This window comes from Solanum dulcamara, chromosome 9 (assembly GCF_947179165.1).
Source record: "Solanum dulcamara chromosome 9, daSolDulc1.2, whole genome shotgun sequence".
In the NCBI taxonomy this organism is placed as follows: Eukaryota; Viridiplantae; Streptophyta; class Magnoliopsida; order Solanales; family Solanaceae; genus Solanum; species Solanum dulcamara.
The window spans coordinates 13,386,523-13,458,611 of record NC_077245.1 but is presented as its reverse complement, the minus strand read 5'-3'; the positions used below and the strand labels follow the sequence as shown (position 1 = coordinate 13,458,611).

At 33.8% G+C, this 72,089-nt stretch overlaps 2 protein-coding genes and 1 non-coding gene across 3 annotated transcripts; 1 reads left to right on the top strand and 2 right to left on the bottom strand.

Annotated features, from left to right (window-relative positions):
* Positions 1–32,270: 32,270 nt before the first annotated feature.
* On the bottom strand, positions 32,271–32,342 carry TRNAH-GUG (transfer RNA histidin (anticodon GUG)). Its single transcript has one exon. It is a non-coding gene; the product is annotated as a tRNA-His (tRNA).
* Positions 32,343–34,795: 2,453 nt separating this feature from the next.
* LOC129903547 (uncharacterized) lies at positions 34,796–48,458 on the top strand (the record flags this gene model as incomplete). The annotated part of the gene is made up of 9 exons (XM_055979098.1): positions 34,796–35,593; positions 45,391–45,846; positions 45,970–46,146; positions 46,314–46,424; positions 46,560–46,655; positions 46,731–47,245; positions 47,328–47,463; positions 47,626–48,200; positions 48,287–48,458. Coding segments are annotated over 9 exons (3,036 nt in total), but the record flags the coding sequence as incomplete, so codon positions are not given.
* Positions 48,459–49,238: 780 nt separating this feature from the next.
* Positions 49,239–50,791, bottom strand: LOC129902050 (uncharacterized). Its single transcript, XM_055977066.1, has 2 exons — positions 50,441–50,791; positions 49,239–49,684 (listed from the first exon to the last, which is right to left on the bottom strand). The coding sequence occupies exons 1-2, from the start codon at positions 50,789–50,791 to the stop codon at positions 49,250–49,252; spliced, it is 786 nt and encodes a 261-aa protein (XP_055833041.1). The 3' UTR covers positions 49,239–49,249.
* Positions 50,792–72,089: the final 21,298 nt, after the last annotated feature.

Below are 72,089 nucleotides of genomic sequence, written 5' to 3'. Positions count from 1 at the left end.
ACTTAGGGTACCTCAGTAAACCTTGCAGGTCGGCCCCTAGCTCTCCGTGGAGGCATCACTGATTGTGGAACCTCAGTGCTGGCAGCGTTCCTCTGACTAGATGAACGTTTAGGAGGCATGTCTGAAACGTGTAAACGCACGAATTATAAAGGAAGCTTTTATAGAGTTAAACTCTATTGCACGAACTCAGATTATGAAAGAAGTGAAATAATTCCTAATGTCCTATAGCCTCCTGATTATAAGTGTGGTGCACGACATACCTATAAGCAAGACTCTACTAGACACGGCTTCATAGACACCCTAGGACTCTTGAACTCTATGCTCTGATACCAAGTTTGTCACGCCCCGAGAGGGTACCCTAGGCGTGGCCGGCACTCAGAAACCATCTCTGGCCTCTGAGAGAACCACTTGGTCTCATCACTTATTCATTCATCAGTGGAAGATTTAATAAGAATACTTATATGGGCTCTCCATTAACAACATCTAATGAAAGAAGAAATGTTTTTTTTTTGAAGAAGTAGTTTCAAAGGAGAACTACTCCAATTACATCATTAAACTTTGTCTATGAAACCTCTAATACTCTTAGATGGTGCCAATGACATATCCATGGCTACCTTAAAAGAAACATAATACTCAACAATACTTAAAGGATAAAGAGTTCCTCCGAATATAAGAAGGACTCACCAAATAGCTGAAAAATAATGATCTTCAACGAAGCGCCTGTTGAGGATCTCTAACACCTGTATCTGCATCATAAAACGATGCAGGTCGAATGACGTCAGTACGTGGAATGTACGAGTATGTAAAATGGCAGGAAGGTAAGGACAAATATCAAGAAACTTCTCTCAAGAAAACTCAGCTCAGAACTCAACATCATCTCAACATCAATATGTAATGCAAGTTTAAAATATAATAATAAAAATAATAGTAACAAGCAATGCTTACTCAATTGGGAGTTTCTCTAACCGACAATCATCACTTATGAGCTAGCGATGATACAACGAAGCGATGTCGTTGCCACATCCATCCAATACCTTGCCAGGGTAAAGGACATCACCATCTTGGATCCACTCATCAAAGTCCTCTTTTTGGGACTTAAGAGGCATAGCCTCCATCCTACGCTGGCTACGTAGTTCTGGGGTTTGAGTCAATTAAACTCTTATCCAACTCGGTGCTCAATACTACTCCCAAAATATGTGCTCATATTAAACTCATCATCTAGTCTCATTGGACTTTAATTTAAATCATCAAACTCATCTTATTACCTCTTCATCAATTATTATACTTCGAAAACATCATTTACATCTCATCAAAACATCTTGCTCAAAACATCATTTACTCAAAAAATCATTTAAACTCAATTCTTTTGCTCTTTCAAAACTCAATAAAATACATATATAGTATTAATTCATATCACTCTTTTTATCAATGAAAATATTAAAAAGCCAACATCTTTACTCAAAATATGTGTAAAAATATTCATGAACATCAAATCAATTAGGATTCATGGGAAAGTAGCCATGAACAATAATTCCAATAATATGAGAGATAACAATAATAATAATAATATTAATGCATAAATATATCTAACTCAATAGGAGAAGAATTATTTCATTTAGAATTCAATTATAATGAATTTAAATATTGGGCGCATGGACGAACTCAATCCGATGCTATGAAAGCCTTACATACCTTAAATCGGAAGCTTTACTTCGAATTGGAACACTCTTGGACCCCTAGCCTTTTCTTCTCGCCGGTTTATTTTGTGTACTACCCGGAGTATAAGAATCACTAGAGTAGTATTTTTATACTACTAAAACTAAAACTATATTTGAGAAGGAGTAAAGAAGTATATAGAGAGAAGAGTTGCTTAAGAAAGCTTGGTGAATAAAATGAGGAAATAAGGTGGGTATTTATAGGTGTGGAGGAGGGACCTAACAATAAATAAACATAATCATAAAGGATGATCTTGAAAATTCAATGGAGAATTTTGATGTCATGGATGATGTCAAATGGTTCTAGATCTTTCTATGGTAGGTGAGATGAAATCTCTTTTAACGGAATATCTGTTTTCGAAGCTACGTTTGAATAAGATAAATTCCTTATTAGGATTTGGTGTCTTCATAAGAATTGTAGATATAGAAGTCTAGTTTCAGTTAGTTCAAGAATCATCCAATTTGGAGCATTCTACATCGAGATATGAATTTTATTCTACAAACACTCCATTCCGTCACAGCACTATGTCTTGCAAAGATCAATTTATTTGATCTACTTAAAATCCGAATCTTAAGATATGTTCTTCATGAAAGTTGTAGGTAATGATGTTGTGGTTATTCCGAAATTTGAATCACCTAATTTGGACCATCCTATGAAAAGTTATGCCCAAATTACTTTAGGCATGAGAGAACATAATCAAAATACTTTTAGAACATGATCAAAATACTTTAGAACATGATCAAATTTCTTTAGAACATGATCAAAATACTTTTAGAACATGATCAAAATACTTTAGAACATGATCAAAATCTTTAGGCATGAGAGAACATGATCAAAATACTTTTAGAACATGATCAAAATACTTTAGAACATGATCAAAATACTTTAGAACATGATCAAAATCTTTTCATGCCTTCATATAAGGACTTTTGATAAATCAACAATTTAATGCATTTAAAAGCCAATATAAGTTAATATAAGATAGGTAATTAAATTTCATATATTTAATAATCTATGCATTTGGAATTATGATATGAAAAATCCATAAAGTTTCATGCTTGAATTAAATAGAAAACTTTGATAATTTATTTGGACTTCATGAAAGAAAGGATCCATGAATCAATAATATTTATGGGGTGTTACAGCTGTTTAGATAGATAAATATAGATAAAACAAAAATTTAGTCAACCATAAAAATTTCCCACGGACTGGTTGTCATATGTACAAGCCTTCTAATTACAAGATACGAAATAAATACAAGTCTCAATCTTTGTCTTTCGAATAGAACAAAGTAATAAGTAAAGAGGAATAGGAAAGATGGCCGGCATCAACAACTACCTCTCGAATCGCCTCAGAAAGCCTCAAATGAAAATAAGAAAAGTTGGGTCACTGTTCGGGCTCAGAACCTACACAAGTGTGGTTTGCAAGGAGTGAGTACCAACAATGCGGTACCCAATAAGTAAACAACTAAGACTAAGCAAAGCTAGTAAAATACACGTACTCCTGCCACACCATTCGACCCCTAGACTATAACCTGCACAGAAATCAACCAGTTTAACAGTTCTAATAACATAGTATTCATATACTTCAACAACAGTACAATTCAATTCGTAAGCAAATCAGCACAACCAATAATACATATTAGAGGAATATTAGGGGTAAAACCATCGACAATGGCAAAAGAGGTATGATGCAACAAAATGCAATGCAATGTCACATATCGTGATGCATGCCTGCCCTAGTGATACACATCCACTGATAAACTCAGATCGAAACCCATGGGGGCCTCACATAGACCATGTATCTGTCGGAAGAGACCTCGGCTATAATATTCGCTGGAAAAGACCTTGGCCGCTGAAAAAGACCTCAACCATAATATCTGTCAGAAAATACCTCTGCCAATGGAAAAGACCTCGGCAAATCACCTTGACCGGTAGAAATCTCGGTCCTAATATCCAGTATCTCACTCATATCACTCCTCAGCCATCACATATAAATGTATGCTCAAGTAAAACGTGAAAACAGAATGAATATTCACATATAATGCCATATAGTCTACAATCACCCAATTATTCAATATCATAACAACAACATATAAATATATCCAAATATCCACTACAAGCCCAAGGTTCTACCACATCAAACACAACATGTTATCTCATCTCAATTTTTCATTTATTTCCACACTCTTTATCATCAAGTTCATTTGAATATCAATTGTTCTTAAAACCACTTTTATCAATCCTCAACACATAAGACGCGAATACATGATCCTACAAGCTTAAGAATATGTTTAGAAATTCACTTGCCTCAAATTCGATGCCACTAGTCCAAAACTTAACCCTTGCCCTTACATTGGCAATCTGAATCAAGATAATCTATTCAAATATGCAATTCAATAAGAATACGAGTCTAAAGATACCCAAATCAATATTTTTAAAAATCGAGCCAAATCTGACCCGAAACACCCGAAAAACTCGATTTAATAAACACATAGAAATCTAGAAATCTTTACATAAAAAGATCCTTGAAGTATTTCGAAACTAATGTTAAAAACCAATTTGAATTTGGAATTGTAGTTAGCTCTCAAACCCCAATTTTAACAAAATTCATGTTCTTAAGAAAACCTCAAGTATCTAAATTTGAAACCACGACTCAAATCTGAAATATTTCTTGAAAACTATATTACCCATGTTTAGAAAAGTTCAAATATGAAATTTAATCAAAAATTGAGTTAAAATTGACCTTGAAATCCTCAATTTAGCAATCTTTAACTTTACCAGAAAAATCCAAAGTATAAATGGTTAATATGATGAAAATAATCGATGAATCAATAAATTTATGCCAAAATCAGGTTACCCATAACAAGAGGATCCTAAATATACCTTTTTCATCAAAAACGGAGTCCAAATCGATAAAACCCCAATTTTCTCAAGAAATTTACAAATAAGGAAAGAAATCAGATTAAGAAATCATGAGAAATGTCGAATTGAGTATTGTATACTAACCCCCATATTATATCGAGAAGAATTCTACAAATATCACTCCATTTAGAGCTCTAGAACTTCAGATATGCTCAAAATACCAAATGAACACAGTCTAAAATTTATCTATCTGTATAACTCTATTTGCACTAGAAAATATGCAACTTATATTTTCACTAAAAGAGCCGTAAATCGCTAATGCGATAGCGAAATGACCTGATTCTTTTTCCTAAATGTCTTAAATAATGATACATACCTTCTCCTTCAATCGAAACTCAATTTTGAACTCGTTTGCCTAGTCAAATATCATTTCTGCTTGGTAAACAATTATTTCTTATTTTTTGATAAAAGTCCAATCTCGGCTTAGCGAATGTTATGTCGGAAATAGACGATTTAAAATTAATTTTAACTTTATAGAGAAAAAATTAATTTTAGAAAAGAAGAGTCGCCACTTAATGTTTTAAAGAAATTAAGAAAACTTAATTTAAAAGACCCTAACAAATTTAAGTTTTAAAAATTCAGAAAAAAATGTACGGGGTTCTTATTTCCACTTCAAGAAGGTACTAGCACTTGAAATGACCGCTAACACGCGATTGTCTGACGATTTGAAAAATATTTGACTAACTTTGGAAAAATATTAATTGAAAATAATAAAGATGTTTAAATTATTTAAAAGAAATACTAACTTAAACTACTTAGAATAATTTAGAAAGAAAATATATTTTACCAAAATGATCAAGTAAAGAGGAAAAAAAAATTAAATTATTTGAAGAAAAACAACAGACTTAATATATTCTAAGCAAATTAAGAGTGATTAAAACTTGACTAAAATATGATCAAGTAGAAAAAACTCTTGAATCATTTTTTTAAAAAAAGATAATAACTTGAAATAATTTTTTAACCAAGTAAAAAATGGACCAAAACATTTGAACAAATAAAAAATAAAAGAATTGATCAAATCTTTTAAACATATAAACCACATAAAAGAAAGTCTTTCCTCTTTTAGGGAATTTAATTTGATTAATCTAAAATTAGGGTTAAAGTTAACAAATATATAATCACAAGAATAAGTAATTAAATAGAACAAATGATAAATTTAGTCATATTGCCCAAATTCAAACTGTTGGGCTTAACATGCTCAATCTTTAGCCTGTCCTAATTTCTAACATAGTTGTGCCTGCCTCGTTTTTGGGCCAGTGGCCCGTTTTCATGTATATCAACACGTATACTGATGTATACAATGTGTATATCGCCTATTTTTCCATGTATTTGGCATGTATATCATCGTATATTTGCTTCCATAAACCTGTTCATCGGCTTCCCTTTCAATGTGTACCAAGTTCCTTGATGAGATTGACTTGATAAAGAAAATTTGCTGGGTTTCAAGCCTTCGTGGCTCAATACGAAAAATGAGAAGGGAAAAATAAAGTCCACAATGGAGTTGGATGGTCATTACATGCAACAAGAAAAGATAAAATTAATAATTTTATCCATACTCCGTTAAATCCGACATGAAATAGTCATAGAGATCTAAAGACTTAAATAATAACAAGTTATGATCAATTAGCATTTAAAAGACGAACTAAATAATATCTAAAGATTCAACATAGGAGAGAAATATGTCTATCCAAACCAAATTACACCAAAAGCATGAGAAGGCAAAATTTCAATGGAAAGAGTCCTAACAGTGGTAAAACATCCATATTTACGTAAACAAACTTCATTGGAATAAGATGCCAAACAATATACTCAAAAATTTTAACATATTTTTTAAGGAAAAAAAATGGAAAAATAAATAAAATAACCCAAAGAGGGATGATGACAAAACATGATTAAACAAGGAAAATGAGCTAGATTATTCGATATATTTACCAAAATTTATTTTAAAAAAATGGCTACGGTAAAAGAAATACATCCAAGTTAGTTTAATTTAACATCATAGCATAGCCTACAAAGAGTTAGCAATTCACATAGCCTCAGATTCAAATATCAAAACTAAACAAGTCAGCAAATATTCAAGACTTATCGAAGATAAATTTTATCCAATATACTCTGCTAGAAATCTTTCACATTTTTAACAAAAAGAAGTAGCTATATAGAGTAAGTTCGACCCATATTGTAAGCTAAAAGCATGATGATTTTAAACCTACTTCTTAATAAAATTGACAAATTCATAACTCAGACAAGATTGAGACAACTTCACATAAGCAGATAAAAATCAACAACAATCATAAAGTAAAGAGATTCCATGCCACTGAACATTTCTTAACCCTCGAAATCAAAATCCCATATACAATCTATTTTAACCAAATAAGAGCAAGTAAACCAAATTGATGTAAACATACAGAAAAGTTAGCAAGTTATCCCTAAGTCACCATTGCAATTGGACACATTTTTAAGCTCACTTCTTAGCTAAACAAGATTAAACACAAGAAAAGCAAAATTATTCAAGGAGAATAACCATCAATTTACCAAATTTCGAATAGTATCAACACAATTAGGCTCCTAATCATGCTCAAAATTTAAAGCTTAAAGAAGACATCTCATTCTTGGAGGGCCAAACATATTCCTCCCAGTTATTCAAATTAGACAACTATTTATTTAAAGACCATTTGATATCCCTGTCAAGAGATATATTTATTTCATTGTAAATCCACTAACTCAATTAACTAGTTATATGATTACTTAGAGAGAAAAATTCGTAAAGAAAACGATAATTTTGTTGAAACAGTAGAAAATGACCTTCAGGATCACTACACTATATATATAAGGTCAACTTATAGATGATTTAATAACGTTTTACATTGTCAATGTATTAAATTATAGTCATGCAATTAAGCATGTTCAATTTCAATTTATCTAAGCACACAGGCTAAGCTATTTTCATATGGTAATGAATTACGTCACTCTAATCATATAATTATGTATTGACTATCCAATCTGTTGAAAGTCGTAAAGTATATTACACTCGCCATTGCATTTTAGGTAGCATTATTTCTTTTTTTCAATTTATTAAAAACTAATATATTTTTATATTTAAAAATAATTTAACTTCAAATTTTATATTTATTTTCAATGACATTATTTTATAGAAACACAATCAGTATACCATTTTCAAGCCTATAAGATCCACAATTTTTTTTTCCTCATTTGGTTAATAATTAGATTATTTTGGAATTATAATCCAAAATTATATATATCACCATCTATATACGAGCTATATCATTCCATGATTGTAGTATTGGGTTTATATCACCAATGAATGTGGTGCATCTGATGGAGCTGCTTCTTCCTTAATAAGACGTCTCGGGTTTGAGCCCTAGTATATAAAACTTCTTGATAGGAAGCACTTTCCCTCGAATGGGACCCTACGCGGCACGAATACAAAATAATTGAGCTCTAATGCGGTGTACTGATATTGAATGAAAAACCAAAAAAAAAAAGTAGTATTGGATTTATCGTGATTTTAGCTAATACCTTCAACAAAATATATTACTACAACAAAAACAACTTTTAGCGGCAATAAATATGCACATTAACAAAGAGTGCTAAAACCTTTATCGGCATTAGTTAATTGCCATTAGATCCAATGTCGCTATAGGCTTTAGCGATATTTACAAAGTGTTAATTGCCTCTAAAAAGATATTTTTAATGACAATTAAGTTATTGCCGTTAATTGATTGCCGCTAAAAATCATTTTTGGTGTAGTGTCTGACAAATACATTATGGAATACACTGCATGCTATACCAAAAAAAATTGGGATAAATTGAGATTACTAAGTTCCATAAATAAATAATAATTCTTCGTTTATCAAAAATATAAATAGATATTCATTTGGAAAAATAGATACTCATGAAGGGAAAAGGGATGCATCGAAAATGCTATGAAATCCTAAAAGTTTTAGAGTGTAAACTTATCATGCAACATGCCAGAAGATTAATTTCATGAGCTTATATATAACAAAGATAAAATTTTACTAGCTTCCAAAACGAATATAAAGTCCAACAACAACAATAACCAACCTCAAAAATTAAAAGGAAAAATTACCTAATTACACTCCTTTATTTATCATATTTTCCGTTATTCTCATCCATTTCAAAAAATTTCAAAAATCTCTTCTTTCCATCCGAATACATTAATTCAGTAATTCAAATACATTAATTTTGATTCATAATTTATCTCTATGTTCAATGTATCATGCTTTAAATGTTACCTTCTAATATATAAAATCTTAATTAATGTATTCGGATTACTGAATATTAATGTATCCGGATTATCATATTTTTAATTTTTTTTTATAAATTGAAAAAGAATAGAAAAAAAATGATAATTAGCCCTATTTATGTAAGTTTCCCAAAATTAAATGCACAGAAACTTATACTGTCACAAACACCTTGCACTCATAATTTTTTTCAAAAAACTATTAAAAGTAAATCAAAATCACCAACAGAGGCCCATAAACAATATCATGAGTAGCCTTGTTTTTAGTTTCAGTTGAAAGCCGACGGATGTACACATCATCATTATCATCAATAATACATTAGTAGCATTAGAGTAGCTCCTCATGTCATGTATTGTAATATGTCACAAACACCTTGCACTACTAATGTGTTTGTGATTGTAATCACCCATTAGGTCGTATTGAGTATTAAAGTTTTTTATTTAATAAAAAATTTATCTCGTAAATTTTTAATGGGCATTTTGGATTAATCGATAACTAAGATTATTTAGTTAAGAGATAAATTTAGATAATTAATTTAATTGGTGGACTAAAGTGATAATTTAGTTAAATATCTTATACCACTTGTTTCATAATTATTAAAATAAATGAGTGGAGTTTATTACTTGTAGTGCATAATTATTTTATTTAGAAAAGAAGAGAGAAATGAAGGGTAGAAGCTTACCTGCGGCGTCACACGAAGCGGCTGCGCACTCAGGTAAAAGCTTCATAATTGTCAAATGGTTGAATGTTTCACAGATTGGTAGGTTTATAATAGAATGATACATTGTTAATGGGAGGACAATTAGAGGGCCAATGATTAGCCAATGATTTCCTAATGATTGGGGGTGAGAATATAGAATTATCAAACTAACAATTGACTTGGATAAATATTGTTGTATCTGCCGGCAACACAATACTACATCACCATTCTAAATAATGTGTGGCCAAAATATATAAAATGCTAATTAGAATATAGGAAAAGCAGGGAACATTAGCATGTGCTAATTATCAAAATGATAGGGTTGTATATTAACGTTTCTTCACTGGATTTTCAATGCTCCCGTGGTTTCTGGAGCACTATATGTATATTAACGTTTCTTCACTGGACTTTAAAAATATTGTCAACAGAATCCTCTTTCAACACAATGTATATTAACGTTTCTTCACTAAATCTTTATGTTCTTTCATAGTTATCAAGCAGCTTAAATCCATGTTTATTGATTGGGTTAATTATTTAACTCAAATAAAATTGTTAAAAGTTAGAATCAATTTGGAATTTTAAAATTCACATTATTCCACTTTCGAATGATGTTAATGAATAAGTGTCAAATAGATTCTATCACAAATAACTTAAGAAATTTTTTAAAGTTAGCCAAACATGTTTAATCTGTTGGTCAACGTACCTCATGGTAGCAGATCCTTTAAGTTACTTAAAATCTTCCTTATAGGATCACCTGAATTCTTACTGTACTTTGATTTTAAATAAAAGTTTTTCCAAATCAACCTTTTAAAAATGATTTTCATAATTTCCTAAAAATTAAATGGCGACCCTATCCATTTCAATATAAATAAAATTTTTGCCAAAGTTATAAATATTTTTAAACTTAATTTGAAAATCGACCAAAACACCCACTACAATAGAGTGGACCAAAGGAAACGTACTCCTAGTGTTGGAAAGTTGTTATGAATCAGCCCAGTCCAATAGGATACCAACAAGGATATCACACAAATAGATATTGGGTCAAGTAACAGCAATAGGGCCAAGACTTCAAAAAGGATAATTTGGGACTCAGGATGAGGGTACCGTTGGTTGTTGTTAAATAGAACAGGACGTCACTATCAGAGGAGATGGTGAATTATAAGCAAAGGCATTTCTGTGTTTCTCATTCCCAATTCTAGAGTCTAAGCTTCTCATCTCCATTCTTATCTTTATTCTTAGTTACTTGTTATTTTAATATTTCCATTGTAAATCGGTAGTTTGAGTATTTCAATTAGGATCTTAAAGTTGTAATCGTATTCCAATTCTTATTGATATAGTGAGAAATTCGGATTTGTTGCAAAAGCTCTATGTAATATGAGAGAAATGCATTTACTACAAAGTTGGGTGAGGTAAACGATATATGCTTGAAGGATTAATAGTATATATATACTTGCCCTTGGTATAATAAAGAAGACGTTTAGGGAGAAAAAGACATTTAATAAAGTTGCCAATGATATCCTGTGAGTTTCTAACATTTAAAAAAGCATTTAGAACACTATACTTGTCCCCATTGACAAAATGTCACAAAAGATAGAGTCATCGCCCAAAATCAAATATTCATCGACAAAATACTTAATAAGATGATAGCGTAGCTGCTAGAATAGAAATCATAGCTATTTAAGTTCTATACTGACATTTAATGAAGCTCGAGGGAACTTTATCACTTCTAATACGGAGAAAAAGATTTCACGTTAGTTAGTTAACTCTGTAGGCGTAACTTTTACCTCTACAAGTGAAGGACAACGAGCTAACATAAGTTTCATGAAAAGATTTTCATTTACGGTGATCACAAAACCTTCCAACGTTATCTTTCGAACCGTCATGAGATCTTCTTCTATGCAGTCAGGTGCTGTCAAATACTCTTGAACTTTGATCAGGCTAATTTCCTCATCATGATTTGAGAGTTCATGCTGTATAATAACATATATATCCAATTTAGGTAATACAAAAAATTATAGAAAATCATGAAATGGTGCATGAAAGATGTTTAAAACACAGATGGTATGACAATATAAAAAATATTTTTACACAATTACGTAATAATATTACAGGTAACTATTTAATAAGCATTGATTAGTATAAATGGTAAATAACTCACTATTAGAGGTCAACTAATTATATTAATAATGTAATAATTTTTATACTATTAATATATATAACTTAAATTCATGTAAATTGAGCGTATATTCAATATCAATTTATCTAATGAAACGTGTCAGGCTACCTTGATATAGTAAATAAACATATATTAGGTACACAATTTTTTCCATAGAAGTCAGATAGTATTATTATCCTCTCTGTTGCATTTCATGTAGCATTATTTCTTTTTTAATCGGTTAAAAATAAGATATTTTTATGTTTAATTTTTTTTTTATAACAACACAAATATCATTAATGACGTAATTTTATAGCAACACAAAATATCATTTTTATAGCAACACAAATATCATTAATAACATAATTTTATAGCAACACAAATATTATTTTTAAGTACAAAAGGAAACATATCTACAAGTAGACAAGTGATTACCTGGATTTTAATTGAATGCAATTTGGGAGCATTGTTAAGTAAGAATATAACTGCTGAAATCTGAGCTTCATTAGCAAAGCTTAAACCTAAGTTGAGACTCAACAAATTCTCTAGTCGAGTCTCAAGCCTCTTTGGGAAAACCTCTGGAACTGCAAACTTTTAAAGAAAAAACAAATAAAAAATGAGAGAGAGACATATAAAATTTTAATATAGGATCGAGTTTGACTCATAGTGATCAATTATCAAATAATAATTGCGGTTATCAAATGATTATTGAACAATCAGGACCTATATACTTACGATACTTAAATATCTTGATATTCATAACAAAATAATTATTCCAATCCGAAACAAACAACAACATGGGTAATAAGATGATTTACGATGAGCTATATATAAGATAGAATAAAACAATAAATGTGTATGTAACTTACCTTGAAGAAATGACTATTGAACCAAAACCTTGTAAGTTTAGGAAAAGAACAAATAATCTCTCTCAATGTACACTTTCTCGAAGGTTCATAGTTCTCGATTATGCTCCATAACACAATAGTCAACACTTCAAGCTTAGTATAGGCTTTGAGGAACGAAAAATCAATAAAATGACTATCAATAATGTGCAAGGAAAGTAGCTGCGGTGATGAGATATTAAGGTACTGGAGACCTTCACAACCTGTAAGCATCATGGTCAAGAGCAGTGGAGCCTCAAGGATGGTATACACCAAAATTGGATCAAAACGTATTAGTGCTAGATCAAGTCTCACAAGATTCTGAAATGATGTAGCGGCAAGGGGCATTTTGAATGCACAATTAGTGATGTCCAAATGACTCAATTCAGAATTGAATAAGAAAGATGGCAAAGTATATGTGGATTGGAACGAATTTTCAATCTTGAGTTCCTTAACACCTTTGTTAGAGACATAACGCATCCAATGATATATGTCCCAATCGTCTGGAACAAGACTTGATACGTCAAGAACAAACTTGACTATCGAGCCATTGTGTTGAAAGAGGATTCTGTTGACAATATTTTTAAAGTCAAAATAGTGATTTAGTCCCTCACGGAATCCATGATCTAGCACAAGAATCGGATGTGAAGACCATATGTCATTCCATTTTTTTGACAACACGCTCATCCTTGCTTTATCTTTAATTGTCAAACGGTTTAATATGTTATCTATCAGGTCTCTCGGCAGCGTAGATATTTTGTCTATATCATGACCTTCATGGTATTGATTCATATAGTTTTGAGAAATATAATTGCTTCTTCTGCCGGGAGTCCTTTTTAATCTGGTTTCAAAATAAGTCGAAGCTTTAGTACGTAATAATGACTTTCTTAATTATCTTTCCATCTCAAAAGTTATCAAAAAGATAGTAGGAAAATAATTATAACTGAATGAAAATTTTAAGTAAGATTCATATAGATAAAGCAACCTATGAATAAAACCTTTAAGAAATAAGGTTGATTTTCTCTCATTCTTGTCATATTAAAAAGGGAAAAAAGAAGCTATTCATTTAATATTGTCATGCTATGAAGCAATCAATAGAGAAGATGCAACACCGAATAATAGAGATTTGAATTTAAGTGGTTATGTATTTATTTTTAAGATTTAGTGACTTCAACACGTGTAGATTGATTTGAATCATTTAGATATGAATATTAGATCTTACCATTCGAATACCATATGTGTATTAAGATTATGATATTTTATTTTTAGAAATAATGACATCTAAACACATAATCATATCTATAGTTAATCTCTCATTTTTTTTCTTTTTTACCCTTCTTTAAGAACTGCACCTTTTTTTCATCCTTGATAATCAGAACTCACAATCTTAAAGTTGGAGGTGAGGGGACATTTGATCTCTCCAAAACTAATCTCCCCCCCCCCCCCCAAACTTTATCCTCTCACACAATTTAGAAAAGAAAGAAAAAGCAAGCCGTACCTTTTAGCTTTATATTTTAACACACATAAACTTGATTCAATCAACATTAAGGTTTGTTTACCAGATTCAACCAACATTAAGGTTTCTTCCGCACTACACATAAATTGAAAGAATAATAATCATAAGAACATACCAAAAAATTCTATATATACTGGAACATGGAATTGAATCATATTTCTCCACACATCGTAATTAGTGTTACACACAACATTCAAGACTTGCAAAAATACCATTTCTATAGAGAGAAAAAATCAAAGACAAATAGCACTAGATTGAATAAATTCTATAAAATTAAATTGAAAAAAAGAAAAAAGAAAAAAATCAAACATACCTAACCATTTCAGTCGAACAAAGAGAGAACTGCCTATAAAAGGTTTGCTTCTTCTACTTATTTATAGATTTCAAATATGAGAAATTATATTTGAAATTTTGTTTTGGTCTAACGATGAATTTATTTCTTTTTACTCAATAAATATATTCCTATTACAATAATCTAATCTCATTTAATGTCTTTGACTATGAAATTTGAAAAGTTCATAGATATCATCAATGGGTAAAACAGTAACTTTATAATATTTTAAATTAGTTCAAATAATTAAAATATGTAATTGAAGAATTTTATATCCGTAGTATTCACACATACACAAAATACTTTCCCGGCAATGTCTTAATTGAGCACCTGTATTAATTTAATTTGTTATGTTATTTAGAGTGTTGAATTTCAATAATATGTATAGTATTATGTTACAAGAGAAGAATTAGTAGTTAAATTGATTATATTTTTTTATTAAATAAATTATTTTTTAAAGTAAAAGTGGAGGGGCTAGATCAGTACCTTTTCAAAGTCAAATTAAAGAATCAAAACATGGGCCTAATTGAAAAACATACATAATTTCTTTTAGGTTAAGAACAAGCATATATATATATATATATATTACTCCTTAACTTGTAGGCTAATTACTTTTACATTAAATGATTTTTCATCAACTTTATATGAACTTGGTATACATCAAACAATTTTTCAAGTCTATTTAATACACATTTTTTTGGTATAAAATATTTGAGATTGAACCATTATTGAATCGTCACATGCCCAAACATTTTAACTTTTCTTGAATTATTTCAATGGGAGATTGAGCTAATATTAGTAGCAATGGTGGAATTTTACAGGTACTAATAATAAAAGTATAACGATCTGTCCCCGTCATTACAGATAAGCATATGTGGAAGGAATTCGAGTCAGAAAACTTCAGATAGTGACTTGGAAAAATTTGAGTCTGTCAGACTTGGACGAATTCTGAGTCAGTTGAGGTTTAGGGTGATCCAAAAATGGGTGAGTAAAATTCCTGGAATTAAACTTGGTGTGAAGGGGATATGTTAAGACGTCATGGGATGAGGGTATGTTGTGAAATGGGAGACTTGGAGACTCTTTACGACCTCTCTGTCTTCAACTATCCTGCCAGAGCAAGAATAATCCCACTAGGGTGGGACCGCAAGAGTGGGATGATCCTGCTATGGTGGGATAGTCACGAATAAAGACGGGGAAAAATCCCAAAATGATTTTTAGTCATCCCACTTCGTTCTTAAAAGACTAGAAGCGACCAAGAGCGAATTCTTGCATATTTCCACCATATTTTGTGCGAACGCTAAGTAAATCACTCCCTCAATTCGTATTTCGATTCCTAGAACTTAGAAATTATGGTTGGTAATCATTGGAGGAGGGTTTTGGCCTGAAACTAATGGTGGGATTAGCTCTAGATGAGGGTTAGGATCATGAGTTTGACCTAAGAGGGAATTATGTTATAATTCATGTGTAGTTGGTCATTGTATTGATCTTTTGTATATATGTGACTGCTTTTAGACCAAAAACAAATGAAACGAATCGAAAAAGGAAAAGCTTCAGCACTTTAGAGTTGTCAAAGCCTAGTTTAAAGGTAGGTGATAGTTTATCTTCCCGTATGTAATACATGTACTTGTTAAATTACTCTGATTTGTGCATATGTGTATATGAAGAGGGAAGAATGAAAGGAATTATGTAAAATGACTACTTAGTGTCAATGACTTATAATGAACCTGTTATTGGTAGATATGGTAGTTAGACTATTCACAATGATTGTGGATGATTTTGTATGCTTGGATCGAGTGTCATGTTTTGACACATAATTGGATTGAGTGTCACATTTCGACACATAATTGGATTGGGTGTTACATTTTGAAACACAATTAGGTATTTATAGGTCCCATAAGAGGACCCTTATGTGAAATTATATGGTAAATTGGGATTGTTGAAGTGTGATCATGTTAAGCACTGGGAATGAGAGGATAATGGTTAAAACTATTCTGTATATATAGCTGTTTACCGTACTGTAATTACTTGTTTCATGTTTTACTTGTTGGCTAGCCGCTTGATTCTACCAATGCATCGTTGTCTTTGTATACTGATACTGCACTTGCTTTGTCTTTGTTGAGTACAAGACATATTCAGACGGCTGCTGAGAGACGTCGAATAGAAGACAATTAGCTTCTAGAGTTTAAGAGTGAGCTAGTTCTTTTAGGCTACCATGGACTCTCCTTATCTTAGTCCTTCTTTCAGTACATAGACTTCAGACTTGATTATGTTATAATTTTATGGGGTTGTATCCCCCTTCCTAGACTTATCATTATTTTTTAGAATTTTAGTACATCGACTTTCAGTTCGAGGTTTTATTTTCTGCATACTTGGGCTTTTTTACTAGACTATTCTGAGTTTATGAAAACTCAGTCTTATTTTATTAATTAAACCTGCTTACGCAACTTTAACTTAATTATCTCTTACGATTACTATTAATCTAGGCTTTAATAGTAGTTCTCCCACCAGAGGATTAGAGTGGATGCCAATCATGGAGGATTAGGATCGTGAAAAAATTAGTATCAGTGTCCTAGGTTCGTTGATCTTGTTGTAACAAAATGAGTCTAGTAGATTCTTGTGGAATTGTGCATAGAAGTCTGTAATTTTCTTTGAGGGGATACCGTACTTTAGGAAAAGTTTCTCTATTGAACCAGAAGAGGAGCCAGTTGCGAGAGGACGAGGTCGAGGAAGGGGCAGAAGAAGGGATTGTGATAGAGGCCGGGGAAGAGCAGTGCCCGCCAAGGGTGAGGCTCCAGTTGAGGAAGTATTAAGAGAGGAGGTCCTTCTAACTTCCCAAGATGAGCTTGATGAGAATGTAGAGGTTAGGAAAGAAGAAGTTGCTGAACAGGTGGAGGATACCCAAATTGGGGCGCCGGTCTTCCCCCTTTAGACCCGATATTAGCACTGCAGATTTTGGTTGTCTTGAGTGGGTTGGTTGGTATTGGTGTCATTCCCACTATGCCTGCAGCACGAGCTCCAATTGCTTGTCCAATTGTTGCTGTAGCTCCTCAAGTAGATGAGGTGGCAGTCACTAATGCTTTCTTCAGACCTCTTATGAGCCCAGTGATGATTGACACTGAGCATGACATGCTAACTAAGTTTCTGAAGCTTAAGCCTCCATTCTTCCATGGTTTTGAGAGCAAGGACGCCTGTGAGTTTATCCTTGATAATTATGAGAAGTTACACAAGCTTGGGATAGTACACCAGTACGGAGTGGAATTTATGACCTTCCAACTGCAGGGTGAGGCCACGCAGTGATGGAAGGCATATGTGGAATGTCTCTAATAGTGTTTCCCCCACTTACCTGGGCCAGTTCTTAACTGTCTCAATCTTTTGAGTATCAACTCAAATTCCATCAATAGATATAATATGGCCTAGGAACGCTAAAGATGCAAGCCAAAACTCACACTTTGAAAACTTAACATACAATTCCTTCTCCTTAAGAGTTTGAAGGACAATCCTAAGGTGGTTAGCATGCTCACTCTCAGTTCTAGAGTAGACCAAAATATCATCGATGAAGACAATCACAAACGTATCCAAGTATGGATTGAATACCAGTTCATGAGGTCCATAAAAGCTGCAGGAGTATTTCTCAATCCAAAGGACATAACAAGAAACTCAAAATAACCATAGCGGGTTCGGAAAGCCGTCTTTAGGATGTCACATTCTTTCACTTTCAACTAATGATAGCTTGATTTGAGGTCTATCTTAGAGAAGCATGTGGCACCCTAAAGTTGGTCAAATAAATCATCTATCCTGGGGAGAGGATACTTGTTCTTTATGGTGACCTTATTCAGTTGCTAGTAATCAATGCATATTCTAAGGGACCCATCTTTTTTTCACACGAATAGGATATGAGCGCCCCAAGATGAGACACTTGGCCTAATAAATCCCTTATCTAGGAGGTCTTTCAGTTGTTCTTTCAAATCTTTCAACGCAGCGGGAGCCATCCTATAAGGAGGAATGGAGATAGGTTATGTATCAAGAAGTACATCAATACTAAAATCTATCTCTCTATTAGGAGGTATTTCGGGTAGATCCTTAGGAAAGAATTTAGGAAACTCACTCACAACGAGAACTGACTCAAGATATGGAGCCTGATCATTAATATTTTTTACTCGGACTATATGATATATGCATCCCTTAGAGATTAACTTTCTGGCCTTAAGGTAGGAAATAAATTTACCCTTAGGCACTACAGAACTCCCCTTCCACTCTAAGATAGGCTCATTTGGAAATTAAAACTTGACAATTCGGGTCCTACAATCAACTGAGGCATAACAAGCATAAAGCCAATCCATGTCAAGAATCACATCAAAATTACCTATGTCCAACTTAACTAAGTCAACCATGGTATCCCTGTGATAGAATGACACAGTACAATCTCTATAGACCCTCTCAACTAAGATAGACTCACCAACAGGAGTAGACATGCTAAAAGGCTCAATAAGACACTCAAGAAAGATCTCAAATTTACTAGCCAAGTAAAGAGTCACAAAAGAAAGGACTCGGAGCATACCAGTAACAACATCGGATGCATTCTCTTGGTCATGGAGATTACCCATAGCATACAGATGGTTTGTTCCCCCGCTTGCCCTTGAAGCTGCACCTTTCTCATTACCTCTATTCTGTGGAGCTGTAGAAGAAAACTAAGCTATACTACTTCCATTTCCCTGTCTTTTTAAAGGACACTCATGTTGGAAGTGACCTGTCTTTCCACATTCGTAGCAAGCATTGGTGACCACACGACACTCTCCCAAATGGAGCTTCCCACATCTAGCACATGGTGACTTTCCTCTAGAACCTTAATCCATACCTAATTGGGACTGAGAACCCTGAGCTCGAAAGTTCTGGTGACTCAGCAACCCTTGATTAGGTGTAAAAGCACTTGTTGAAGAAGGTGCATAATTAGAAGACCCCTTCTGAAAGAAGGACTTGTTACCCTTTCCTTGCTTCTACTCGTTCTCATGACCAACAGACTTAGCCTTCTTACTTAAGTGTTCCTCTCAGTCCTTTTTCTTGTCATCTTCAATGTGCTGAGCATACACCATCAATCTAGAAAAATCAATGTCAGAAATCATTAGCATTTCCTTACATTCTCTCTTTATATGTTTGCCTAGGCTAAAGACAAACTTCCTCATCTTGGAACTCATATGAGGAATCATTTTTGGGCATATTTGGACAATAATATAAACTTTAAACTATACTTATTTACAGTTATGATCTCCTGCTTGAGGTTCACAAACTCCTCAACTTTAGACCCTGTGAAGACTGGCAGATTCATCCTCAGAAAATCTCTAATCCTTGTGGTGGAAGACGACTCTTGAGAGCCAGAGCTAGAAGTTGGTGAACCATGGTTACTCATCTGGGAAGCTACTAGTTAAGTGAGCATGGAAATAGCTCCTTTAAATTCTACCTCTGAAATATGAGTGGTATGAACAGTAGGTATTAGGGGTACCTCAGTAGACCTTGTAGGTCGACCCCTAGTTCTCGATGGAGTCATCTCTGAATGTAAAACTTCAGTGCTGGCAGCGTTCCTCTGTCTGGCTGTACGTTTAGAAGGCATGGTCTGCAATATATAAACGCACGAATTAGAAAGGAAGTTTTATAGAGTTAAACTCTATCGCACGAACTCAGATTATGAAAGAAGTAAAATAATTCTTAATGTCCTATAGACTCCTGATTATAAGTGTGGTTCACGACACACCATAATCAAGACTCTACTAGACACGGCTTCGTAGAAACCCTGGGACTCTTGAACTCTGTGTTCTAATACCAAGCTTGTCACGCTCCGAGAAGGTATCCTAGGCATGGCCGGCACTCCGAAACTATCTCTGGCCTCTGAGATAACCACTTGGTCTCATCACTCATTTGTTCATCAGCGAAAGACTTAAGTGAAAATAAGAATACTTATGTGGACTCACCATTATCAACATCAAATGAAAGAAATAATTCTTAGAAGAAGTAATTTCAAAGGAGAACTACTCAAATTACATCATCAAACTCTGTCTATGAAGCCTCTAACACTATCAGATGATGCCAATGACATGTCCATGGCTATCTCAAAAGAAACATAATACTCAACAATAATAAAATGATAAAGAGTTCCTATGAATATAAGGACTCACCAAATAGCTGAAAAGTAATGATCTTCAACTATGCGCCTGTTGAGGATTTCTAACACCTGTATCTGCATCATAAAAGATGCAGGTCGAATGACGTTAGTACATGAAATATACGAGTATGTAAAATGGCAGTAAAGCAAGGACAGCTATCAAGAAACTCCTCTCAGGAAGACTCGGCTCAGAACTCAACATCAATATGTAATGTAAATTTTAAAAAAATAATAATAAACAATTCTTACTCAGTTGGGAGTTTCTCTAACCGACAACCATCACTTATAAGCTAATGATGATATAACAAAGCGATTTTTCACATCCATCCAATACCTTTCCAGGGTAAAGGACATCACCATCTTGAATCCAATCATCGAAGTCCTCTTTTAGGGACATAAGACGTATAGCCTCCATCCTATGCTAGCTATGTAATTCTAGGGTTTGAGTCAATTAAACTCTTACCAAACTCGGTGCTCAATACTACTCCCAAAATATGTGCTCATATTAACATCATTATCTAGTCTAGTTGGAAAAATATCAAACTCATCTTATTACCTCTTCATCAATCATTACACTTCAAAACATTATTTACATCTCATCAAAACATCTTGCTCAAAACATTATTTACTCAAAATCATTTAAACTCAATTCTTTTGCTTTTTCAAAACTCAATAAAATACATATATAGTATTAATTCAAATCACTCTTTTTGTCAATAAATATTAAAAGTCAACATCTTTACTCAAAACACGTGTAAAAATATTAATGAACATCAAATCAATTAGGGTTCATGGGAAAGTAGTCATGGACAATAATTCTAATAATATGAGAGATAATAATCTCAATGCATAAATATATCTAACTCAATAGAAGAAAAAATAATTCATTTAGAATTCAAGATTTGGGTAAAACTCAACTATAACTTAATTACGATGAATTTAAATATTGGGCACATGGACGAACTCAATCCAATGCTATGAATAGTCTTACATACCTGGAATTTGAAGCTTTACTCCAAATTGAAGAACTCAATGACCACTCTTGAACCCCTAGCCTTTTTTCCCCATCGAAGTATTTTGTGTACTATCCAGAGTATAAGAATCACCAGAATATATTTCTACACTACTAAAAACTAAAATTATATTTGATAATGAGTAAAAAAGTGTATAGAGAGAAGAGTTGCTTGAGAAAGCTTGATGAATAAAATAAGAAAATAAGGTGGGTATTTATAGGTATGGAGGAGGGACCTAACAATAAATAAAAATAATTACAAAGAATGATCTTGAAAATTCAATAAAGGATAGTGATCTCATGGATGATGTCAAATGGAGGATTATTGATTTAATGGGTGATGTCAAATAGATCTAGATCTATTCATGATTGGTGAGATAAATCTTCTTTTAACGGAATATCCTTTTTTGGAGATGCGTTTGAACAAGATAACTTCCTAATTAGGATTTGGTGTCTACATATGAATTGTAGATCTAGAAGTATAATTTCATATCATTTAAGAATCAACTGATTTAGAGCATCCTACTGTGATATATGATTTTTCTTATATAAATAATCTATTTTATCACACCACTATGACTTGCAAAAATTTATTTATTTGACCTACTTATCCTCTGAATCTTAAGATATGGTCTCATGAAAGTTGTAGGCAATTCCGTTGGAGTTATTCAAAAATTTGATTCACCTTATTTGGATTAATATATCAAAATGTATACTGAAAATACAAAAATAGTATCATTTTCATCAAAAATTTAAACACCACATACAACGTTTTAGGGGGTGTTACACCTCGCGGGATAGATTCAGCACTACAGCAGGCCAGGGTAGTGGTACCTATGGGCGGAGGCAAAAATAATAGAGGACATCCACAAGGTGGGCAGGAAGTGCAGGTCGAGGCTCAGTGCAGCCAGGCAGGGAGGTGGCCGTCAAGATGATAGGGCTCAGTTTTATGCCTTTCCATGCAAGACCGAGGATGAGGTGTCTGATACAGTGATCATAGGTACTATTCTTGTCTGTGACTAGATGACTATTATTTTGTTTGATTCGGGTTCCACTTACTCATACTTCTTAGTTAGATATGCCTTGGGTTTTGATGTACTTGATTTCCCCATCCATGTTTCTACCTCTGTTGGAGAGTCTATCATAGTCACCCATGTTTATCGTGCTTGTTCTATTATGTTTATGGGATTCCAGACTTGGGCTGACTTAGTGATTTTAAACATGACTGATTTTGATGTGATATTAGACATGGCTTGGTTGTCCCGTTATTATGTTGTGCTTAACTGTAATGTTAAGACTGTGACTCTAGAGATATGGGAAAGGGAAAGGTTAGAGTAGAAAGGAGTGCACAAGTCTAAGCCAGCTAAGGTCATATCCTTTCTCCAAGCTCTAAAAATGGTGGGGCAAGATTGTTTGGATTATTTGGCCTACATTCAGAATGTTGATGTGGAGCCTCCCTCCATTGAGTCTATTTTGATAGTATGTGAATTCCCATAAGTATTTCCTACAGACTTGCCTAGTATGCCTCCTGATAGAGACATATATTTTTGTATCAAGTTAGAGCCGGAAACTCTCCCAATCTCTATTCCTCCTTACCGTATGGCTCCAGTAGAGTTAAGAGATCTTAAGGCTCAATTACAAGAACTTCTTGATAAGGGATTTATCCATTCTAGTGTTTCTACGTAGGGTGCTCTGGTCTTGTTAGTTAAGAAAAGGATGGTAGCATGAGAATATGCATAGACTATCGACAACTGAATAAGGTCACCATTCAAAATAAGTACTCATTACCTCACATTGATGACCTTTTTGGAAAGTTGCAAGGTGCATTGGTCTTTACAAAAATTGATCTCAGGTCTGGATACCATCAATTAAACATTAGACCTAAGGATGTGCCTAAGATAACTTTTAGAACCATATATGGGCATTATGAATTTTTGGTGTCATTTGGGCTGACCAATAAGCTCGCAACCTTCACGAGTTTAATGAATGGGATATTTAATTTATTCCTTGATTCATTCGTGATCGTGTTCATAGATGAAGTTCTGGTATATTCGAAGAGTGAGGAAGAATATGCAGACCATCTTGGGAAGCAAAAACTATATGCAAAATTCTCTAAGTGTGAATTTTGGTTGTCTTCAGTTGCCTTCTTAGGGTATGTTGTTTTGAAAGAAGGGGTAATAGTAGACGCAAAAATGATCAAGGCGGTTAACAACTGCGTCAGCCTAGCTCTATGACTGAAGTTAGGAGTTTTATGGGACTTGCCAATTATTATTACTAGTTAGTAAGGAACTTCGCTTCTATCTCTACCTATTTAATACGCTTGACTTAGAATCAGGTACCATTCGAGTGGACCGACAAATGTGAAGAAAGCTTTCAAAAGCTCAAGACTCTTCTAACTATGACACCTATCTTGACCCTACGAGTTGAAAGTAAATATTTCATTGTTTATTGTGATGTTTCACATTCAGGTTTGGGTGCTGTGTTGATGCACAATAAGAATGTTATAGCCTATACCTTGCAACACTTGAAAGTTCATGAGAAGAACTACCTGGCTCATGATTTTGAGTTGGCAGTAGTACTGTTTGCTCAAACAATTTAGAGGCATTATCTCTATGGTTTCAAGTGGGAAGTGTTTACTGATCACCGCAGTCTACAACACGTGTTCACTTAGAAAGATTTAAACCTGAGTTAGCGATGATGGATGGAGTTGCTAAAGTATTATGATGTCACCATCCAGGTAAGGCTAATGTGGTGGCAGACGCATTAAGTCAGAAATCGGCTAGTATGGGTAGTCTAGCCTATTTTGGAGCTTACAAACGGCCCCTGGCTAGAGAGATTTAGGCCTTTGAGGCCAAATTAATAAGGCTAGACATCTCAGAAAAGGATGGGGTGATGGACAGTATTAATCTAAAACCCATCGTTATTGAAGAGATTAAGTCCAAGCAGTTGAGGATGTGAACTTGAATGAGATTAGAGAAAAGATTTTATCAAGCAAGGCCCAAGATGCAATCCTTGATGCAAGTGGGGTGGTCCCCGGGTAGATGGTGTAATTCAAAAGGTGTTGTCTGAATCCCATGATTCGAGGTACTTTATTTATCCCAGAGTGACCAAAATATATCAAGACTTAAAGCAACTGTATTGGTGACCGAGCATAAAGAAAGATAAAGCTGAGTATGTGGCTAAGTGCTAAAATTGTCAGCAGGTAAAATATGAGCATCAAAGGCCTACAGATTTGCTTCAAAGGATGTTCATTCCTGAATGCAAGTTGGAAAGGATAGTCATGGACTTTGTAGTAGGTCTTTCCAATACCTTGGGGAAGTAAGATTCCATTTGGATGGTGGTCGACAGATTGAAGAAGTTATCCCACTTCATTCCAGTTATGGTGGACTACAATACACAATAATTAGCAAAGATTTAAGTGGAGGAGATAGTAAGGCTGCACAGGGTGCCTCTTTCTATCATCTCAGGTCATGGTATGCAATTCATCTCTAAGTTTTAGGGAACGTTGCATGAGGAGTTGGGAACTCAACTTACTTTCTGTACAACCTTCTATGTACAGACATATGGACAGTAGAGAGGACCATCTAAGTGCTGGAACATATGTTGAGAGCTTGTGTGATCGACTTTAGGGGACACTAGGATAAGTTCATGCCCTTATGTGATTTATCCTATAACAATAGCTATCATTCCAGCATTGAGATGACACCATTCAAAACCCGATATGGGAGGGAATGTAGGTCTCTCATAGGGTGGTTTGAGGCTGGAGATGTAGAGCCCGTCAGGGTTGACTTGGTAAGAGATACTTAGGATAAGGTAAGGATCATCCAAGCTAAACTTCTAGCAGCATAGAGTCGTCAAAAAGAGTATGTTGATCGTAAGATAAGGAACATGACTTTCCAAGCTGGTGAGAAAGTGTTTCTAAAGGTGTTACCTATAGGAGGTAATGATATTTGGTAAGAAGGGTAAGCACAGTCCTCATTATATTGGCCCATTTGAGATTCTTGACTGTGTGGAGCCAGTGGCTTACCGGCTAACTTTACCACCTAGCTTGTCTAGGGTACATCCAGTGTTTTATTTGTCCATGTTGAAGAAGTATCATAGAGATGGAGATTACATCATTAAGTGGGACTCAGTTTTGTTAGACAAGGATCTTCAGTATGAGCAAGAGAAGTGGCAATCCTAGATCGTGATGTCCGAAAGATGAGGAACAAGGAGATTAAATCCGTGAAGGTTCAATGGAAGCATCGTCCAGTAAAGAAAGCTACTTAGGAAACTGAGAAGGACATGTGGGATAGGTATCCCCAGCTATTCACCGAATCAGGTACTACTCTATCTTTGTCTTAGCCTAATTTTCCCTAGTTAATCACTTGGGACGAGTGATTGGTAAATTGGTATCTATTGTAACGAAAACTCTCTATCGTTATGAATAAGTCAATGGGGAAGAAATCTGGACCAAAAAACTTTGGGTAGTGACTTGGAAAAATTTGAGCCTAGGCCAGACTTGAAAGAATTCTGAGTTAGGTGAGGTATAGGGTGATCCGAAAATGGATGGGGAATTGAACCTATAGTTTGATTGATTAGTTGATATCCAAGATAATACATATCTTGTATGGATTAATGAAATCATATTCCGGCGAGTAAAAGTCCTGAAATTAAACTTGGCGTGAAGGATATATGTTAACACGTCATGGGATGAGGGTATGTTGTGATATGGGAGACTTGAAGACTCTTTATGAGATCTTTGTCTCTATATATCCCGCATGAGTGGGAATAATCCCTCCAGGACGAGGTCTTCAGAGCGGGATAGTCCCGCTGTGGCAGGATAGTCGCGAACAAAGACGGGAAAAAGTCCAAAAATGGTTTTTAGTCATGCCACTCCATTCTTAAAAGACCAGAAGCGACCTAGGGCGAATTTTTGTAGATTTACACCATATTTTGTGCTAAAGGTAAGTAAATCACTCCCTGAATTCGTATTTAAATTCTTAGAACCTAGAAATTATGCTTGGTAATCATTGGGGAGGGTTATGCACTGAAACTAATAGTGGAAAATAGCCCTAGATGGGGGTTAGGATCATTGGTTTGGCCTAAGTGGAAAATTATGTTATAATTCATGTGTATTTGGTCATTATATTGATTCTTTGTATATATGTGATTGTTTTTAGACCAAGAACAAGCGGAACGAACTCAAAAAGGGAAAGCTCCAGCACTTTAGAGTTGTCAAAGCCTGGTTTTGAGGTAGGTGATGGTTTGTCTTCTTGTATGTGATACATGTAATTGTTAAATTACTCCGATGTGTGCATATGTGTATATGAATAAAGAAGAATGAAATGACTACTTACTGGCCATGACTTTTAATGAACCTGTTTTTGGTAGATATGATAGTTAGACTATTCAGTGTTATTGTAGTTGAATTTGTATGCTTGGATTGAATGTCACATTTCGACACATAATGGCATCGGATGTCACATTCCGACATATAAATTGGATCGGGTGTTACGTTCTAACACAACCTTGAACTGGGTGTTACATTTTGACACACAATTAGGTGTTTGTAGGTCCCATGAGAGGATCCTTATATGAAATTGTATGGTAAATTGGGATTGATAAATTGTGATCATGTTAAGCATTGGGTAATGAGAGGATAATGGTTAAGTCTATTATGTATCTATATGTGTGTTTACCATGCTGTAATTACTTATTTCATGTCTCACTTGTTGGCTAGACGCGTGATCCTATCTGTACACCATTGTCTTTGTGTACTGATACTTTAATTGCTCTGTCTTTGTTGAGTACATAGCATATTCAGATGGTAAATAAGTTAAGCATTGTGTAATGAGAGGATAATGGTTAAGTCTATTCTGTATATATATGTGTTTACCATGCTGTAATTACTTATTTCATGTCTCAGTTATTTGGAGAATAATTACAATTATTTGGAATAATTGATGGCTTCATAAGTCTAACAAAAAGTGCTTTTACTTTGTCTTCTTCGAATATTTTGGACACAATTAATAATGGGACCATCAATTGCACAAAAAGATTTGCCTTCTTCAAATTAGAGCCCTCCTTTATTAGCACGTCTACCATTTGATTTTCTTCTATAAAGCTATGTTGGGTATGTGGTGGTGGTTCCACAACTGGTGAAGCAACTTCTTGTCAGTGTGCTTAAAAGGAATAGTCATTTTTAAATTAACTACCCTGAGTTTTATCCTTTTGAAATTATAATCAGTTAATGAAATGGATTTCATAGTGTGCTTAAAAGGAATAGTTATAGGGATTTTATATTTGGTACTATTGTGGTATTTTTCATTTCTCGTGAGACACTTCAGCTTTCAAGATTGAGTTGGTGTTCCGATAGGCGAGAGGTGTGAAGCCAGATCGTACTAAAGACAATGAAAAAATTTGGAAAATGATAGATTTCCAAAAAATAATGTATAATGGAAAAGAAACATGTGAAGATTTAACAAAAAGTGTATTTCAAGTCTTATTTTTAATATTGGTGACTTTGACTTGATCAAATAATATTAAATGAAAAGTAGACTTGATTAGAGTAATTAAAAATTTTAGGCGGACATGGGAGATCCTCGTACTTGGCTCCGTTTGTCATCCGGATCCTTCTACTCACGACTTTGCCAAGTGAATACTTAAAATTATTGAAACGCGTTATTTTAAACCCCTTTGACCATGAGTGTCTCTCAATCGCGCTAATGTGGATACCAAATCACTACCCATATCAGATCAAAATTGTCACATAGATAAAAATTGCCACATAATTTTTATCATTACAAATACTAATTTTGCTAAAAAGAAAATCTCAAATTCATCTCCAAAATTAGTCTTTTGAAATTAATTCACCGAAAAAATATCTCTCCGTTCACTTTATTCAGAAATAGTCACCGCCGATGAGTTGTTTGGCCGGATGATCTATCAAAACTGAAATTGGAGTAAAAAATTATCTTTCTTTTCTTTCTTGATTTATTTAATTAACTTGAATAAGTCTTAATCTTTTCCATACTCCTATTTTTTTTTCTCTTCTAAACCTTTTCATCTATTTGTTATTTAAATTTTATTTTCTCTTCTTTATTTTTTTTTCCTTTTTTTTTCCCTCTTGTGAATCTTTTGTGTTAGAAGAGAAAAATCGAGAAACAAGTAGATGATAAAAAAAAGATGGAGAAAGATAGAAGAACTGAAGAAGAAGTGGGGGAGGTAGAAGGGTGGGGGGCGGCGGCGGCAAAGAGTAAGAAGAAGAGAAATAGTAAATGGGAATGAGGAAGATGGGGATCGTTTCACTTTTTATTATTTATTAAATATCATATTTTTTAATTTAATTTTAATATTTTTTTAATTCAAATTTTGTCTTCACTTACTTTTAAATGCGTGTAATCACGCATTTCATCCGATTCAGCAAATAAATGTCACATAAGTTTGGTTAATGGTCATAAGGGTTTAAAATAAAGAGTTTTAATAACTTTAAGTGTTCACTTGACAAAGTTGTGAGTAGAACGGTCTAAGTGACAAACGGAACCAAGTATAAGGGTCTCCCAAGTCATTCCGTTCATATTAATATTTCAAAAATTCTGAAAAATCTTACCTCACTTTTTAAATTTCAAATTTGAAATTTCCCTCTTCAATATATTTTTAATCTTCCATTCTCTCTTCTTCTTTTTCTTTTCAAATTTCTCTCTCCCTCATCTTTTATTTCTTGTTCTCTTTTTCTCTATTTTCTTCGTGTTCTTTTGCTTCTTTTTCTTCTTCTTCTTTATGGTCTTTGTTGCCACCGTTATCACCGTCGCCGTTCATTGATTTTCATTGCGCTCTTTTTTTGTACTTATTTTTACAACAAATGTCTCATATATTGCAACATATGTCGTTATATGTTGCAACATATGTTGTATCTGTTGCAACATATATCCTATTTGTTGCAACATACGTAGATCTATTGCAACAGATGACATATGTTGCAACAGAGAGGATACCTGTTGCAACATTTGACTTAGTTATTGCGACAACTTTAGGAGTTGTAAGGTGAAGGAGAGGGTGTTTATGGCGGCAAAAAAGTGTTGTTATTTGTGGTAATAGTGAAGATGGAGGAGGTGGTTATTGTGGTGGCGACGGTGTAGGAGAAGTAGGTGGCAACGTTGGTGTGGAGGAGGAAGTGATGGTGGTGGAAGACGAGGAAGAGGTGTTGATGGAGGAAGAAGAGGAAGAATTGGTGGTGGTGGAGGTGGTGGTGGTTGTGACGACGATGGTGGAGGAGAAGGAGGTGGCAAAAGTGGTGGTGGAAGATGAGGAGGTGGTGGAAGACGAGGAGGTGGTGGTGATGGAGAAAGAATTGGTAGTGCTGGAGGTGATGACGATAGTGGTGACGATGGTAGAAAGGTAAGGTGGGAAGGAGGAGGGGGAGGGGTGGGATGGGAAATGTGGGGCTTTTGTGTAAATAATAAAACTTGAGTGTTCTAAAATTAGTGTCATTAGGACTAATATTAAATTGGCACCTCTACTCAATAATTAAGATTAAAGTCATTTTTTCTTAATTTTGAAATTCTATTTTCACCCTTAATTAAAATCCTAAGAAATATTCCATTGGTAGGCTTTTTCTTTTGGGCTTCAGATTCCTAATGTAATCGGGCTTCTTACGCAAGTGTACACATGGCAAAAAAATTCAATTAAAATGATCACATGTATATGTAATGTATTTATATAATCTAATTAATATATATATATATATATATATATATATATATATATATATATATATATATATATATATATATAGTGTATACATCTCTCTTACACATACACATATATAGCGAACACTCTTTTTTTCTCTTTTCCAACGTAGTAGATGTACAATGGGTCTGCTCCTTTTACCACTGGGAGCTCCTTCAATATCTTTCCGTAACCTAAATTTGGCAGCCAATTTCTTGATTTTCCGGTGAGGCCATTTACGAAATCAAAAGGTTTGTGCAAAACATCTGAATTGGTTAAAGGGTTCATTAGTTTAAATGATGTAATTGTTGGAAGCTCAGCTTTATTGTTAGCAGTCATGACGTTCATCTTTGATACACAATATTTTAAAAATGTTCATCTTTGATACACAAATTCAGCCATTGCACAGTTCTTTGGCTTCTTTTTTTAAAAAAAAAATTAAACCATGTAAATAAAATTAGCAAAAATTACAAAACCAGAAGGGGACATGACAACCTAACCTCCAGACACAAAAGAGAGCATACAGTGGACTTAATACTCCTAAGAGATCTTGCCTTATAAGACTAAGAGTTCTAACACATGGAAGTGCTATAAACCTAGATAAACATAGAAATAACCAGTAGCTAGATTTAGCCTAAACGTACTGACATGTACAAAAGTAGGAGAATCATGGGGGCTCGTAGCACCAAGAAGAATGCTTCTTTAATTTGCTCGTCTTCAAAAGGATGAAAGCTGCATCTTATCCATTCTAATGGGGCCAATAGACTCCTTAGGAAGGTCTTCTTTGTGTAGGAAAATTTTATTTTCTTGAAGGGTGGTGGCATGCTTCGCAAGAGCATCTGCGACTCCATTACTTTCTCTATAGCAATGACTAATCGTGACATTCTTCTGATGCATTTTGCGTTGAATATCATCGATTATATTCTGCAGTCTCCAAGAGGGTCTGGTCACCCCTTTGATCATGTTGATAACGATCAACGAGTCCAATTCCATTTCAATGTTCCTGATATTTTTGTCACAGCACCATGAAATTCCTATTAAGGCAACATAGGCTTCGCTAAAGTTGTTAGTGTAGAAATGAGTCGGATACGCAAAGGCCATGACTAAGTTCCCATTTCTATTTCTAACAATTTTGCCAGCCCCTGCCTTGTTTTGATCTTTCATGAAGCTTCCATCCGTGTTCAATTTCCAAGCATCATCACTAGATTTGTGCCAACAAACCATCAAGCTGTTGATAGTGATTTTGTAATTTTCAGCTATATAACACACTTGCTTCCAGTTCCAATGTTGTTCCATCGTACTAAACTTTTTCTGCATCGATTCTTTGACCTGAAAGAGAATTTGGTGGGAAATGCTATTTGTGTTTACTTGCTTATGCTCAAATCTCATAGTACACCTTGCTTTCCAGATTTCCCAACACACAATGATGGGAGTAATAAGGAGTAAAAACCTATGTACAACATTTTTGGACGGTAATCAGGTCCACCATTGATCAAGCATGTTCTCCATGGTGGTGAATTATGATAGTGATTGATGGAGATGATTGTAAATAGTAACTAATGTTTTTAATACATTATAAATATAGATAGAAAATATAGATAATAATTTATTTTGATGCTTACACTTGTATTTAATTAAATTTCTTGTGTTGGTTAGATTGTTTGTTGAGTTTTATATAACCAAATTAATTACTTTTTGATCGACACTTAATTGAACAGTTACGGGACCATTAACTTTAAGAAAACTATAGTTGGAATGGGATTACTTAAATCTTCTACTTGAGCTAAATTAGTTAGAAATTAATTATTTTTATTAAAATATAACACATGATTTTAAGTGAAAAAAATGATCTGGATAAAATATTATATATACATATATATATATTATGTGGCTGCTGGGATTCGAGCCCAGGTCTCCACGGCCACAACGTGGAATTCTCACCACTAAACTACAGCCACAAGATGTTTGTTATTTCCAATAATTTTCAATATCTCTCCTATATTATATTAATTCCAAATTGAAACAATTCAAAATTAGCAGTTCATAACATCCATCTTTTCATATTCATAACTAAACTAATAAAATCCATTACTCTTCCCACATGTCTATATGTCAGCACAAATCAAAAAAATCTAATTTTTTATATATCTTTAAAAAATTGAATATTTTAAATTATTAATTATTGTAATTTATAAAATTTTACATAAGTTTTAAAATATTAAAACAAAAATTACATAAATGCCCATGGCTAGAAGCAGGCACGTCAATCAAGAGGTGTCTGCTTCTAGCCTTCTCTATATAGTAGTAATTTATAGTGTTTTTACGTCACTTTTGAATAATATATGTTACTTCTTTTATCCCAATTTATATGATACCGATAAAATTTTGAGAGTCAATCGATTTTTTATACCCGAGGTGCCTACTTCTAAGACGGCATTCGGTCGGTTCAACTTTTTGATTTTCAATTTGGTGAAAATGTTAATTGAAACCGAACTGAAATAAATTGAGTTCACTTCAGTTTTCGCAATTGCGGTTTAATTTATTTCGATTCAATTTTTCTATTTGAGTATCATCATATTGGGCCCTTTTCTTATCATCCTGAATCACTGGACTTTTAAAACTGGATCAACTTTTTTCAAAAAAGATCTTTCAAACTAAACTAATGAGCAAGTCTACAATATTATAGATAATCCGTTTCACAAAAAAAATAAATAGGTGAAGGAAATGTGAAAATGAAACTTTTAACAATTCTATTGGACTGACGTGGTCTTGTGGTGTCGGCAATGATGGCCTCTGCTCTAAGTCTGTCGACGATGGTGCTTGAGTTGATTCACTGACTTTCTATTATTGTGGTTAAGTTTAAGGATTTTAAACTTGAGTTGGGCTGGTATTTTAATCTGGACCAGTTTTTCATGGGCTATAAATGTATTGAGAAATGTCTAAAATAGTTGACTTGTAATAAAATTACCTTTTTACACAATTTCCCCTAATATATTTACTTTTACTCCCATATACACCAAAAAATTTCCAAATTCCCTCCTTTTCCTTTCTCTCTCTAAAAGTCACTGATACATCCGCCCTATCCCTCTTTTCTTGCCCTAATTTGCTCCTTCAAGTGTTAATCAGGTTCCAAATAAGGTAATGTATCAATCTTTCCTTATATGAAACTTTAATTCATCCTCATTCAATATGATTTCTCCTAAAATTTGTATATTTTGATTTCTTCTGAAAATCTTTGATAAATCTTCTAATTTTTTATCATTTGCTTTCTTCTGTAAATCTATCTATTTGTGTTCCTCATACTTTAGCTTATACATATGGATTTCGTTAATGGTCTCAAACAGTCCACTAAAAATCAACGAATTCTTGTTTCTCCCGGGTCTGATTCGTCTTGGGAAGGTTACGACGAAGTTAGATCAAAACATCGTAACGATCCAGCAGTGATGAATAAGCTACGAGAAAATTTGAAGTCAAAAGCTACAGTTAAACATGCACCCAATGAAATAGTCAAAAAGATTGAAGGGGTTACAACACGCCCTAATCTCCCAAAGGTATGTGTTCAATTAAATTTTTTTGTTTTAGAATGAATTTTTTGTGAAGGTTTTAATGTTTCTGATACATATCATTTATGTATCAGATACATAATATCTTTTTAAAAGGAAATCTTTTGGAGGTTTTTTATTTCCGATACATCATGTTTAAGTGTCTATTGTTTTAATTTTTAATGATTCTGATACATATACATTTATGTATCACATACATATTATCTTTTTCAAATGTATTTTTTTTGGAGATTTTATATTTCTGATACATCATTATTAAGTTTTAGTTTCTGTTGTTTTAATTTTTAATGACTCTGATACATATATATTTATGTATCAGATACATAATGTATTTTTCAAATGTAAATATTTGAGATTTACTATTTCTGATACATCATGTTTAAGTCTCAGTTTATGTTATTTCAAGTTTAATGAATCTGATACATCTACATTTATGTATCAAATACATAATGTATGTTTCATATGAAATTTTTTGAGAATTACTAATTCTGATTCATCATCTTTAAGCCTCAGTATTTGTTATTTCAAGTTTTAATGATTCTGATACATATATATTTATGTATCAGATACATAATGTATTTTTCAAATGCAATTTTTTTTGGGATTTACTATTTCTGATACACCATGTGTAAGTGTCATTTTTTGATATTTCAAATTTTAATGATTCTGATACATATACATGTATGTATCAGAATATAATATATAATTGTTTCTGATACATCTTCTGTATGTATCAGAATCTCATCTTATGCATCAGATATCTTAATGCATATGATACATCGTATCCATGTATAGAGTTCAAGTTGTATTTAACCATTTTCATGTCAATACAGGGAATGAAATACGTCATCAAGAAGATCCCGTCACACCCATTGAGATTCGGAACGGCATATAGGGCTAATTTTCTTGATGATTTTGAATCATCAATAGGTGATGAAGGTATAAAGTTATTTAGGCAATCTATATTTGGTCACTACTTAGATATGCCAAACTGCAACTTTCAAGGGCAAATCATCAAATGCCTCTTACTTCTTGAGGTAGACCAAAAAAACAAAGAAGAACTGCACATTCGTCATGTGCAGGGTAATATACTGCGATTTACAATAAATGATTTTGCTATCATTACTGGTTTGCGATGCACCGATAATATGAATGACTTCAAGTATTCTGATGATCAAGCAAGTAGATTATTGTCTTTATATTTTCCTGGTGCCAAAAATGGGGTCAACAAAGCTCGTTTCGTTGAGCGTTTTCAGGTTGGAGGATGGAAAACAAACGAAGATGCCGTTCAGATGGCCATTCTCTATTTCATCCATACTTTTGTTTTTTCTCAACTAGGTGATGCACCTATATCAGTTGATGATTTCAAGATGGTAGAAGATTGTACTTATGAGCAATATCCATGGGGGAAATTAGCATATTCAAAATTGATAAAAGGAATGCGTCAGGAGTTTTCAAATGCCAAACAAATGTATCGTCTAGGCGGCATACCATACGCTCTGAATGTTTGGATATATGAATGTGCATCTCAAGTTCCCTCTGAAATTGTTGTAAGAGTGGGTAATAAAATTCCCAGAATTCTTAACTGGCGTGTTGTCGCCGTGAAGCCAAAATTTGAGACATTCATGTCTACCATCTTCAGTGAGGTACATGCTTTGAATATTATTCGTTTATGCACTGATTCATTATACATAAAATCTAAGATACATTATATATCCATGACCTTGATACAGTATAATTTGATTCATAAATGTCACGCCCTGAGAGGGTACCCTAGGCGTGGCCGGCACTCAGAAACCATTTCTGACTTCTGAGAGAACCACTTGGTCTCATTTCTTATTTATTCATGAGCGGAAGACTTAAGAATACTAATGTGGGCTTGTCATAATCAAAGGAAAAATAGATAATTATTAGAAGAAGTAGTTTCTAAGGAGAACTACTCCGATTACATCATCAGACTCTGTCTATGAAGCCTCTAATACTCTTAGATGGTGCCAATGACATGTCCATGGCTACCTCAAAAGAAACATCACACTCAACAATAATAAAAGGATAAGGAGTTCCTTCGAATACAAGAAGGACTCACCAAATAGCTGAAAAGAAATGATCTTCAACGATGCGCCTGTTGAGGATCTCTAACACCTGTATCTGCATCATAAAACGATGCAGGTCGAATGACGTCAGTACGTGGAATGTACGAGTATGTAAAATGGCAGGAAGGTAAGGATAGATATCAAGATACTCCTCTCAATAAAACTCAGCTCAGAACTCAACATCATCTCAACATGAATATGTAATGCAAGTTTAAAATATAATAGTAATAAGCAATGCTTACTCAGTTGGGAGTTTCTCTAACCGACAACCATCACTTATGAGCTAGCGATGATACAACGAAGCGATGTCGTTGCCACATCCATCCAATACCTTGCCAGGGTAAAGGACATCACCATCTTGGATCCATTCATCAAAGTCCTCTTTTTGGGACTTAAGAGGCATAGCCTCCATCCTACGCTGGCTACGTAGTTCTGGGGTTTGAGTCAATTAAACTCTTACCCAACTCGGTGCTCAATACTACTCCCAAAATATGTGCTCATATTAAACTCATCATCTAGTCTCATTGGACTTTAATTTAAATCATCAAACTCATCTCATTTCATGTTCATCAATCATTATACTTCCAAAAACATCATTTACATCTCATCAAAACATCTTGCTCAAAATATCATTTTCTCAAATTCATTCAAATTCAACTCTTTTACTCTTTCAAAACTCAATAAAATACATATATAGTATTAATTCATATAACTCTCTTTTTATCAATAAAAATAATAAAAAGCCAACATCTTTACTCAAAACATATGTAAAATATTCATGAACATCAAATCAATTAGAATTCATGGGAAAGTAGTCATGAACAATAATTCCAATAATATGAGAGATAACAATAATAATATTAATGCATAAATATATCAAACTCAATAGAAGAAGAATTAATTCATCTAGAATTCAAGATTTGAATAAAACTCAACTATAACTCAATTATAATAAATTTAAATATTGGGCGCATGGACGAACTCAATCCAATGCTATGAAAGCCTTACATACCTTAAATCCGAAGGTTTACTCCGAATTGGAATACTCTTGAATCCCTAGCCTTTTCTTCTCGCCGGAGCGTTTTGTGTACTACCCGGAGTATAAGAATAACCGGAGTAGTATTTTATACTACTAAAACTAAAACTATATTTGAGAAGAAGTATATAGAGAGAAGAAATGCTTAGGAAAGCTTGATGAATAAAATGAGGAAATAAGGTGGGTATTTATAGGTGGAAAGAGGGACCTAACAATAAATAAAATAATTATAAAGAAAAATCTGAAAATTTAATGGAATATATTGATGTCACGGATGATGTTAAATGGAGGACAATTTATGTCATGCATGATGTCAAATGCATCTAGATGTTTCCATGGTAGGTAAGATGAGTTCTTTTTAACAGAATACTCGTTTTCGAAGCTGCGTTTGAATAAGATAAATTCTTTATTAGGATTTGGTGTCTTCATAAGAATTGTAGATATGGAAGTCTAGTTTCATATAGTTCAAGAATCAACCAATTTGGAGCAACCTACAGTGAGATATGAATTTTCTTCTATCAACACTCAATTCCGTCACAGCACTATATCTTGCAAAGATTAATTTATTTGACCTACTTATACTCCGAATTTGAAGTTATGTTCTTCATGAAGGTTGTAGGTAAGGATGTTGTGATTACCCAGAAATTTGAATCACCTAATTTGGACCAACCTATGAAGAGTTATGCCCACAATACAGAGGCTGTATTATTTTCATCAAAAATTGAAATACCGACTTACAATATTTTAGGGGTTGTTACAATATCTCCCCCTTGGGATCATTCGTCCTCGAATGAAGATGAAAATATGAGACATAAAGAATGAATATCATCAATACATCAATTTCTCAAAAACTCTGATACTCAAATGGTCAATGACTCAAACTCAAGAATAAACATCGATTCAAAGGTAGAAATAAGGAATATTACCTTGAATATCGTTATCAGAAGGCACAAATAGATGAGGATAGTTAGCCTTCATATCCTCTTCAGCTTCCCATGTAGCCTCTTCAACAAATTGATTTCGCCATAGGACTTTGACAGATGCCACTTCCTTAGTTCTTAATTTACGAACTTGACGATCAAGAATTTGAACTGGAATCTCTTCATAACTCAAACTCTCTTTCACCCCAATGCTCTCAGCTGGGACAACAAGTGAAGGATCTCCCAAACACTTCTTAAGCATAGAGATGTGAAACACGGGATGAATAGCAGCTAATTCTGGAGGCAACTCCAATTCATAGGCTACGTTACCTACCCTCCTCATAATCTGATAAGGACCAATGTAGCGGGGACTAAGCTTCCCTTTCTTTCCAAATCTCATCACACCCTTCATGGGTGAAACTTTCAAGTATACCCAATCATACACTTCGAACTCTAAATCTCTTCTTCTAACATCAGTGTAGGATTTTTGGCGACTTTGAGCAGTCCTCAACCTCTCTTGTATGGTTTTCACCTTCTCCATAGCTTGGTGAACCAAGTCTGGTCCAATCAACTCAGCTTCACCAACTTCAAACCAACCAATTGGTGATCTACATCTCCTCCCATACAGAGCTTCATAAGGAGCCATTTGAATACTCGAATGGAAACTATTATTGTATGCAAACTCAATAAGAGGTAAATGATCATCCCAATTACCTTTGAAGTCAATGACACAGGCTCTTAACATATCCTCCAAAGTCTGTATCGTACGCTCTGCCTGGCCATCTGTTTGCGGATGAAAAGCAGTACTAAGGTTCACTCTTGAACCCAAGCCCTTCTGAAATGACTTCCAAAACTGAGCAGTAAATTGAGCTCCCCTATCAGAGATGATAGACAAAGGAACTCCATGCAGTCTAACAATCTCTCTAAGATATAGTTTGGCATAATCCTCTGCAGTGTTCGTAGTCTTAACCGGCAAGAAATGGGCCAATTTGGTCATCCTATCCACAATCACCCAAATAGAGTCATGTTGTTTGCGGGTTCGTGGTAAACCGGTAATGAAGTCCATATTGATCATTTCCCACTTCCATTCCGGTATCTCTATATTCTGAGCCACTCCACAAGGCCTTTGGTGCTCAACTTTAACTTGTTGGCAATTTGGGCACTTGGACACAAACTCTGCTATATCTCTCTTCATTCCACTCCACCAGTATACTTCTCTTAAGTCATGATACATCTTTGTTGAACCTGGATGGATGGAATACTTAGAATTATGGGCTTCTTTCATGATTCTCTCCCTAATACCATCAACACTTGGAACACATAATCTTTCTTGATATCTCAACACTCCATCTCCCCCTTTGGTAAAATCCATTACCTTCTGCTTGTGAACCTCATCCTTCAGTTGAAGAAAAATAGGGTCCTGATCTTGCTTTTCTTTCACTTCTGCAACTAGAGATGATTCAGCTCCATTTCGTACTATTGTACCACCCTCACTAGAGTCAATAAGTTGAACTCCCAAACGCGCAAGTCTATGCACTTCCTTTGCCAACTCCTTCTTTTCCTCTTCCACATGAGTTGTACTTCCCATAGATAACCTGCTAAGAGCATCAGCAACTACATTTGCTTTACCTGGGTGGTAGAGAATGCTCATGTCATAATCCTTGAGCAACTCTAGCCATCTCCTTTGCCTCAAATTCAGCTCCTTCTGGCTGAATACATACTGCAAGCTCTTATGGTCTGTGAACACATCCACATGTACACCATAAAGATAGTGACGCCAAATCTTAAGAGCAAATACCACAGCTGCCAACTCAAGGTCATGAGTGGGGTAGTTCCTCTCATGAGTCTTAAGCTGCCTGGAGGCATAGGCAATGACCTTACCTTTCTGCATCAATACACATCCCAACCCAACTCTTGAAGCATCACAATAGATTACAAAACCATCCATTCCTTCGGGTAGGGATAGTACTGGAGCAGTAGTCAATCTAGCTTTCAACTCTTGAAAACTTTTCTCACAAGCATCAGACCATTGAAACTTAGCCTTCTTCTGAGTCAGCTTAGTCAATGGTGAGGATATGGATGAAAATCCCTCAACAAACCTCCTGTAGTAACCAGCCAAACCTAAGAAACTCCTTATGTCGGTTGGAGAGGTGGGTCGGGGCCAGTTCTTAACTGCCTCAATCTTTTGAGTATCAACTTGGATTCCATCCCCAGATATAATATGACCTAGGAATGCTACAGACTCAACTCCTTCTCCTTAAGAGTTTGAAGGACAATCCTAAGGTGATTAGCATGCTCACTCTTACTTCTAGAGTAGACCAAAATATCATCGATGAAGACAATTACAAATGTATCTAGGTATGGCTTGAATACTCGGTTCATGAGGTCCATAAAAGCTGCTGGAGCATTTGTCAATCCAAAGGACATAACAAGAAACTCAAAATGACCATAGCGGGTTCGAAAAGCCGTCTTCGGGATGTCACATTCTCTCACTTTCAACTGTTGATAGCCTGATCTAAGGTCTATCTTAGAGAAGCATGTGGCATCCTGAAGTTGGTCAAATAAATCATCTATTCTGGGAAGAGGGTACTTGTTTTTAATGGTGACCTTGTTTAGTTGTCGGTAATCAATGCACATTCTAAGGGACCCATCTTTCTTTCGCACGAATAGGACAGGAGCGCCCCAGGGTGAGACACTTGGCCTAATAAACCCCTTATCTAGGAGGTCTTTCAGTTGTTCTTTCAACTCTTTCAACTCAGCAGGAGCCATCCTATAAGGAGGAATGGAGATAGGTTGTGTATCAGGAAGGATATCAATACCAAAGTTTATCTCTCTATCAGGAGGAATTCTGGGTAGATCCTCAGGAAAGACTTCAGGAAACTCATTCACAATGGGAACTGACTCAAGAGATGGAGTCTGATCATTAATATTTTTGACTCGAACTATATGATATATACATCCTTTAGAGATTAATTTTCTGGCCTTAAGGTAGGAAATAAATTTACCCCTAGGCACTACAGAATTACCCTTCCACTCTAAGATAGGCTCATTTGGAAATTGAAACTTGACAATTCGGGTCCTACAATCAACCGAAGCATAACAAGAATAAAGCCAGTCCATACCAAGAATCACATCAAAATCAACCATGTCCAACTCAACTAAGTCAGCTATGGTATCCCTATGATAGATTGACACAGTACAATTTCTATAGACCCTCTCAGCTAAGATAGAATCACCAACAGGAGTACACACACTGAAAGGCTCAAGAAGACACTCAGGAAGGATCTCAAATTTACTAGCCAAGTAAGGAGTCACAAAAGATAATGTAGCACCCGGATCAAGTAATGCATACACATCAAAAGAAAGGACTCGAAGCATACCAGTAACAACATCGGGTGCGTTTTCTTGGTCTTGGTGACTACCCATAGCATACAGACGGTTGGTTCCCCCACCTGCACTTGAAGCTGCACCTCTATGATTACCTCTATTCTGTGGAGCTGCAGAAGAAAACTGAGCTCTACTACTTCCATCTCCCTGCCTTTTTGAAGGACACTCATTCTGGAAGTGACCTATCTTTCCACATCCGTAGCAAGCATTGGTGCCCACACGACACTCTCCCAAATGGAGCCTCCCACATCTAGCACATGGTGGTTTTCCTCTAGAACCTTGAGCCATACTTAATTGGGACTGAGAACCTTGAGATCGAAAGTTTTGGTGACTTAGCGATCTCTGATCATACCTGGTATTAGGTGTAAAAGCATTTGTTGGGGAAGGTGCATAATTGGAAGACCTTTTCTGAAAGAAAGACTTGTTACCCTTCCCTTGCTTCTGCTCATTCTCATGCCCAGCAGACTTAGCCTTCTTGCTTAGGTGTTCTTCTCGGTCCTTTTTCTTGTCATCCTCAACCTGCTGAGCATACACCATCAATCTAGAAAAATCCATGTCAGAAATCATTAGCATTGCCTTACATTCTTTCTTTACATGTTTGCCCAAGCCAGAGACAAACTTCCTCATCTTAGACCTCATATGGGGAATCATTTCTGGGGCATATTTGGACAATTGAATAAACTTTAAACTATATTCTTTCACAGTCATACTCTCTTGCTTGAGGTTCACAAACTCCTCAATTTTTGCTTCACGTAGCTCTTGGGGAAAAAAGTTATCAAGAAATGCTCTTTCAAACTCATCCCAAAGAGCAGGCTCTGCATCTTCACCTCTACTTTCTTCCCACTGGTTATACCAGACATTTGCGACATCCTTGAGTTGATAAGACACCAACTCAACACCCTCAATCTCTGTAGCATGCATCGCTTTTAGTATCTTCCACATCTCATCAATGAAATTTTGGGGGTCTTCATCAACGTTAGAACCCGTGAAGACCGGTGGATTCATTCTCAGAAAATCTCTGATCCTCGTGGCAGCAGACGGCTCTTGATAACTAGAGCTAGGAGTTGGTGAACTCTGGCTACTATTTCGAGCAGCCACCAACTGGGTGAGCATAGCAATCGCTCCTCGAAAATCATCCTCAGAAGTAGGAGTGGTCTGAACAGTAGGTACTTGGGGTACCTCAGTAGACCTTGCAGGTCGGCCCCTAGTTCTCCGTGGAGGCATCACTGACTGTGGAACCTCAGTGCTGGGAGCGTTCCTCTGACTGGCTGAACGTTTAGGAGGCATGTCTGAAACGTGTAAACGCACGAATTAGAAAGAAAGCTTTTATAGAGTTAAACTCTATCGCACGAACTCAGATTATGAAAGAAGTGAAATAATTCCTAATGTCCTATAGCTTCCTGATTATAAGTGTGGTGCACGACACACCTATAAACAAGACTCTACTAGACACGGCTTCATAGACACCCTAGGACTCTTGAACTCTGGGCTCTGATACCAAGTTTGTCACGCCCCGAGAGGGTACCCTAGGCGTGGCCGGCACTCAGAAACCATTTCTGACTTCTAAGAGAACCACTTGGTCTCATTTCTTATTTATTCATGAGCGGAAGACTTAAGAATACTAATGTGGGCTTGTCATAATCAAAGGAAAAATAGATAATTATTAGAAGAAGTAGTTTCTAAGGAGAACTACTCCGATTACATCATCAGACTCTGTCTATGAAGCCTCTAATACTCTTAGATGGTGCCAATGACATGTCCATGGCTACCTCAAAAGAAACATCACACTCAACAATAATAAAAGGATAAGGAGTTCCTTCGAATACAAGAAGGACTCACCAAATAGCTGAAAAGAAATGATCTTCAACGATGCGCCTGTTGAGGATCTCTAACACCTGTATCTGCATCATAAAACGATGCAGGTCGAATGACGTCAGTACGTGGAATGTACGAGTATGTAAAATGGCAGGAAGGTAAGGATAGATATCAAGATACTCCTCTCAATAAAACTCAGCTCAGAACTCAACATCATCTCAACATGAATATGTAATGCAAGTTTAAAATATAATAATAAAAATAATAGTAATAAGCAATGCTTACTCAGTTGGGAGTTTCTCTAACCGACAACCATCACTTATGAGCTAGCGATGATACAACGAAGCGATGTCGTTGCCACATCCATCCAATACCTTGCCAGGGTAAAGGACATCACCATCTTGGATCCATTCATCAAAGTCCTCTTTTTGGGACTTAAGAGGCATAGCCTCCATCCTACGCTGGCTACGTAGTTCTGGGGTTTGAGTCAATTAAACTCTTACCCAACTCGGTGCTCAATACTACTCCCAAAATATGTGCTCATATTAAACTCATCATCTAGTCTCATTGGACTTTAATTTAAATCATCAAACTCATCTCATTTCATGTTCATCAATCATTATACTTCCAAAAACATCATTTACATCTCATCAAAACATCTTGCTCAAAATATCATTTTCTCAAATTCATTCAAATTCAACTCTTTTACTCTTTCAAAACTCAATAAAATACATATATAATATTAATTCATATAACTCTCTTTTTATCAATAAAAATAATAAAAAGCCAACATCTTTACTCAAAACATATGTAAAATATTCATGAACATCAAATCAATTAGAATTCATGGGAAAGTAGTCATGAACAATAATTCCAATAATATGAGAGATAACAATAATAATATTAATGCATAAATATATCAAACTCAATAGAAGAAGAATTAATTCATCTAGAATTCAAGATTTGAATAAAACTCAACTATAACTCAATTATAATAAATTTAAATATTGGGCGCATGGACGAACTCAATCCAATGCTATGAAAGCCTTACATACCTTAAATCCGAAGGTTTACTCCGAATTGGAATACTCTTGGATCCCTAGCCTTTTCTTCTCGCCGGAGCGTTTTGTGTACTACCCGGAGTATAAGAATAATCGGAGTAGTATTTTATACTACTAAAACTAAAACTATATTTGAGAAGAAGTATATAGAGAGAAGAAATGCTTAGGAAAGCTTGATGAATAAAATGAGGAAATAAGGTGGGTATTTATAGGTGGGAAAGAGGGACCTAACAATAAATAAAATAATTATAAAGAAAAATCTGAAAATTTAATGGAATATATTGATGTCACGGATGATGTTAAATGGAGGACAATTTATGTCATGCATGATGTCAAATGCATCTAGATGTTTCCATGGTAGGTAAGATGAGTTCTTTTTAACAGAATACTCGTTTTCGAAGCTGCGTTTGAATAAGATAAATTCTTTATTAGGATTTGGTGTCTTCATAAGAATTGTAGATATGGAAGTCTAGTTTCATATAGTTCAAGAATCAACCAATTTGGAGCAACCTACAGTGAGATATGAATTTTCTTCTATCAACACTCAATTCCGTCACAGCACTATATCTTGCAAAGATTAATTTATTTGACCTACTTATACTCCGAATTTGAAGTTATGTTCTTCATGAAGGTTGTAGGTAAGGATGTTGTGATTACCCAGAAATTTGAATCACCTAATTTGGACCAACCTATGAAGAGTTATGCCCACAATACAGAGGCTGTATTATTTTCATCAAAAATTGAAATACCGACTTACAATATTTTAGGGGTTGTTACAATAAAGTAGATGTATCAGCTCATATATTTATGTATCAGGATATAAATGTATCAAGATATAATGTATCTTATACATATACTTTATATAACCTTTCTGATACATATAATGGTATGTATCAGAAAGGTATTTACAGCTCATGAAAACTCATTTATCAGTATTTACAACTCATGAAAACTCTATCTTATGTATCAAATTATAATGTATCTAGAATTACATCTCATGATACATCTGCATGTATGTATCAGATAATGTTGTTTTTCTATCAATTTAGCATGTATGAAGGATTAATGTTTCTGATACATCATGTTTATGTATCAGAATTAACATGTATCAATTATTCAATTTTTTTGCAGTATCCATGCTCCAACATTGTCCAATCTCAACATGAAATGGAATCTATTGTCGTTCATGACAGCCAACAGAAACCTGAAGATTCAACATCGGCTGCCAAGGTCAATTTCAGAAAACCTCATGAAGTCACTGGATTTGAGGACTTCTCAACAACACCACCCACTGAATTTTTAAAGAGATCCAGGGATGTCACTGAGACATCTTCTCCACCTCCTTCCAAGAGAATGAAGACTTCCCCTGCTAAAAAGCCAATTCAAGTAGAAACAGCCAACATGCATAAGGATTTCATACCACCAAATGAATCAGAAAATCTTGTTTCTCCTGACAATGAACCGGTGGCAAAGTCACCAAAGGAATCAGAAAAGCCTGTTTCTCCTGACAATGTACCAGAGGCGAAGTCAGCTTTAGGAGGTGAATCTTCCGGTCATTCGGATCGAATTATTCATATGCAATTCAAAGCATTGAAGAAGTCCATAAAGAAGTCTCTAAAGAGATACGTAAGTTATTACTTTAAGATGTATCACGTACAATATACTTTTAATTAGGTGATACATTCTGATTTTTCATATACTTGTATCAAGGTTGACCGGAAGTTCAAGCGTTTGGAGAACAAAATGGATTCAAATCACATTGATCTTTTGAAAGCCATCGACAGTATGGCGAACCGAATGACTGGCACATCATCTCAAGTTAAAAAAGATGATTTTGATCAATCATTCCATGTGGTTGAACAACAAGAAGCACCTACTGGATTGGAGGTGCACAATTTTGCAAATAAATCTGACCCACCCCAAAAAAATGAAAAATCTAATGTCCAGGAAGATATTAAGGTACATACATCATGTAATATTTGATATTTATGCTTTTAAACTTCTGGATAATTTTCATTGTCATGTATCAATTGTAAATGTTATTATGTTTTGAGGGACCTGAACCATCCACCATGATAAATCAGGTGGACAACATATCGGAACAAAGCATTTTAGCAGATGTTCCTGAATTATTTGATCAGCAAGTTTATTCTGATACATTAAAGGTAATGTATCAGAAACAAATTGATGAATAATTTGATTCTATATATATATTTTGTATAAGCTCTACCTCTTTAAATATATATATATCTAGACATTTAGTACATATATATCATAAGTAAATGTTATTATGTTTCCAGGAAGATGAACCATCCGTCAAGGTTGTATCAGCACACCAAATGGAACCACAAAGAGCAGATACTGATCAGCTTATTGCTGATTCTGATACATTACAGGTAATGTATCAGATTCTTTACTGAGATAAAATCAACATTATTAATTTTTTTAATGACGTTATACATTACGTGTAGAACATTGTAAAGAAAGATGGAAGAGTAGCTGATGATAAATCTGCCAAAGTAGAAGAGCAAGTCGAGGAGATTGAAAAAGAAAAAATCAAACCAAGCACATCAGAATCCAATACTTCAGCACCATTTTCGACCGAAACTCTGGATGTGATAGATGCTCTAATATACGGACTTCCATTACCAGCCATGCCATTGACAGCTGTTAGTCATGAGCAAGTTCAGGATGAATGTCTATTACGCGATAGCCAGCTACCAACCACTCTTCCATCAAAAGCTAATGTATTGTCTGACGATGCGAAGACACCATCTCGAAGAAGTAGGATTCCTTCGAAGATCTTACAGTCGCCGTATCTTTCAAACTTTGGGTCGAGTGAAAAGGGAAAGGAAAATTTGTCAGATGTTACGCATCAGACACACCCTTTTGAAGGTTTTGGTATATGCTATCAACCCCCTTCCGAGCTTGTCACAGACTACTCTGAATGGATAGATAAAGGACTTCTAAAATCACATGGCAACAAGTAAGTATGACATATTCAACTTATACCCATACAAGTCGTGTATTATATTTGTTATGTTATTAAACTACAAGTTTCCATTCAGGAATTCGAAGGAGGATCATTACAGATCTAAGTGCTCTTCATTCGGCTTTGAAAAAATGGACTTTGTTGTGGCATTTCCTAAAGATAAGAACTGGTTCTACCTAATGTCACAGCCGGACAGATGCTGGAACGATGAGGTAAAAATTTCATCATAAATAATATGATACAACTCATACTAACTACCTGATACATACATATTAATGTATCTGATACATAGATAGATAAATGTATCTGATACATACATAATCTGATATGTGATGCTAGTTGTTATATAACTAATACTTTCTTAAAATGTGCAGCACATCGATGTAATATTTTACTACCTTCGGAAGAAATCAAAGATGCAGTTGAGCAATCAGTATCGATACACAACGACAAATTGCATTTTCAAAAATTACATTGAATATGCACACACACGCTACTATCACCTTCCACCTAACATTTCTACACAAGAAGATATGGCAAGGGCCACTGTTACAGCTCATCAAGAGAGATCCGTGAAGAACATAATAAGAGGTTTCTCAATACCAGCCGGTTTGCCCTGGCATTTGGTAGATGAGGTATACATTCCAGTGAACTGCGACATGGATTTTCATTGGGTTCTTGTGGTAGTTGTGTTGAAAGAGAGATTGATACGTGTGTATGATTCATCGCCTAGACGAAGAAGTAGCAACCCTTACCAAGAGATCCAAAAGATAGCAGCAATGGTACCAACATACCTGCAAGACAGTGGTTTCTTTGACAACAACGAACGTACTGATTGGTCGTCTCTTGATTCATACAAGGACAAATCAACCGGTAATATGCTTGAACCACATCACCCATTAGCAGTTGAGTATGTTGAAGGAATTGCGCAACAAGGAAGTGGCAGCTTGTGAGTATTAACATCGGCTATGTATACCTAAATCATTCATATGTCAATTTTACTTTTTTTAAATTCCTGTATTCCTTTATTTGCAGGGATTGTGGAGTTTTCCTGGCCATGTTTGCTGAATATCTTAGTGATGGCATTTCTATTCCAAGTACCGGACTAAACGCTGAATTCTTCCGTTCAAGATATGCCGCACTCTTATGGAGATATGGTTGTCAGAAGGCCATGGATGGTTATGTTAGCGATAACGACGATCCAAAAAAACCAAGGAGAACTGATTGATGTCCAATAATTTTTTTTTGATAGTAAACATTTTAGGTGATTCTGATTCTTCCAATGTATCTGATACATAAACTGTAATGTATCAGATTTAGTATATTTTAATATTTTTATACCTCAGATTTATTATGTTTTTCTCTGGTGTCAAAATGGAATATAAATTCAAAGTTTATGTTTTATACTCTACTGTATCAAACTTGTATCGAGTATAATATTCATAAGTGTCACATTTTGTGAATTCTGATACATGAATCAAGTTTTTTTATTATGATACATCATGCACATGTATCAGATTCTCATTTCTCAATATTTAATGATTCTGATACATTAATTTTTTGCATAAGAATTTTATGTCTCAAGATTTAAAGTATATGATACATCTTGCTTATGTATCAGATTCGCATTTATCAAGATTTACTGCATATGATAATCTACAACCTATATCAAATAGGATCTTATGTATCACCAACAACTTTTGTGTAATTATGGTTGTCGAAAAGACAAGAATGTTTATGTTTGGGAAAATAACGATCCAAAAAATAAACCATGTGAGATTTGTCATTAATCCAAGTCATGGCGAACCGATGGACGTCCTGTATTTTATTTTAAAAAAAATTGTAGCAATAAAATGTTCTAATCTTGATACATAAAAAAATTGTCATTAAAAGATTTTTATATTTATGTCACGTGTCAAACTCAAATATAAAATATAATAATAGATGTTATTTTATGATTCAATTAGAATGTACACCGAGATACCACAAACATCATATCTATTTAGGAATGAAATTACAAGTCTTTCTGTTGTGGCCTTCGTGGCCACAACGTCCACAAGAATTTGTGCTACTTGTTATTTTCTCATTAGCGAACTTTTTTCTCCCTTTCTTTGGTCTTCCTGGCATCCTTTTGTATATTGGCGGCAAGACAATTTCTTCCAAAATTTCCTTCGGAGCAGTCCAGTCTTTCTTATCTGGCATTGGAACCATTGGTAATTCATAAGTATTCGCCAACGCCTCTGGTTTGTAGTAATCAGAACAATATGGGTGCAGGTCAGTAATGTTCTTGCTCTTCAACACTGCAATTGCATGTGGACATGGTATCTCGTCTAGTTGAAATCTACCACAAGTGCATGTTTTTCTCTCTAGACACACAATGTATCTTATACCTAATTCGTAAACAGAATAAAGATACTCTGATGAAGCAACAACCTGCAGGAATTATATTTCAAATTTATGTATTAGTACTGCTTCCTCACATACACAACTATGTATCGGAACTGATGTTAAAGGGTAATAATTATCACAGGATATACATATCAGATGAATCAACAGCCAGCCAGAAATAAATTTCACATATATGTATCAGAAAGTACGTATCAATTACAGAAATAATGTATCAGAACTGATGTATCAGTATGTATTTTAAACATGTTATGTTTATATGTGTCAGTACTTATGTATCAACTACACATTTGATGTATCTGAATTGATATATCAGTGTATAATGAGCACAGGCTTTACTTGAATGACGAAGCAACAAACTGATATAAATAAACTTCACATATATCTAATAGTACTTATGTATCATCTACATTAATAATGTATCTACACTGATGTATCAGTATATATTTAGAACAATTTATGCATAACTGATTAATCATCAGCCTGAAGGAAAATAATCTTTACATATATGTACCAGAACTTATGTATCAAATGTAGAACTTATGTATCATAATTGAAGTTTTATTATTTAATTAGCACATGTTATACATAACTGATGAATCATCAGCCACCAAGAAATAAATAACACATATATGTATCATAAATTATTATTCAATTACAGAAATGATGTATTAGAACGGATGTATCAATATATATGTATCAGAAGTATGTATCAGAAAGTATCTATCATGTACCAGAACTGATGTATCAGTATACATGTGTCAGAAAGTATGTATCGTGTACCTTCATTCTCGAACACTTGATCGTGTTTGAAACTAGGATGTCTTCGAATTTTCTACCCAAAGTATGTTTTGTATAAGATGCTATTTCTCTATTTCTGCAGTTCCAAGAACCAAATAACATTCTCGTTTGCTCCAAAAAGTCAATTATATGCAGCTCTCGTGCTTCAACAAGACATCCATTGATACATTCTGCGATGTTAGAAGTCATCATTCTACCCCTGTTGACAGTGGCATGAACCCTTGACCACTTTTCGTATCCTGCATTTTTTAAATATTGTGCCACCCGTTGATCGATTCTTTCAATTTTGGCCATTAATTTATCGACTTCATCTTTTCGGTATGCCTTGGCCATTGAATAGAAGATGTCACTTAGTACAGCTTTGCTCCTTCTGTATTTAGTACACACATTTTTCCATATATGCCATATGCATGCAAAATGAGGAACATTGGGAAATACCATGCTTACACTCTTGATTATGCTTTTGTTCCTATCTGATACAACACACATATTGTCCCTCTCTCCAAATGCATTCTTGAAATTCTGAAAAATCCACGTCTATGATGAATCATTTTCTGTATCAACAATACCATACGCCAACGGCAATATGCAACCTAATAAATCAATAATATCGATACAATAGTTATTAGAATTCATCAGAAACACAACAAACGTGAAAAATGAGATGACACACTATTATTCAATAAGAAACAGTATAAGAAAGTAATACCTGCCCCATCAAGTGTGCTAGCTGATACAAACGTCCCTTTATAAGGTCCATCAAGATGTGCACCGTCAACAACAACTACTGGTCGACAAAACTGAAACCCCCTCATCAAAGGCCTTAACGCTATGAACAAATACATGAATTCATCAGTTGATGACTTGTGCATACTTATGTACGAATTTGGATATACGGTTTTTAGAATATGTATATATACAGGCAGTTGTCTATATCCATCAGCAGGTTTTCCCCTTAACATCTGCAAAGCATGCTCTTTTGAACGCCATGCCTGTTGATAGGTAATATCAATTCCATATGCTGATTTAATATCCTCTCGTATATCATTAGGGGTGACAATTCTCTTATGATTAACCAATTTAGGGGCTGTGAATGCACTAACAAAAGCCTTTGTAGCATGAACTTTGTTAAAAATCCTATCTCTCAGTGCACATGAATGTTCACTATTGAAATATCTAACTTTGAATATATCCATTTTTTTCCAACATGAAGCTTTCATTCTCCAACAACATCCTTCTGAAAGGCATACTATCACATAACTGCATTTGTATTAAAAAAATGACATGTATCATATCAATATTTTTTCATTTATAATATCAACAAATACAGTGATATACTGATAGGAAGTGTGTCAACCCATGTACTTGATACATGCTTCTTTGTATGTATTGTTAAAAAAAAACATCTGATACATAGAGTATTATGAACCTGATACATACTGACTGCATTATTATCATTTTTTGACTGAGTTACAGGAATGTAGTTTTGATGTATCATGACATGAAATATTATTTTATTTTAAGAATGTATCATGCACAGACAGTAATATGTATCTGATACATACTGTTGGATACTATCCAACATCAAAATTTCCAAATGCAGAAATGGAGTTTTGATGTATCATGACATGAAAAATTATTTTATTTTAAGAATGTATCAGATACAAACAGTAATATGTATCTGATACATACTGTTGGATACTATCCAACATCAAAATTTCCAAATGCAGAAATGGAGATTTGATGTATCATGACATGAAAAATTATTTTATTTTAAGAATGTATCAGATACACACAGTAATATGTATCTGATACATACTGTTGGATAGTATCCAACATCAAAATTTCCAGATGCAGAAATGTACTTTTGATGTATCATGACATAAAAAATTATTTTACTTTAAGAATGTATCAGATACACACAGTAATATGTATCTGATACATACTGTTGGATACTATCCAACATTAAAATTTTCAAATGCATAATATGCGCATACCTTTTACTGTCGGATCTTTTAACCTTGAAATTAAATTCATTATTGATTTTGTATTTGGCCATTACATCAACTAGAGTTGCTTTATCCTTATAGAATTGATTCTCCTTTACTTCCGCACCATTTGTATCATCTATGTAGTTCGTCAACTCCAATTCTGCTATATAACAACTTGCAACTTTACCAGATTCTTCTAAACCAAAATTATGGAACTCATTCGCATTTGATTCGGCACAAACGATTGCTCCAGATGTACTGTCGAATGATTTTATCTCACATCTTTTTATATCAAAGCTTGATATGCACAGGGGATAATTCACGAAACCAGGCTCTTTCTTCTTCAACTCTATGTAAAGATTAACACCCATATCATTACGAATATATATTGGCGACGAGTTACCTTCAACTATGTATCAGATTTCAATTTCTTTCTCTGATTCATCCACACTCAATTCAGCAGCGATTGCTGCTTTTAAATTTGAGTAAGATACATTGTCACCGACAACGATTCCATCACTTTTGTATTGTTCATAAGTAATATCGGATTGCCAAACTCCAGAATGTCTCAGTAGTATCGGGATATTCATATCGATTAATTGATGAAACGTGAAGTTTGCTTTGAATTGATGCTCTGTTGTTTTCCTTGTAGTCGATGCTCTGACTTTTGACTTCAAAATTCATCTACATAACTGTCGCCTTCTTTAATAGATCAGTAATTGATATAAAGAGCCAATCTTTTATCCATAAATAGCTGATGTGCATTAACTATTCTATAGCTAAAGTTATGTATCAGATACATAACTTATGTATCAGCAAAAGTTGAAAATTAATTGAAATCAACTTCGGTATGAATTGATGCTCTATTTTTTCCATTCGAGACGACGCTATATTTTTTGGCTTGAATCTTCATGGACATAACAATTGTTTTTTTTAACAATTGATGTATCATATACATAACTGATCTATCAGATACATAACCCAAACTGGAAAAAAAATAGAAACGAAGTTGGTTTGTTTTTCTGCTCTGTTTTTTTGGCTTAAATCTTCAACTGCACAACCGTTCTTTTTTTAACCAAATTAATCCCATTAATTAGTTTACTAATTGATTTGAAGAACCAATCATCCCTTATATTAAGATACTATCCATAAATATATGATCTTCATTAATTACTGATTGGTTAATTGATGTATCAGATACAAATCTAATGTATCAGAAAAGTTGAAAAAAGGGGATATCGGGTAATTTTGATACAATGAGGGATGTATAGTAATTAAACTTTTCCATTATGGGATTTAGGTAAAGTTTACTAAAATTTTCAATTCAAAATAAATGTCCGTTAGCACGTCGATCGGTTAATTCAATAAAATGGGAATTAGCACTGTTGACACCATGCAATTGAACCATTTAATTATTTTAAAATTAATATTAGAACTTACTTTCTACACAATTTCAGGAAAGATTTAATAAGCAAATTTTAGTTAATTTTAAAATCCTAAATATTAGAAAAATTATTAAATGATTTATTTATCTAGAAAAAGATGTTCGGGAAGAACACGTAATAAATATACATAGATAAAGAATTCTAGATGGAACAAAATTGATAAACGTATTAATTTTTCCTAATTATTCAAAAAAAAAAAATGAAAAGATGATTTTGTTTAAAGCGGAGCTTTTTAATGAAGGGCAAAAAATTCAAACAACATTATTAAAGACCTTCGTGCTTTTAATATAGTATAGATTGATAGTAAATCATTTTCACTTGAGTAGTATTTAATATTATTAAAGTCGTCTTATTAGATGATAAAAAATGAACCTACCGTAAATAGGTGAAAGAACAATTATTGCAAGTGAATTAGAACTCCAACAACTAGTAGCGAACTAGAAGTGCAACACTCGCACCCGCACCCACATAGAATTGATTTTTGTATGTTTTTTTTTTTTTCAAAAAAGAATTTTATTGTCACTTAGAAGAAGAGTGGCGGGGGGGGGGGGGGGGGGGGGCTATGCCTGACCCTTTGCTACAAGATGTGAGATCATAATTTGGTTAAAAAGCCTTTCCAACAACTAAGCAAAATAGTAACTAAAAGTGACAATAAAACTGAAGATCTAAGGAGGTTCATGAGTGAGCATTCTTCTTGACTCTGAATAAAGGTACCTACCATCTATCAATATTTAACAAGCCTCAAACATTCCTAGAAAGTTCAGCAAAGTACTGTACAGACAATTGTTTTCTTGATTGTGACTTATCGTAGCCAATTTATCAGCAACTTTGTTAGCTTCTCTAAAGCAATGTCGGATAATGATATCATAGTTAGTAACTAATCTTCTGAATCCTTTAATAGTATCTTCAATCCTCCAAGAAACTGTCCAGATGTTATTTAGAGTCAATTTCACAAATGATCATGTTGAAGCCATTGTCCATGCACCACTTAAGGCCAAATAACAATGCACCTGCCTCTGCAATATTACTTGTACCTCTACCCATTGGGATGGAATATGCCACAACGAGATGACTTGCATTAGTCCTGATCACTCCTCTTCCACCGCAATTTCCATTGATACAAGATCCATCACTATTATGCTTAACAAAGAGTAGGGGAGGTTTGATCCAAGTAATCATAATAGAGGAGGTTTCTAGGATTACTGTTTCATATAGTGTGCATACTTCCTCCCATCTGTTCCCAATAGTGATCTTCTTGAATTATAGACCAATTAATTGCGTGATGTTGAAAGTGATGATTGTTTTTTGTTCATTTAGAATTGTACGCACCCACGCAAGTCCAAATGCGCACCATCCTGTCCTGCATATGTCTAAACTCCACCAATCCATTGTCATTCCTATCTATTATTTACATTCATAAACATTGTACACAATACTAAAACGATATTTTCGACTTTGACAAAAAAGTATAACATTGCATATACTTTTTGGTACGTACCAAAAAAGCCTAGCACTGCATCCCTAGTGGAAGACATATTGTTACTTCCAAGTTCCATATGTGCCTACGCAGCTTGCACCGGAGTGACTTGTCACAAACTCAACAGTTTCATGCATTATCTCTATTTCTTAAAGTTCCTTTTATTTTTATGTTTTCAATAGCATTCTTCACATTGTCTTGAAATTAAATGTAACATAATCTGTAATGATCTGTCCTTGTCGTTAGGAATAGGCCAATGAGAAAGGATTTCGGGCCAGAAAACTTCGGGTAGTAACTTCGAAAAAATTTAACATAGGTCAGACTTGGACGAATTTTGAGTTAGGTGAGGTCTAGGGTGATCATGTGAATGGTGGGAGATTGGATCTCTGATTTAATTGGATAAGCTGATAGCCAAGGTGATACGGAGCATTTACGGTTTCACGAAATCGCATTCGGGCTAGTAAAACTTCCGGAATCGAATTTAGCATGAAGGGTATATTTTAATATGTCTTGAGAAGGGGGGGGTGTCATGAAATGGGACATTGGAACTCAACCTCCGAGCTCTCAATTTCCATGCAACCCGTCAGAGTGGGATTTGTCCCACCAGAGAGGGGTCGCTAGAGCGGGACAATCGCGACTTAAGTTGAAAAAAACTCAAAAACGGCATTTTTCTGCAAAAATAATTCCTAAGACTTTAGGAGGTGACCTAAGGCGAATTTCATCAATTTTCCATAGATTTCCACGCTTAAAGGAAGGATTTTACTCCTTAAATTCATCCTCTAATTTCTAGAACCTAGAAATTATGGTTGGTAATTATTGAGGGAGGGTTTGAACTGAAAAAATAATGGTGGGAAATAGACTTAGGGTGAGGTTAGTATCATAGGTTTGGCCTAGGATGAGAATTGTGTTATTTTTCATGATAGTTAGGTCATTGTGTTGATCCTTTATATGTATTCATTGGTCTTAGACCAAGAACGAGAGGAACAAACCCAAAAAGGAAAGACTCTTGCGTTGTAAGGTTGTTGAAGCTTGAATTTGAGGTAAGTGATGGTTTTGTTTCCCGTTTGTGTTTCATATACTTATTAAATTGCTTCATGATATGCATATGTGTATATGAATAGGAAAACATGCTAGATTATGTGTGAAATAATCATTTGCTCGCCTGTTTTGTGATGAACATGTTCTTGGTGACTATAATATTGTAAATACTGAATGTATTTGTGATTGTGGTATGTTTGGATCAGGTGTCACGTTCCAACACGTAAACTGGATCGGGTGTCACGTTTCGACATATAATTGAATCGGGTGTTACATTTTGATAAATATTTGGATCGGGTGTCACGTTTTGACACAAAGTTGATTGTTTACAGGTCCCCTGAGATGACCCTTGTGTGAAGTTATAGCATGTTGAAGATATTGAATTGTGATCTTGCTGGATATGGTTGAAGATGAGATTGGTTGACTTATTCTGTATGTGTATGCTTGTTATGTTGAATTTACTTGTCTATGATCCTCTTACTAGCTAACCGCGTGATCCTACCAGTACACCGTTATTTTTGTGTACTGATACTATTCTTACTCTGCCTTTTGTTGAGTACAGGGCATATTCAACTGGCTGCGAAGAGACCTCATTTAGAAGAGTGAAACTTGTTCGAGTTCAGGGGTGAGCTGTTTATCTCAAGTTGTCGTGGACTCTTCTTTGTTCTAGTCCCTTTTCCAAGACTAAGATTTTCAAACACAGTTTAGTACTATGACTTCATTTTGGGGAGTGTCACCCCTTTCTTATATTGATTTTGGTTAGAGTTTTGGTACGGACAAATTTTAGTTCCTAGGATGTGTTTACTTCTTCATATTTTGAATTGATAAGTACATTGTTTCTGAGTTTATGGGAACTCGTAGTTATTTTTTGATTTAAACCTGCTTCCGCATCTTGAAGCTTTGTATACTTCTCGATTATTGATGTTGGTCTGTTGAAAATGATTCTCCCACTGAAGGGTTAGTGTGGGTGCCAATCACAATGGATCGGGGTTGTGACATAATCAGACGTGTATATAACAACATCTCATGATTATAACAACGAAATATTTCTCAAAACTAATTTTTATGTTATATTTTATCTTCTATAATAATTTTTTGTTTTATAACAATAATAATTATGTTTATAACTGTATGGTAGCCCTTTGTAAAAAATGTTCATCTATATAACAACTATCTTCTTGGGAATATGATGAGTAATCATTTTTATAAAAGTAAAATCTCTAAGTCTCTAAGATTTCCAATAATAGGCCTAAGTCTAGAGACAATATTGATCAAATATTTTGATATTTTAGTACACTATTTATGACAAAGAATGTTATATGAATATATATTTTTTTCATTAAATTTCTTTCATCAATTGCGAAAGAAATTATTTTTCAAGTAGATTTAAAATGTATACCTTAGAGCTTAAATCTTTATACATTTAGTTATGAATTTATTGAAATCGTATTAACTTTCTTTAATTTTTAGTTTGTGAAATACACATATCTTTGAGATTTAGTGTTTAAATAATTTGTTACTTTTTATAATATTGAAAAAAATAAAATATAGATTTTATGCATCTTTTCTTGCTTATAATAGTTAAATATTATTTAAATGTCAAATAATATTATCGATGTATATTTAACAATCCATGTATATAGCAATCAAAAATTCTTGAAACCAATAATGTTGTCATAGAGAAGTTTGATTGCTATTAAATGTATGGTATAAGTTTAATCATTGAACATATTAAAAAAAAACTAACCAGGGGTTGTAAAACGTTCAAGTTTGAAGTGGCCTTCCTTGTCAAACTATGATTTTTTTTAATTAAATAAAATAAAAATAAAAGAGACGAAACTACTTTAATTTGACGTATTGCATTACTGCATAGGGCATAAAATTGAGAATAATAAATGTCGTTTCCATATCTCTAACATTAAAAGTTTTAGAAAATATATTTTTAAAAAATTAAATTCCTTTTATCAATCCCTTTTAGGTTGTAGCTTTCTTCTTTTTATTTTCTCTTTCAAGTCACATTCATGACAAAGATGAAAGGGGTGTATCTTTGGTAGATACTTTATTTTGCTTTATGTTTCATGAAAGAAAAAAGGTTGTGATTCACAATCCTATAATTAATGTAACGCTACGTTCTTGCATGGAAGTCAAACCGAGAATAATGGTGCTTTACACATTTGGAAATTTAATGTATGCAAACTTCCAGATTTAGTATGCAATCAATTATGAGTCCTGTAATAACTTAAGGTGTCGTAACCAATGGACCATATAAAAAAAAAATCTTTAGATAGGTATATATCAGTGGTATCCAATTCCTTACGTACTCCCATACGATTATTAAAAAGATAATTGTTTTTTACCCCTCCACTTTTACTTAAACAAGATCCTCTCTAATTCTTTCTCTTTTTCCCAATCAATCATAGTTAGTGTGAGTCCAATTTGAAAGAAAGAAAAAAAAATGTGCGTGTGTCTTGTTGGTGTGTGTCTGTGTGAGTATTTTTTGTCATGTGTGTTTGATTTATTGAAGGGGGGAGTGTGTGTGTTTGTGTGTCATGTGTGTGTGTTTGTGTGTCGTGTGTGTGTGTGAGAGAGAGAGTGAGGGTAGGGGTGTGTGTATTTTTGTGTCATGTGGAGTGTGTGTTTGTGTGTCACGTGTGTGTGTTTGATTTGTTGGTGGAGGTTGTATGTTTGTGTTTCATGTGTGTGTTTGATTTGTTAGCGGTATGTGCGCGCGCATTTGATTTCTTGGTGCATGGGGGTGGAGGGTTTGTGTGTCGTGTGTGTGGGATGGGGAAGGGGGAGTTCTGGACTCATAACACACTTCATTTTCGGAATTTAAGTGGTTTAGATTCCTCTTAAGCCATAGTAACTTATCGGAGAGAGTTTTGGATTCATAACATACTTCATTTCCGGAATTTAAGTAGTTTGGGTTCCTCTTAAGTAATAGTAACTTAGCATTTTTAACGAATTCGCGAACTTAATTTTTTTTTTCCCTTAGCTAGGTTCAACATGTCACTATAACATACAATGTATATATCTTATCAACTTTCTTATTGGTCACTATATCCAATTGCACCAACAAGATTTAGAAAGTACATGAGACAATATAAATGGTCAAAAGATGGGACTTTAATTTTACATATTGGTAAAGGAGTAGAGAATCCATTATCCCAACCATGAAATCTTGTCTCCGCATATATATTTTTATTTTTAGGAGTCAAAGTTTGACCACCAATGAGAAATTGAGAATAGAAAAATCTCTTTTAATTATGAGCAGTGGTTTGGACGAGGCTCCTCTCCATACTCCTTCTCTCCCGTTCTCCAAGTTTCTACATGGATGAAAGCCACACGTCATAATTAAGAATTAAAGATTGAGATTTAATTATTCAAATCAAGATCATAATCATGATTAAAATAAAAAATAATCATTCATTTATTTACTCTAAATAAAATTTGTCAATCCCACTATTTTAACTAAAAAATTATCTCATTCAAAAATATATCAAAAACTTTTCTTTTTGTTAGGAGAATTCTTTTGTTTCTTTGAAACTTTGGAAAGAGACAAACTCTTAGTAGAAAACATTTCTCCTTCAATAAGTCCTGCATGATACAAATTTGCGTAAAATCACAAATAGTCATTTTTCAGTTTTGTAATTGAGAAATAGCTAATTATCAAGAAGCTTGATATTCCAATGATGAAACTCCATGATATTGTTATGAAGATTTATAGAATTTAAAATTTCATTATAGCGATTATTTTCAATTTACGCTATCGAAAAGTGGCGAGCCTATTCTATTACTATATTAAATTAAATTTGAGTTAATCAGAATAATGAATCCTAATATCAGATAGTTAAACAAATTACAAATAAATGCAAGAAAGTCAAAAAGGAAGGTGCACATGCACCGTCCAAGAAGAAAACGCGTATTTTATGCGTTTCAAAAGTTGTTGCTTCCTTTAATAACTTTTGACAAGAAAACGCGTATTTTACGCGTTTTCAGTTTCCTATAAATAGAGGGACTATTTCCCTCATTTAGATCATCCCACAAAAAAATACAATCCAAAAGAGTAAGAAAACAAGGAGAGTTATACACCAAGATAAATATTGTAGTCTTGAGTGTCCTTTTTAGTGAGTTATTCCTTTTATAAGAGAGAAGTGTTTATTATTGTTTTCTCCTTGTATTTGAGAGCAGTGTAATCCCATATTATCATAGTAAAATCCTTCTACCCCGTGGTTTTTCCCCTCTATCTGTTTGAGGGGTTTCCACGTAAAATTCTCATTTCCAATTTATTTTCATTATTTATTATCATATCAAACTTTAGTGTGGTGCTTCTTCTCCTAACAGTGGTATCAGAGCCCTCGATTATTCTGTCTATTTTATGCGAAGGTACTATCTGTGAATAGTAAATTTTATTGAATAGTAAAATTCGGTGAAAAAGTACTATTCACGTGAATAGTAAATTTTGGTGACAGTACAGTTTGTTACAATTGTTCGCAAAAATATTCAAAAACAATCTAGAAGGGTGTGAAGTAAATAACAATGTTTAGTACAACAAAGTTTAACGTTGAGAAATTCAATGGGACTAACTTTTCATTGTGGAAATTGAAAACAAGAGCGATATCGAGAAAAGACAATTGCTTAGTTGCAATTGAAGACAGGCCCACAGATTTTACTGATGACAGCAAGTGGAACGACATAGACAGCAACGCAGTTGCTGATCTACACTTGACACTAGCTGATCAAGTGTTGTCTAGTATGGCTAAAAAATGGACGACGAAGGAAATATGAGATACTCTTACGGAATTGTATGAGGACAAGTCTTTGCATAATAAAATCTTCTTAAAAAGAAGATTGTATACTCTTTTAATGACAGAGTCCATGTCGGTTACTGAACACATCAATACTTTGAATACTCTATTTTCGCAACTTACAACAATGGGCTGCAAAATAGAGGGGACTAAATGTGCGGAGCTTCTAGTTCAAAGTCTGCCTAACTGGTATGATCAACTCATCATCAACTTGACGAACAATATAAACGGTCTAGTTTTCGAAGAAGTTGTAGCCATTGTCTTAAAAGAAGAAAATCGATGCAAAAATAAGGAAGACAGACAAGCAAGTTCGTAGCAAGCTGAAGCTTTGACGATGGTGAGAGGGAAACCAATGGAACGTGGTCCCAGTAGGAGTCACAATCATGGTAGATCTAAATCAAAAAGTAAGAAGAATATCAAGTGTCACAATTGTGGCAAGAAAGGGCACATCAAGAAAGATTGTTGGTTCAAGAATAAGAGTGAACACCCTCAGTCATCAAATGCTCAAGGGAATATTGCAAGTACCTCGGATGATAGTGATATTTTATATAGTGATGCAATATCAAATAATGAAGGCAGAAAATGTTTCACTAATGTCTGGATCTTGGACACAGGAGCAACATGGCACATGACTTCCCGGAGAGAATAGTTCCATCAATATAAACCTATCTCAGGAGGATATGTGTTAATGGGAGAAAATCATGCTTTGGATGTTATTGATATTGAGTCCATCAAAATAAAGATGTATGATGGCACGGTACGCACCATCCAAAAGGTATAACATGTAAAATACTTAAGGAAAAATCTATTGTCTTTGGGATAATTAGATGATAATGGATGCTCATATAAAACTCATGGTAGAATCATGAAAATATCAAAAGTGGCGTTTGTAGTGATGAAAGCAGAAAAACTTGCTGCAAATCTATATGTGCATAAAAGTGAAACACACCAAGAAGGAGAAGCACCAACCGCATCAGTAAATTCATTTGAAGAATCAATGATGTGTGACATCGTAAACTTGGTCATATATCGGAACGAGGTTTGAAGATTCTTGCTGAGCAAAAGTTTCTTCCAAGGCTTAAAAAGGTTTTACTATCTTTTTGTGAGCATTGTGTTACTAGTAAGCAGCATAGACTGAAGTTTAGCAGTTCCTCTGCTAAAAGCAAGGAAATATTAGATCTGATCCACTCTGATGTCTGGCAAGCACTGGTGGAGTCCCTAGGAGGAGTGAAATATTTTGTGTTATTTATCTACAATTACTCTAGGAAAAGTTGGGTGTATCCAATCAAGAGAAAGACAGGTGTTTTGTTTATTTTCAAAGAGTTCAAAGCGCGGGTGGAGCTTGAATCTGAGAAAAAGATCAAGTGTTTGAGGACAAATAATAGAGGAGAATACACTGGTGATGAATTTGATAACTTTTGTAAACAAGAAAGTACTAAAATGCAGTTCACAGTGGCATATACTCCATAACAAAATGGAGTAGCAGAGCGGATGAACATATCCTTATTGGAATAGACAAGAACTATGTTGGCAATTACAGGATTGGAAAAACCATTCTGGATAGAAGCAGTCAAAACCGCCTGTTATGTGATCAATCAATCACCATCAAACGCAATTGATCTGAAAACGCTAATAAATATGTGGACAGAAAAACCAGCTGATTATTCTTGCTTATATATATTCGGAATTTCTACTTATGTTGTACAACACCCAAGAAAAAATAAAGTTGGATTCGAAATCCAGAGAATGTATTTTCTTAGGGTATGCTGATGGATTCAAGGGGTATCACTTGTGGGATCCCACTAACCGCAAGGTGATAATCAGCAAGGATGTTGTATTTGTTGAAAATAAGATATAAGCAAAAGAAGGTAGCACTTCGAAAGAAAAATCAGAGACTACTATAGTTGAAATTGAAGAAATAGAAGAAGTTCCAATTTCTTTTGAAGCAGCACTAGAGCACGAAGAACAAGAGCAAGCTGAGATCAAAACTCCACAAGTTCGATAGTCAACTAGGGAGAGAAGATAACCAGCTTGGCACTCAGATAATTCTATGGAGGACAATATTGCATACTGTCTATTAACAGAAGATGGAGAGCCTTCAAATTTTTACGAGGCTATGAAAGGCCAAGAATCATCTTTGTGGATGACAGCAATGCGAGAAAAAATTGAAGGTTTTCATAAAAATAAAATATGGGATCTTGTTCAATTACCGCAAGGATAGAAGACAATTGGAAATAAATGGGTCTACAAGATCAAACGCAATTATAATGATCAAGTGGAGAAGTATTGTGGAAAATTAGTGGTAAAAGGATTTGCTCAGAAAGAAGGTATAGACTTCAATGAGATATTTTCTTCGGTGGTTCGACTCATAATAATTCGAGTGGTCCTAACAATGTGTGCTGCATTTGACTTGTACTTAGAACAGTTAGATGTCAAAACTGCATTTCTTCATGGAGAGCTTGAAGAAAAAATTTACATGCCCCAATCAGAAGGTTTTGAAGAATATGGAAAAGAGAACTTGATTTGCAAGTTGAACAAATCTCTATACGGTATCAAACAGGCATCGAGGTGTTGGTATAAGAGATTTGATTCCTTCATTATAAGCTTTTGATACAACAGACATAGTTCAGATCCTTGTGTTTATTATAAGAGATTTGGTGATGACGATTTTATTATTTTACTGTTGTATGTTGATGACATGTTGGTAGCAGGCCCCAACAAAAATTGTCTCACAAATTTAAAGGCACAATTGAGTAGAGAGTTTGAAATGAAGGACTTGGGACCAGCAAACAAGATTCTAGAAATGCAAATTCACCGAGACAGAAATAATAGGAAGATTTGGCTTTCTGAAGAGAACTACTTGAAGAAAATATTGTGACGCTTCAAGATGCAAGACTGTAAGTCAATTTTTACCCCACTTCCTATTAATTTTAAATTATCCTCAAGTATGAGTTCTATCAATGAAGCAGAGAGGATGGATATGTCTCGAATACCATATGCATCAGCGGTGGGAAGTTTAATGTTCGTCATGGTATGTATAAGACCTGACATTGCATAAGCAGTGGCAGTGGTTAGTCGATAAATGGCTAATCCCAATAGAAAGCATTGGAATACTGTTAAGAGGATCCTAAGATATATCAAGGGTCCTCAAATATTGCAATGTGTTATGGAGGATCAGACTTTACTGTTAAAGGTTATGTTGATTCAGATTATGTAGGTGATCTTGATAAAACCAAGTCCACTATAGGTTATGTGTTTGCTCTTGTTGGAGGAGTTGTATGCTGGATTTCAAAACTGCTGTCTATCGTGGCTACATCTATGACGAAAGCAGAATATGTAGCAGCTACACAAGCTAGCAAAAAGGCAATTTGGATGCAGATATTACTGGAGGAGCTCAGGCACAAACAAGAGAAGGTTGCTTTGTTTTGTGACAGTCAGAGCGTTTTGCATCTTACAAAGAATCCAGCATTTCATTCAAGGACAAAGCACATACGAGTTCAGTATCACTTTGTTCGTGAGAATGTGGAAGAAGGGAGTATGGATATTCAGAAAAATCACACTAATGACAACCTAACAGATATATTTACGACGCCAATCAACAGTAACAAGTTTATATGGTGTCGATCTTCTATTGGCCTAGCAGAAACGTAACATTACAGTAATTGGGTAGAAAAGATGGTGTGAAGACTTAATTGATTCTCATTTAAATCTTCAAGTGCGAGAATGCAAGAAAGTCAAAAAGGGAGGTGCACATGCATCGTCCAAGAAGAAAACGCGTATTTTACGCGTTTCAAAAGTTGTTGTCTCCTTTAGCAACTTTTGATAAAAAAAATGCGTATTTTACGCGTTTTCAGTTTCCTATAAATAGAGGGCCTCTTGCCCTCATTTAGATCATCCACAAAAAAAATACAATCCAAAAGAGTAAGAAAATAAGGAGAGTTATACACCAAGATAAATATTGTAGTCTTGAGTGTCCTCTTTAGTGAGTTATTCCTTTTACAAGAGAAAAATGTTTATTTTTGTTTTCTCCTTGTATTTTATAGCAGTGTACTCTCATATTATTATAGTAAAATCCTTCTACCATGTGGTTTTTCCCCTCTATCTGTTTGAGGGGTTTCCACGTAAAATTCTCATGTCCAATTTATTTTCATTATTTATTATCATAACAAACTTTAGTTGTGGTGCTTCCTCCCCCTTACAACAAATATTACACCATTCGACAAATATTATGATAAAAGATGTCTATAGGACATGAATCTGCAAATTAAATACACGTCTATCTTCCAAAAATTGAAAAGATCAATTTGCAATATATATATAAGATGGAGACAGACTAGACAAGAACCATGAATGCTTTTAATTTGTTAAGCACAAAAATTGCAAAGACAAATCTAGCATGACTTTCTTGGAGAAGTAATTCTTGCTAGCTTTGCAATATTTGGAAGGGTCAAATGGATACTCATGAAAGATTTGAAAATGGGAGAATGGAAACCATAATTATCACTCTTCTTCATTATTATTATTTTTGTGTGTTTTATTGGAAGATATTTTCAACAATTTTATATAACTTTTCTTGTTTAAATTGGTGTAAAACAACAAAATGTATGTATAGATAAAATACGAAAAATAATTGGTAAATGATTTCCGCAAATATAAATAAGAATAATTTAACCAAATTAATCTTTTAGTTAATAATTTTGAATAAGTATTTACCACTCCATCATGCATAATCCTTATTGGTTATCGAAACTAAGTTATTCAGCGCATAAATTGTATAAATATTTTTTATATAAAATTAATGATTTTATCGAAACAGGACAACAACACAACACATTGGGAAGCGGGCCATGAGCACCTCCCCCATCCATCATCCACGAGAGACATCCTTCAACCGCAGGAGAGAGGCCGCAGCCCAATTCCCAAAGCACACTCCGCCACCTTAAGCATAGTTGCGCGGGTGGCAAGCCCACGGCGACTGAGCCCGGCAAATGTACGTGGTTATATACTGCCAAAATATACTATTTGTATCCGATGTGGGACCAACAAAAGACAAAATTAAAAGTTATTAACTTTTGTTCAATAGGATAAAATATTGAATGAAGTTACGATCTATGAAATTATTTATTGATTATTTAAGACTATTTTATTTACTGATGAAGAAATTAGTACTACTCATATGTTTTCAGCCGCAGGATATATAAAATTTAATTCGATATCTTTTCTTCCAAACTTATGATTTATAATTAAATCCAAGCAAAACATAACATAATTAATAAGTAAGGATCAGTTATATAAATCCTTACTATATATGATGATTACAATTTTAATTGGTGTACAAGATCTATGTAATATTAAAGGAAATTAATTACCTTATGGGGGCTAGCAGACATATTATAGGAAATTATTTACCTTTGAGAAAGGTGAGGCCGATTAAAGAGGAAAACACTTTCAAGCAAGATTTTATCATTTTGAGACAGAAATTCAAAATCTCTGATTAAGGAAAAATAATATCCAACTTTTATCTATAATAGATATAGAGATTAATTTCTCTTTTAAAAAATACTGAACAAAAAGAAAAGTTCCCCATTAAAGTTAGTTTTTAACCACCAATATTATTAAGTTGCTGTAAATTTATTATGAAATGAACAACTCGTGAAGCCAGAAATGAAAAAACCTATTATACTTGTGATCAATATATACAAAACAAGAAGTGAATGAATATTTTCTCTTGGGAGTCAACGTACGAGACCACGGATCAGTAAAAACTTTGTGTCTCATTTATTTTACTGCAAGTTATTTTTTGTTGCATTTTATACTATTCCTACTTAATTCTACTATTAATAACAAACAATTTATGTGTATCTTGTCGAGAACTCTGAATCAATTAGTAAGGCTTTATTGTTTTAACCCAAATATTAGTATCCAAGTCATGATTCGGCGAGATGAATATTGAGATGATGTTGTAATAATGTAGGGCTCGACTTAGTGTCTTTGCCCATCTATTTTACCATTTTGCTATCTTTACCCGCAACTTCAAAGGCGTATGCACAAAATTAACAGAAGCTGGTGGACTTTGGTGGTCACAAATACTCAGTTGATATAGGTGGCACACATACAATTAATTTCCAAATTAGTCCGATCCATGAATAATGATGAGTCATTATATTATGGAACTTAGTTCAAGAAGGAGATTATTGGCCGTGTGAACAAAGTCCCATATAGATAGCTAAAAAGAAAAGTAAATTAATTTTAAGGTGTTAGATTTTCTTAATGTGATGTGAAACCTTTTGAAAAAAATCGTGCGAACTTGACTCAAAACAAACAGTATAAGTTGTTTTAACGCAACGCATACATCACCCATAATCACCGACAATTATCAAGATTAGTTGTTACTATCACTAACCATCATTTACAATCATCGCAATAACACCAACCATATATCAATCACTACCATCAACCTCTGTCATACCATGTATACATATCATCAACCACTACATACAATTGGTCACTACGACCATCATCAACCACAATAATCAGTTGTCATCATCATCAACCATCATTGTTAATCACTATTGTTGGTCATCATTAACCATCGTTATTAACCACAATATTATCATCGCTATCACAACTAGGGGGGAACATGTGTAGTATTAAAAATTTTGATTCGATAATTTTGATTTTTGATTTTCAAAAATACTATACCATTATCGTATCAAATTATTTAGGTGTGGTTCAGTATTTTTAAATTAAGTTAGATTTTGGTATTTTGTAGTATACGGGTATATCGGTAATCATAATTTATTCGATTTCGACTTATATATACTCATATAATAGAGAATTATAACTTCGTCTTTTAAAAAAAGTGACTTAATTATGTCATAATAATACATTACACATATAGAATTATTCAATAGAAAGAACAAGCAATTCCCTTCATTAATCAATTACGGAAAAAAGTGCATTTTAATCATGATAAAATAGTCAAAGTTTCAATGTCTAAAGATTTAGTTTTGTACTTATAATACTAATTTATATATTTGTTAGTATTATAATAATATATATATTATATATTAGTTGTATGCATAATTATACACTTCGATACGGTTTTCAGCATTTTTTTAATGAATATCAAATACCATAATACTGAAACTGTATTATCAAAAAAATCTATCTTAATTAGTAATTCGATATCTACCATATCATATTATGTCTACTCCTAATCACCACCAGCTACTGCCCAAATTCACCACCACCAACTATTCATTGTTCGTCATGAGCACAAACAATCACACTATCATATCATTAGTCATCACCGTCATCGCAGCCATATTTTTTTAAAATATTATATTTATATATTATTAGATTAAATATTTCTTTGTTTTTTATATTTTTGAATTTTCAACAAAAGTAAAATTTGTATATGTAGTTGTTGAGAGAATAAATAGTTTCATCTTCTTAATACTTAAATTTTAATATGATATTTTAATACTCAGACGTACTTCAAATATTTATTTTTATTCTTTCAAAAAAAAAAAACGAGACCTCAATTCTGATCTAATCGATTAGATTTTTGAAAGAACACAATTCAACCCATCTAATGTAATTGGCTTTGTAATATAATATAGTAACAAGATTGTATTATCCAAAACCAAAAGCACATGCCTTAGTCTTTGTGAGAAATGATTTTACATGGTGATTTTGCCAGATAAAATGTCGGCATTTCCTTTTAAAAAAAAACTTTCCCCCTCAATCAAAATAATAATGGAAATGACTTGGCAACGTGTACAGTTTACAGCATTACAGAAAGACGTATTTTTTCAATATTATTAGTCCAATTGCGTTGTCTCAAAACCCCAATAAGTTTGTGCCTTTTTTCCTTTCCCTTTTTTGATTTCTAAAATTCAATCTTCTTTTAATAAAATATCATTTGTTGTTGGCGGAAATGACAGAATTAGTCCATACAAATATGATTTATTCAAATCATTCCGCTATTTAATTAGCTCAACATAATTCATTTCAACTCATCAATAACTTAATATGTATTTTAAATTGATTTATGAAAAATCTAGTCAAACTATTTTCATTTTTTTATGTGATATGTTATACATAATTATAATAAAGAAAAATTATTGGGTACTAAAGATTTTTTTAAAAAAATAAAATAATCAAAATTTAGTAAAATTAAACAAGTTAAATTATGACTTATGATCCACTTTATAATCCATTTCAACTTAAATAACTTTTGGACAAATTAATAAATTATTTTATTTATTAACTCGACCTATTTTTTGACTTGCACAAATGAGTCTAACCCGTCCATTTGACGGCCTTAGTAAACTTTACCTAAATTCCATAGTGAAAAAGCTCAATTACAACTTATCCCTCATTTTTCTTAAATTACCCGATTTCCCTGATTTTTCCCAAATTTCTGATACATTACTGGTTCTTCTGATACATCACATTTTGGGTGTAGTATAATTAATGTTGTTGAGTTATTTATGGATAGTAACGTAATTTAAGTTAGGATTCCTTGTTTCAATCAATTAGTTTGCTAAATAAGGAAAATAATCCATATAAAGCGTAATAGTTGTGAGGGACATGAAAAACTCAAAAAACAGAGCATAAAATCAAACAAAAACTTCAATCCAAAATTCAAATTTTATCAACCTAATCGAGATGAATATCCCGATACAAAGTTACAAAGGCTTGACAGGGGAGAAAAGAGTAGAAGAAATAGAGAGTTGTTGGAGAAAATGGTGAAAAAGAATGAGAATATGATGAGAAAGATGAATGAACTGTGCCAAAAAAATAAAATACAAACACGGATGCTGAATTCGCTAGCGCAGAGGGTGGATCAATTAGAGAAAACTTTCCTATGTGATAGGTTGAAGACTAAGAAGAAGAAGAAGAGGTATCCTGCTTGATTTTTGTTGTAGCAAAACTGTGATAGTGGATCTCATTTTCTTTTCTTCTTTTTTCCTTTTTTCAATTTTTTTGGGGCTCTTTCTTGTGCCTTTTATATTTTATCCTATGATAGTGGGCATGTACTGATGAAAAAATAATTTAGTTTTCAACTGAATTGTGGTTGATACATAACATCTTGTATTGATATAGGTTGTAGATGTATCAGAAGCAGTAAAGCTTGATACACGAGAATCTGATACATAAACTTTCATCTTATATTTGAATTTGATATATTGATAACTGATACATGACTATTCGACAGATTTATGGTTGATACATTGAAGATTGTTGTATTAGCTTGAAAGAACAAATGTATCAGATCAAAATACTACCTGATACATTACATAATTTGCATCATGAAATAGAACATAATATGATACATTAGAGTAGCAGATACATATCGAACTTATGTATCAAGTACATGACAAATTCAGATACATAGTGATACATGATCATTGGACAAATTTATGATTGATACATTGAAGATTGTTGTATTAGCTTGAAAGAACAAATGAATCAGATCAAAATACTGCCTGATACATTACATAATTTGCTTCAGAAAACAGAACATAATATGATACATTAGAGTAGTAGATACATATCAAACTTATGTATCAAGTACATAACAAATCCATATATATAGTGATACATGACCATTCGACAGATTTATGGTTGATGCATTGAAGATTGTTGTATTAGCTTGAAAGAACAAATGAATTAGATCAAAATACTACCTGATACATTACATAATTTGTTTCAGGAAACAGAACATAATATGATACATTAGAGTAGTAGATACATATTGAACTTATGTATCAAGTACATGACAAATTCAGATACATAGTGATACATGACCATTCGACAGATTTATGGTTGATACGTTGAAGATTGTTGTATTAGCTTGAAAGAACAAATGAATTAGATCAAAATACTACCTGATACATTACATAATTTGTTTCAGGAAACAGAACATAATATGATACATTAGAGTAGCAGATACATATCGAACTTATGTATCAAGTACATGACAAATTCAGATACATAGTGATAAATGACCATTCGACAGATTTATGGTTGATACATTGAAGATTGTTGTATTAGCTTGAAAGAACAAATAAATCAGATTAAAATACTACATGATACATTACATAATTTGCTTCAGAAAATAGAACATAATATGATACATTAGAGTAGCAGATACATATCGATCTTATGTATCAAGTACATGACAAATCCAGACACATAGTGATACATGACCATTCGATAGATTTATGATTGATACATTGAAGATTGTTGTATTAGCTTGAAAGAACAAATAAATCAGATCAAAATACTACCTCATACATTACATAATTTGCTTCAGAAAATAGAACATAATATGATACATTAGAGTAGCAGATACATATCGAACTTATGTATCAAGTACATGAAAAATCCAGATACATAGTGATACATAGAAAATAGACTAATTTTTTGACTTTTTTCTCCTTTTTTGGAACCAGAGATTTTTAACTTGAGACTATTAGAAATGAAAATTTCAAACTTGAACAAGCATCCTTTCGCAATTTCTTCATAATTAAAGGCCTTATTACGGTGTTTGAATCTATTTTCATCAAAACCACCACTATTAGAAGAATCAGAATCATGAGTGAGAAATTAGGGATATGCTCAGTAAAAGCTATGAAAATAGAGAGAGAATGCAGTTGAGAATCAAAAGGAGATGATAGATTGTAACCTCTAACTCGTGTGAGTGATTTTAGACGAGAAATTAGAGATATGCTCAGTAAATTTCTTAAATTTTTGGATCTTGAAAATGGAGAGAGAACGAGAGAAAAGGATTTAGAGGAGAGAGAATATTTTTTGAGTGATGTATCCGGAAGATGAAGAAAAAAAATTAAAAATAAGAGA

Coding starts and splice junctions, on each gene's coding strand:
- LOC129902050 (XM_055977066.1), bottom strand. CDS start 50,791: ATGGCCAAGGCATACCGAAAAGATGAAGTCGATAAATTAATGGCCAAA. Junction 49,685..50,440: donor TCAAGTGTTCGAGAATGAAG/GTACACGATACA, acceptor TAATTCCTGCAG/GTTGTTGCTTCATCAGAGTA.